The sequence below is a fragment of the Capricornis sumatraensis genome, chromosome X, assembly GCF_032405125.1.
Source record: "Capricornis sumatraensis isolate serow.1 chromosome X, serow.2, whole genome shotgun sequence".
NCBI lineage: Eukaryota > Metazoa > Chordata > Mammalia > Artiodactyla > Bovidae > Capricornis > Capricornis sumatraensis.
Window position 1 is genome coordinate 62,831,405 of NC_091092.1, and position 69,459 is coordinate 62,900,863.

Here is a 69,459-nt window from a genome sequence, read left to right on the forward strand (position 1 = left end):
ACAAACCAAAACAATTAGCAAGCACAGAAAAGGGAAAGAGCCACAAAAAATCAGGGTTGCCTCTGTCTACAAATAATGGACATTCTCTTGTGCTTAGGACAGTCTTCTTTGCCTCTCCTTTTCAGCAGACTTCCCTGTCCCCAAGTAGCCACTCTATAGGGAAGTACATGTGTGTGTGCATACATGTGCCTGGGTTCATGTCTCACACACACACACACACACCCCTTACGGCTGAAGGGAGGCAGATACAGGTCTGTCCCCAGGCCAACTGTGGATGTGGTCACTCTCCTTGGGGAGAAGGAAGTTGCTGATGAGGAGAGGCATCCCTTCTCTGCGGGGGCTTCTGTCTGGGTAGCAAAGTCCCACGCTCACACAGACACAGGCTAGATGCTAAGCGAGGGCGGGAGACAGGGATCTGGCCAGGTCGCTAGACCGCACCCGGGACCACAGAGGGTGCTCACACGGTGGTGACCGAGAGCAGAGGGTTGTAGACCCGCTTGCCGTCAGCCGAACGCGTGCCATGGGCCAGCATCTCCTGGATGGTGATCCAGTTGTCCAGGATCTTCTTGTTTCGTTTCTTCATGGTCTTGCGGTGGCTCAGAGCGATGATGTTGAGCTCGGCCTTGCTGTCTCCGTTCTGCTGCTCCCGCAGGCACTCCAGCCGGCTCTGCATCATGAACTCGCGCCGCTTCCGCTGCTCCCGGGCCCGGATCAGGTGCTGCTTCCGCTCTTCCTTGCTCCAGTAGCGGCCCATCTTCATCTCGCTCACCGCATCATCATCGGTGGTCATGCCACTGCGCTCCTCGCGGATCTTCAGGGCCCGGGCTTTCAGGAGGCGGTCGCGCACCGGTCGCTTGGCCACGTAGCGGGTCCCATCGCTGCGCACCTTGACCTTCCACTCCATGCGGGGCGCTTCGGGGGCCACAGCCGTGGCCCCCCCACCCACCCGGGGGCCGGCGGCCACACTCAAGGGGCCGGGGCCCAGATCTTCAAGGCCGCGTGGGGCAGCCAGCTGCAGGCAGCTGTGGTAGTGCTCGCCCTCCTGGCCTGGGCTGCGGTGGCGCCGCGACAGGTAGGGGCTGCCTTCAGGGCCCACACGCTCCAGGGCCACCCCTGTCTTGGGGCCATGGCGGATCCGCTCTTCAGCCGAGTGCTGTCTCCGGCCCACGTCGGGATCCCGGGAGAGGGATCGGAACTTGGCGGGGCTCCCCAGGGGAGGGGGGGCAGCGGCCTTGGGCTGGGCGACGCCAGGGGCTCCCGAGGGGGTCCGGTTGAGGTTGGAGTTGCCCGCCGCTGCGGCTGCCCGCCGCAGGGGGCTCTCAGGCAGGGGCTCGGCCAGTAGTGGGGTGCTGCGGCAGCTCTCACCCGTGTTGTAGGCGCTGGTGCTGTCCTTGTCTGACTTCTCCGGCAGCTCGGAGATGTCAGACAGCTCGTGCTTCTTGGGCTCACCAGCCGCCAGGTCGTACAGGCTCTCCTCCTCCAGCAGCCAGGCCTTCATGCAGCGCTCCCGCAGCTGCTGCATCTTCTGCGCCCGCAAGATGTTGCGGCACTTGAACTCCAGGTGCCGCAGCTCCTCCTCCAGCACTGCCAGCTCATGGCCGGCACTCTCGTTGCGGTTGACATCCAGGGCACCGTGGCTGGCTGCAGCCCGGGGGAAAGGCAGGCCCAGTGGGTTGCCATTCTCCAGGTGACATTTGATCTCCAACAGCTCACGGTAGCGCTCGTACTCCTCGTCCGTGAGGCCTGGCACGTCACCGCTGCCCAGCCCCGCGCCCTCGGCCAGCAAGGAGTCCATGCTAAAGTGGAAGTCACGGCTCTGTAGGGCATCCCCTTGCAGGCCAAATTTGCGCAAGGGCCCAGGTGTGTTGGCAGTGCTCAGGGGCTCGTCCCCCAGCAGGTCGTGCTCGGAGCTCTCCTCATTGCGGGTGCTCTCGTCTGTCCGGCCCACCCCACTGTCCAGCTCCTGGCTGTTGTGCAGACCTGGGCCCGCCTCGGGGGCCCCTTTTTCCTCTTCGTGTCCAAGCTGGGGCGGCAAGAGGAGTCCCGCTCAGTGAGGGCCCCATCGGGTGGGAGGGTGGGGTTGGGGGGGATGTCACCAGGGGGTGGGGGTTACAAGGGCTTCTTTAGGGTCTGCTCCATCTCCTACAGCCCCCCCAACCCCCTCCTCCTTCTGCCCTCCGGCACCCACCTCCCCACCCGGCCCCCCCTTCCTCACCTGCTGGGCCGGGGGGGATTTCAGCTTCCTCGCCCGCAGGTCGTCCTCATTCTCAGAGCCAAAGTCATCCAGGAAGTCGTCCCGGTCACTGTCTTTCCAGCGCTTTGCCAGCTGCAGAGACAGGCCTGTGCTGTCCCCATGGCCTCAAGGACCACCCCAGAGCCCCCCACTTTCATCAGAGGCCAGAGAGGGCAATGGGCCCTGGAATCACACCCCCCCACCCCCCATCAGTGCTAGAAAGCCTGAACCCAAACCCAGGGTCAGGGGCCCAGGACACCTGAGTGAGCACACACCCACCTGGCTCTCGGGCCGGGCCACCAGCAGAGAGATGTTGGTGTTCTCCTCCTGGCTTAGGATGGCCACCGCTTCCTCCCGATTCTGGACATCCACGCCGTTTATCTGCAGCAGGCCAGGGGCCATCAGTGGAGATCCCGGGGCTGGCTCAGGGGCAGGCCCCAGTGGAGCTACAGGGGTCCCCCTCCCCCAGAGCTGCAAAGCAAGTGCCCTGGGCCAGGACGGGCTCTTGGAGTCTGGCAAGATAGAGGCAAGTGGAAGATGCCATGGACAGAGACCGCCTGGCCCACCCAAGAGCACGTGTGCTCAGAGACACACGTGGAGTGGGAGACCTGCTCACGTCGGGGGCACAGAGGGACAGGCTAACAAGGGGCCTGCCATGCCAACAGGTCCCATGGGCATACAGGAGCCAGGGGCGTGGTTGTACAGCAGGGAGGTGAGTCCTAGCCTGGTTTCAGGCACGGGGGTGGGGGGTTGCCCAGCCTCAGGCTAGGCTCTGAGTGGGAGAGCCTGTCCCCCAACCTCACCTGGATGATACGGTCTCCCTCACGGATCCGGCCATCTTTGGCTGCAATGCTGTTGGGATTCACCTGCAAGGCACGAGCATCAACGGGGCCTTGGCCCCCTCCACTAAGGTGCCCATTTGGTAGGAAGGGGCAGTCTTGCCTCGGGGCAACCCCACAAGCGAACAGGGGGCTGACTTTCTGAGCACAGCAGACAGGTGAGGAGAAGGATCCCTGTGATTGCTGGGAAGGGCTCTTTCACTACAAGCCCGGGGCCTGTGGGGAGGACCAGCTGACTGCACACACACACGGAAGCCATGGGCTGCCCTGGCCTCACTGACCGGCAGCCTCCCTGTGGTGCTAAGGGGGCTCCTCCTGGGCAGCCTTAGAGCCCCAGGGGGCCCTGGGCCCTCCTGGGTGCTGCTGCACAGCGAGGCTGCTGCACAGGGAGGCTGTGTGGAGCCCTCAAGAAGACCCCTGCCCCTCCCAGCTTCATACCTCTCCCACGTAGATGCCCAGGTCCTCCTCCTCATCTGTGCGGTAGCAGACCATCAGGCCCAGCTTGTCCCGGTGGCTACTTTTATACAGCTCTACCTCCTGCAGTGGGGGATGAAGAAACAGACAATGAGAAGCCACGGGGGGGTCGGGGGGTGGGAGAGGGCAGCCTCAGCTCAGCCCTGACCCCAGGACTGTGTCACATCAGTCGGGCTCCCAAGGCTCTCTCTTACCATCCCAAACGGCACGCAGGTCCCGTGGTCTCCCCTACCCCAGGAAACACCCAGGACACACACACACAGAGGACACATGGGACTCATGGGATAGACACAGGCATGAAACACAGACTCAGCAACACAGACCAAGCAAGGGATCTCACGTGTGCCCTCCCCGACTCAGCCCAACTTGGCCCTTGGGCCCGAGTAAAAAGCCACGCACAGGACAGGACTGTGAGGTCTGGCCACCTGGGGGCAGCGCGAGCCAGGCCCGAGCTGGGCGGCCAACAGCTATCCCAGGGCTGGCCGCCCGTCTCACCTCGTACTCCAGCTCATCCATCCGGTCTGCCTCCTGCGGGCCGCCCTCCATGAACTCCGCTGGGTCATAATACTCATGACTGATGGGGGGGCTGCCCAGGAGAAGCGGGGCATCAGGTGGCAGCCCAGCTACCTCTTCCATACCCCTCCTCCTGTGCTACACGCACCCAGGCAGAGACCAGGAATATGTCTTGAACAGGATTGCGAGGTCGTCTGCACCGAGGACCCAGGCGTGCCTAAGCTCTCCTCACCCTGCCCTGGACCATCCTGTCCTGACCCCCAGCTCGATGCCTCTCACCATGCCAGTCAGCAGGCGCCCCTCTCATCTGGCATTGGACCCACTCACGCAGTGCCCCCAAGAGTTATCCAGGCCCTGGAGGATGGCTGGGCAGCGGAGCAGGACCCAGCCTCCATCCAGAGGCAGCCCTCCTGGCCCCGAGGCTAAGCCTGGCCACTGCCATCCCTGGGTCTGCCTCTCTGCAGAGGAGGGGACCACAGGACCACCTCCCTGCTGCCCGGAAGACTCTAGTGAGACGAGTCAGCGCTCACATGGTCATGAGCCATCAGGCCCGGAGGAGAAGCCCTTCTTCCAAGCGGGCCAAAGAATAAAGTCGAAGGGATGGAGGAAGCTGAAAGCAGGAAGAGGAATGGAACAGACAAAGATGCAAGAAGATTCGAGGGGTGATGCTGGCAGAGAAGAGAGAATGGAGGAGGAATAGCTGAGGACCCCAACCTTCTGGCAACAAGGTCCCAGGACAATCCTCCCATGGCCCTGGGGGTAGATACAATGGGGAGCCTGCGTGTCAGACCCCCCCGGGCCCAAAACCAGCTGGCCTCCAGCCAGAGGCTAGAAGCCCAGAGATTCCTGAGCCCTGGGGTGTAACAGTCAGTTCTGCAGGCCAAGGAGCCTGCTTTCTGCCATAGAGGGCACCCAGTCGGGGTTTCCCCGCCATGCCCAGAGCTGCAACAACATAGCAGCTCTGGGTAGCCTGGTATGGCCACCTGGGGTGGCGTGCCCTCTCTGGAGGCAGGGCCCGGGGCCCTCCTGAGGGCGACTCACAGCTCAGACGGGACGAACGGCTCCAGGATGACCATGGGCGGGGTGGGTGGGCGCAGCTTGCCCAGTGCCATAATATGCTCGAAGGTGATGTCCGTCTGAGTGCCACTGTCCACCAGCTGCAAGTCGTGGCAGGAGCCATCCCCCCGGAGGCGGGGACTGCGTCTCAGCACCTGGATCACCAGGGGCTCCTTGGAGGCACGCAGGGCCTCCAGGGTCTGCTCCTGAGACAGCTTGGAGAGCTCCTTCCCGTTCACCTGTGGCAGAGACATGCCCCGGTGAGGATGCGCCGGGGCCCTGCTGACCCCGGCCCCCTCCACCACCGCACTGAGCCATCTGGGGATGGCAGGGCCACACCTCGAGGGCTGGGGAGCCTCGCCTAGAGTCCTACTGGGCCACCCTCCTGCTCCTTCGAGCATCCGAGTTGGGAGGGAGACCTTGACTGCCTTCTGCAACAGAAGTCAGTCCACAAACGGGTTCAGATGCCAGGGCCATGAAGAGCAAAAAGGCTTGAAGAACTGGATCTCCATCCTCAAGGCAGCCAAGGCTTGCCACAGAGAAAAGGATGCCACACACCCGAGCCCAAGAGAGGGGCTGAGGAAGTTGCCCTGATAAGACCACGGTTTTCCCAGTCTTCAATTGTGACAGTGTTCCCCCAAGTTGGGCATCTCCAGGAATGAGGGTTTTCACCAAGATGGCCAGTATAGTTGCAAAATCGTGGTTTCAGGGCTGTCAAGAACAGCCCAGCCCCTGAGTGTCGTTCCAGGAAAGTACAGAGTCCTAAGGACCCCTGGACAGCCGGTGGCTCCTCTGAGTCATGGAACCCAGATAGTCATCTTGTAGCTACCTGGGTATGTCCTTTGTAGACAGCAATTTCAGGAAATTTTTCCCTCTCTCCCCAATCTTTCCATAGTCGGGAAAGATTTTTTAATCAGGTTCGTCTAATTATCAAATAAATAATTTTACTGTAGAACATTTGAAAAAGACTTAATCCTAAAGAAGAAAACAGAAATCACCCACCGTCTCAGGGATGTAAAAGCTGTGATTGTTGGCATATCTCCTCCTTGGTCATTTCCCACTTTGTGACTACAGGCAGCCTATGCATGGACCATCCACTCTGTGTTGGTTTGGTCTATAACTAGTGGTTCTCAATCAGAAAGAAGGTTGCAGAGACACCTTTTATTTGTACATTCTGTACCTATTATCTATGTATGTCTTTGTATAATCTAGGCGGCGATAGAGAACATTTCCAGAAGAGGAATTATTGGATCAAAGAGTATCAAGGAAACAGATATTAGTTGTAGAATGTGATCAGCACAGCCCTAGAGGATCAAGAGAGCCAGGGAGGTTGCAGTTATAAACGGAGGAGGGAAGGGAGGTGCGTGGGAGAAAAGGACCAGCTGCTGTGTATGTGAGGGGGTGTGTGAAGGCCGGTCTGGCTAAGGCTGGGGGCCAAGGGAATGGGCAGATTGGCCTTGAAGCCCTTAGCAGAACCAAAAGGGTCAGGGAATGTTTGAAGCATCCATTAATGCGCATCCAGTATCGACCTCTCAATGGTACAAGCGTACAACTAAATGAATTATCTTAAAAACAAAGGCCATGAATCCTCCAAACTCATGGCTTTCTAACTACTATATTTTCCAGTTATCTAGCCCCTTAGGGTTCCTTCAGTTTAGTGTGTCTGGAAGGACACACCACAGGATGGTGGGTGGCTGTGTGTCTCTTCCCAACCCAGAGATCGGTGATGCCGGGGTGGTGGTCATGGTGGGAATATTCATACCACGGAAATCGACAAACACTCCCAACCAGGGTTTTTCAGAACATTAACTGATGCCCCATTGCCCTTAAGTCCAGAAGGGGACGTGTGGAGCTGTTGTGCTCAGGATTTTCGGAAGGAGGCGTATTTCACATTTTCATGGTGTGCAGTGGGATGCTCAGGTGACGCTGAGAAACAAGGATGTACTTCTCCCTGGAAAAGGTACCCAGCCACAGCTTTGCTACAGAAACCGGGTCCAGGCAGTGGGAGGAGAGAGCTGGGTGGGCTGGGATGTCAAGAGAGGGATGGGCACACACACGCAGATCCAGGCCACCCCTGTGACAACCCTGCAGCCATCTGATCCTTGACCCATGTGGTACTGGGCAGAAGCAGAGCTCTGGGTGCAGAGGCTTAGAATTCTGGGGCTGCTCCTGCCACGAGTGCCTGGGGCGCCTTCAACCTCCTCTCCTCCTCAGCCATCCTGTTGAGCCCCCAGAGCTAATAAAGGGCAGGAACAGGGCAGGACAAGTAGGGCTACGGACAAGATGGCGACATTCAGGACAAGGATCAAAGGGGTATTCTGCACTTCTCATGCTCCCTCATCCTTCAGCCATGAAGAAGAGAAAGGTGTGTGCATGGGCCAAGCCACCATTCAAATGTCCCTGCTCCTGTCTGGACAGGTGTGAACCGAAGCCAGCCCATCAGAGTCCCCCACAAGGTAAGATCACAGTCTACACCCGCCAGAGGCACGCCCCACCTCCTTGGCTGGCTGCCACTGCTCCAAACCCACACCAAGCCAATTCGAAATGGACCCAAGTCCTAAATGGACTGAGCTTTAAAACTAGCTTGGACGAGTGAGAAAAGTGGTTTTATGGTGTTGACATAGAGAAGCCATTTTTTCTTTTTCTTTTGGCCAGGCCTCACGACCTGTGGAATGTTAGTTCCCTGACCAGGGATCAGACCAGGGACTGAATGTGGGCCATGGCAGCGAAAGTACCCAGGCCTAACCACCAGACAGCAAGGGAATCGCCTGAAAATAAAACATGGGCGAACAAGAATGGAAAAAGGTATCACTCTGACTGTGTTAAACTATAAGACTTCTGGATAACAAAAGACATCATAAATACAGTTAGGACAGGCACAGAACGGACACCAGATTATCCAGAATAAAGAACTCCTACAGAACAATGCCAACAAAAGTCCGTCTAGTCAAGGCTATGGTTTTTCCAGGAGTCGTGTATGGATGTGAGAGTCGGACTATAAAGAAAGCTGAGTGCCGAAGAATGGATGCTTTTGAACTGTGGTGTTGGAGAAGACTCTTGAGAGTCCCTTGGACTGCAAGATCCAAGCAGTCAATCCTAAAGGAAATCAGTCCTGAATATTCATTGGAAGGACTGATGTTGAAGCTGAAACTCCAAAACTTTGGCCACTTGATGCAAAGAGCTGACTCATTTGAAAAGACCCTGATGCTGAGGAAGATTGAAGGTGGGAGAAGGGGATGACAGAGGATGAGATGGTTAGATTGGTATCACTGACTTGACGGACATGAGTTTGGGTAAACTCCAGGAGCTGGTGATGGACAGGAAGGCCTGGCGTGCTATAGTCCATGGGATCACAGAGAGTCAGACATGACTGAGCGACTGGACTGAACTGAACTGAACTAAACAGGACACTGGAAAAATCCAGAACTCAATAGGGAAGCAGGGATTCTAGGAAAAGGGACCCTGAACCCTTTTGAGGAGGGTTGAGGAGATGCCCCTTCAGGACACTGGGATGTAAATACCAGAAAAAGTGCAGATCTGCCATTGGTAGAATGGATCCAAAAATGTGGTATATTTGTACATGTGGTTTGTGGCAATACACATGCTTATGAACATCACAGATAGGAGAAAATGTACCTCTGGGTGACAAACCTGAATCCCCCTGGACAGGGGAGGGGAGAGATGGGGTCAGGGATGGGAAGAACACTAAGACCCACAAGGCCCACCTCGAGGTTGGATGGCACTACACATGCAATACTCGAGAAACAATCCAGAACACATCCACGTGGATGGACAGCTGCCATCACCTATTAGGATGTGGAAGGGGTGAGACTTGGGGCGCAGAGGTTTCTGGCCCAGGTGTTGTGTCCTGGGTGAATCCTTTAGCCTCCCCCGTTTCCTCATCTGTCAGGTGGATGTCTCTTAATGCCTGTTTTCCAGGACCAGCCAAAAAGCACTCAGAGCAGAACGTGGCACGACTATCCATTCACCCAGACATGCCCACCACGGTTGGTATCTCCAGCTGGTGAGGGGCAGGGAACAGAGTATATATAGTAGGGGCTGGGGGTGTGTGGATGGTGGGTACCCCTGGGATGGGGGGAGAAGGTGGGGCTTTGGCTGAATTGGAGGGGATTCCGGGGTGGCAGCTGTGGACGGGGTGGAGATGGTCTTGGCACTCCAGCCAAGCTTTTTCATTTGCTGGGCCCCTGTGGCGCCTTCTCTCCCTCCAATGCCCTTCTTTCTTGCTTCACAGACACCTACATTCACTTAAGGCGAAATGCCCCGGTGTGTCCCTTCCAAGCCCAAGAGTCATGCCAGGCCTGGCAACCATCCCCTCCCAGGGAGAATGCCAAGCAGACGGTTTCAGGGTGACTCGCCTTTCATCAGGTTCTGGAGGCTACCCGTGGGCCTTGCCTCCCAGCATGGGATGTCAAAGGCTCAGGGTGCGTGTCAGCGGGCCCAAGGACCGATGGCACAACCCTGGCTGAGGAGAAGTGCTCCAAGTGGCCCTCAGCGCTGTACCCATGTCTGTCTCCCAGGCAGAGCTGGGGCACCCGGCTCCTGCTTAGACCCAGAAGCAATCCCCAGTTGGGGGCGCTCTGTGTGGGCCTGAGCTGTTTCACCCCCGAACACAAGATGGTTAACTTGCTGGAGGAATCTTGATAACTACAAAGAACCTTGCTAATGTTCATCATATCCTTTTATCCAGTATATTTCTTATAAATAATAGATCCTAAAATGATCAGAATTTATATTACATGAATGATAAGGATATTCAGAACAGAGCAGCATTCATTATTTTTTATATTGTGCGAAAATACAGCAAACGTCAAATTTACCATTTTAACCATTTCAAGTGTACAACTCAGTGGCATTTCATGCCTCTGAACGGTCATGTAACCGTCACATCGATTTAATTCCAGGACGTTTTCAGCCCCTAAAAGGAGACCCCCCTACCCATTCTCTCCAAATTCACCCCGCCCTGGCACTCACCAATCTTTCTTTCTTGCAACTGCCTCTAGACATTTCCTAAGTGGAATTCTAGAACACGTGGTCCAGTATGTCTGGCAGTTTTCCACAAAATGTTTTCTAGGTCCACCCATATGACAGCAGACATCAGTACTTCATTTCTTTTATGGGTAATATTGCAACCTGTTCCAGAAAACTGCACTAAGTGAATAAATCGGTCATCCCTCAACACACGTTGGTTTGTTTCTACATTTTGGCAATTGTGAATCACACTACGGTGAACATTTGTCTCCAAGGGTTCAAGACCCTGTTTTCAAATATTTGGGGCCATATGGTCATTCTATATTTAATGTATGGAGGTACCAGTATTATTTCTAATGCCAAAAACTTTACAGTAGTCTTCAGTACAAGTATCTGCCTCATGGAAATGTACAGCTGCCCTACCAGAGTTTTCTAACAAGCGTTTCTCAAAAAAGATACAAAATGACACATGAATTCTGATGACTATCATGTAAAATGTATGTTTAAGGTAAAAGACTGCAAAGTAATATATAGAAATATTGTTCCAGGGAAATGAAGATCTGAGAATTTGCTTTCTTCCCAACTTTATATACCATGGCTAAATTGTTTTTTGAAAAACTGTTTATGGACTTCAAAAAGATAGCATTGCTGGACAAGTCTCATAATAAACTATCAAGCACCTGCTGGGAGAGCTCAGTGTGAGCCCAGTTTCGAGAGCTGATGGGGTACAGGTGGGAAGGGAGGTATGAGCCCACAGGCGCATTGTAGTGCAAGTATGCAGCTTGGAGAGTGAACGGGGCTGTGAAAACTATTTGGAATGGGCGCGCCTGATATATATATTCATTGGTACCTGCGTCAGTATTATTACACAATCCTTTCTTTAAAGACTAGAAGGAAATTCATGAAAATGGAAGAATGTCAGCGTTGGGGCTTTCCTCATAGCTCAGTTGGTAAAGAATCTGCCTGCACTGCGGGAGACCTGGGTGTGATCCCTGGGTCGGGAAGATCCCCTGAAGAAGGGAAAGGCTACCCGCTCCAGTGTTCTTGGGCTTCCCTGGTGGCTCAGCTGGTAAAGAATCTGCCTGCAAGGTGGGAGACCTGGGTTGGATCCCTGGGTTAGGAAGATCCCCAGGAGAAGGGAAAGGCTACCCATTCCAGTATTCTGGCCTGGAGAATTCCATGGACTGTACAGTCCATGGGGTCACAAAGAGTGGGACACAACTGAGCGACTCTCCCAGCAGTGGCTGGTTATCTCTGGAAGCTAGTATTTCTAGGTTACTTTCGTCCTTTGTTCTTTATAGCATTTTCTCCCGTAAACATTACTTGGCTACCTAGAGAAAACAGACAAGAACAATCTAGCCTGTGCCCTGCTCTGAGTTTTTTCCTGAGGCCCCAGGCCCCTGGGCAGCCCTGGCCCAGGGCAGGGGGAGGTGTGCAGCCTTTGTGCTCAGGCCCCTTGGGAGCAGTGGTGATGAAGTCATATCAGACTTCACATCCAGATCTGAGCTGGGGAAGCACAGGGGAGGCACGCTCTTGCCCAGGTGTCCCTAAAACAGAAGGGGCAGCTCCCAGGACCTTGGATCCCCTGAGTGGATCGCAGTGCCCACCCCAGGGAACACCAGGAAGCTGGTTCTGGAAAGCTTGAGAAGGGCCTTGTCATGGGGCTGTCAATTAGTCTCAGGCCTAGGGCAGGACTGAGCAGGCTCCCTCCCACCCTCCATTTATTTCCCCCATGTGCACCCCACCACCGGCTCCAGGGCTGCATTTGCAGAAGGGGTTTTCTGTGGGTGGCCAAGAAATGGGCCCTGAGCTCCCCCAGCCCCATGTCTGTGCCCCGGGGTGGGGGCACACTGACCCACGAGGCACCAGTCAGAGAGGGGGGAGAAGACAGCAGGCCCCCAAGTCTGCCTTCAGAGGGGGGCCCTGCCTACCCCAGCCCCTCAAAGTAAGCCAGACCCTGGGGTGGGACCCCTCTGACAACCGGAGGGCAGGTGCCTGTGGCAGCTGGGAAAGGGGTGAGGGTGGGAGGAATAGGGGAGAGGAGACGCAGTTGGCGTAAAGCTGGCGCAGGGACTGGCCCAACCCAAGCTCCAAAGGCTAAGTGGGAGGCAGTCATGGTGGGCAGGGGAATACCCTTCTAACAATCCAGGGAGTTGGGGAGATTAGCAAGGAAGGGGAGGTCCCCCCTCACCCCCCGGTTCAGGCATCAGAGGCTGAACCAGGGGAGAGAGTCTGGGTGCCTGGGTCACTGCCCACCGCTCCTGCACTGAGTGGGGCCCCAGGGGGTGAGGACAAGGATTCCAGGCACAAGGTCCTGCTGTGCTGTCTCCACAGGGCTTCTCCGGGAATCAGAGGGATTAGAAGGAGGGTGTAAGGGAGGGCATGAAGCTGCAGGAATGTCAATGGAGAACAGTGGATGTGGAAAACTCTCTAGAGCTGCCATACAATCCAGCGTAACCACAAGAATGGAAAACAGGCACCCTAACAAAAGCTTGTACACAAATGCTCATATCAGCACTATTTTTTTGTTTTTTGGCCTCGTGGCGCAGCTTGCGGGGATCTTAGTTCCATGACTAGGGATTGAACCTGGGCCCCAGCAGTGAAAGCGCTGAGTCCTAACCACTGGAATGCTAGGGAAATTCCCAGCAGCATTTTTCTAAATAGGCAGAATTTGGAAGCCTCCTCCATGTCCACCAGCAGATGGATAAGCATAATGCGGGAACATCCACCCGGCAGATCATTCCACCATATAAAGGAGCTAAGTCCTGATACATGCTAATAATACAACATGGATGAATACAGCCCGGCAGCCCAGCCAAGTGAGAGAAGGCAGGCACAGAAGGCCACATGCTGTATGATTCCAGAATAGGCAAACCCATCGGGACAGAAAGTCAAGGAGTGCAAAGAGAGAGTGGGGAGAGCCTGCATAATGGTAGGAAGTTCCCTTTGGGAGTGACCACCATGTTCTGGAACTAGGTGGTGGTGACAATGACACCACATTGAAAGTACTCAAATGTCACTAATGGGAAACTTTATGACATACATCGTTGCCCACAATAAAAAATTAAAACTGCTCCCTGAACCCACAGAGACCACAGGCACCCTCACGGAGATGCGGGTCACTGGAAAAGACACAGAGGTGGGGGAGAGGTAGGACTTGGGGAACTGGTTTTACTCAATGCAGATCATTTTTTAAAAAATAAGTTTTTTAATTTGTTAATTTTTGGCTGTGCTGGGTCTTTGTTGTTGTGAGGGCTTTTCTCCAGTTGCAGCAAGCCAGTGCTACTCTCGAATTGCCGTGCACAGGCTTCTCATTGAGGTGGCTTCTCTTGGCACATGGGCTCAGTTGCTGCACAGCATGTGGGATCTTCCCGGACCAGGGCTTGAACCACGACTCCTGCACTGGCAGGCAGATTCTTCACCACTGAGCCCCCAGGGAAGCCCCAATGCAAATCTTGATCTCTGCTTTGAAGTTCCTAAGACTTGCAGATATCCCCTACTCCACCTACATGCATCTCCAACCAAGCCACCAAACCAAGTGTCATATGACCATTGTTGTTGAATTCAAGTAGGGATTGACTGTTGACTTAAAATGCTGAAGTAAAGTCACTCAGTCATGTCCGATTCTTTGCGACCCCATGGACTGTAGCCTACCAGGCTCCTCTGTCCATGGGATTTTCCAGGCAAGAGTACTGGAGTGGATGGCCATTTCCTTCTCCAGGAGATCTTCCTGACTCAGGGATCGAACCCAGGTCTCCTGCATTGTAGGCAGACACTTTACCATCTGAGCTACCAGGGAAGTGTATAAATGCTGAGATGGAGGTATATAAGCCAGGGATTGAGTGTAGGCAGAGGTAAGAGGCCCAAGGAGGACCCAAAGGCACCTTGACATTGAGCAGTTGCAGAGAGAGATACAGAGCTTAGTCACCCAGAGAGAAGGAAAGTGAAGAAGGGAAGCTGGGCAAGACAGTGTACCAAGGAGGGGAGGTTGGATGGGATCAGGATGCAGAAGGACCCTCTAGGTTGGTTAAAAGAGGGCAGTCGGGGAGGGGGGCGCCCGGCCGGCCTGTATAGACTCAGCCTTTGGGAGCTTTTGCAGAGAATGGGGTGGAAGGGGCTTGAGGGTGTGGGAGAGCCCTAGGTTTGGTTTCTACCAGGACAGATGCATGAGAGCATTTGAATGCTTGTTGGGAAAGGTAGGTTCAGAAGACGAAAATTTTTTCAATGCCAAAAAAACAGTGAGGGACAGACCTGGAAAAGGTAGGGAGTATATGGGGGGGCGGGAATCGAGGGAAACACGTGGTGGGGGGCAGGGGGCAAGAGGGAGGCAAATGGCGGTGGAGCAGCAGAAGGGACATCGGTTTCCGGTGGGACATGGTGGGGATATGAGGGCAACGAGAGGACACAGGAGCAAGGGGTCAGGGAACAGCAACGCAGATAGCTCGGCGACGCAGTCGGGATCAAGCAGGGGCCTGATCAGCTAAGCCGGAGGCACTGCCCCACCCTCCGCCCGCGGCGAGGCGACGGCGGCCCGGGAGGGGGCGGGGCCGAGGCGGCAGAGGGCGGGGCCCGGGCGCGCTCGCCCCGCCCCCCGGGCACCGAGCCGCAGACAAAGAGCGCGCCGCTGCGGCGACGCGAGCGAGGCTGGGCCGCCCAGCCGGCCCGGTCCCCCGCGCTCAGGCCGGGTCTCTCCCGAGCTTCGCGGCCCGATCGACCGCCCCTACCCCTCCGGTCCCCCGCCCCCGCCCCCAGCCTTGGTGGATCTCCGGCCCGGCTCTAGGGGGCTGGGGGCTTCAGGTGGAAGGCCCTCAGCATCCGTCCCAGATGCTCTGATTTGAGAATCTCTGAGCCGGGCGAAGAGGGTAGTCAGAGAAAAGAGCCCTGGCCCGGATGACTGGGGGTCCCACAGGCCCCGCGGGCCCCTGGAAGGTCTGGGGAACGCCCCTTTCAGCCAGGGTCAGGAGAGGAGGAGGAGGTTGACGCCATAATTCGAGGGGCGCCCACGGCTGGATTGCCTGTCCCAACCCCATTCTGCAGATTAGGGAAACCGAGGCCAGGCAGAACAGAAACCAAAGTTAGCCTCTGCCCTGGCGCCCAGTCCCACCGGCTAGCTCAGCTCTGCTGTCGCCAGTGTCCAGGAACACCTTGGATGCAACTGGGTGTCTGGCTCCGCGGGACCCAGAAAGGAGATGCCCAGAGCAGTGCAGGCTCTTTTCAGGGGCCCAGAAAGAAGTCCTCATTCATGCCTTCCCATCTCTGGAGCTGGAAAATTGTCAACTCACAGGGCCATCAGCACATCTGTCCATGGCATCTGCCCAGGGACGTCTGCATGCCGCTTACTCAGATCCAACGCACCTGCTCCCTCCTGTCTCAACACACACATTCCCAAGCAAAAAGCTGCACCAAGCTTCCCCTCCTGGGAAATTGACACCCTAATGTGCTCAGGGATTGAACACTGACGCAATCATCTCTCCAATTACACTGTTAATGCTCTTATAACCTTCTTTTTTCCCCCAGATCCAGGACCCAATCAAGGATCACACACCTGGTTCTTAGTTCTCTGAAAGTGAAAGCGTTAGTCACTCAGTTCAGTTCAGTTCACTCAGTGTGTCTGACACTTTGAGATCCCATGGACTGCAATACACCAAGCCTCCCTGTCCATCACCAACGCTCAAACTCATGTCCATCAAGTCAGTGATGCCATCCAACCATCTCATCCTCTGTCATCCCTCTCCTCCTGCCTGCAATCTTCCCCAGCATCAGGGTCTTTTCCAATGAGTCAGGTCCTCACATCAGGTGGCCAAACTATTGGAGTTTCAGCTTCAGCATCAGTCCTTCCAATGAATATTCAGGGTTGATTTCCTTTACTGGTTTGATCTCCTTGCTGTCCAGTGAACTCGAGTCTTTTCCAGCACCACAGTTCAAAAGCACCAATTCTTCAGTGTCCTCAGCCTTCTTTATAGCATCAGTCCTTCCAATAAATATTCAGCACTGATTTCCTTTAGGATGGACTGGTTTGATCTCCTTGCAGTCCAAGGGACTCTCAAGAGTCTTCTCCAACACCACCGTTAAAAATCGTCTCTCACTGTTTTCCATTGTTTCCCCATCTATTTGCCATGAAGTGACGGGATCGATACGATGATTTTCATTTTTTGAATGTTGAGTTTTAAGCCAGCTTTTTCACTCACCTTTCACTTTCATCAAGAGGCTCTTTAGCTCTTTGCTTTCTGCCATAGGGTGGTGTCATCTGCATATCTGAGGTTATTGATATTTCTCCCGGCAATCTTGATTCCAGCTTGTGCTTCATCCAGCCCAGCATTTCTCATGATGAACTCTGCATGTTAAATAAGCAGAGTGACAATATACAGCCTTGTCATACTCCTTTCCCAATTTGGAACCAGTGCGTTGTTCCATCTCTGGTTCTAACTGTTCCTTCTTCACCTGCATACAGATTTCTCAGGAGGCAGGTAAGGTGGTCTGGTATTTCCATCTCTTGAAGAATTTTCCACAGTTTGTTGTGATCCACACAGTCAAAGGCTTTAGAGTAGTCAATGAAGCAGAAATAGATGCTTTTCTGGACCTCTCTTGGCTTTTCTATGATCCAACGGATGTTGGCAATTTGTTCTCTGGTTCCTCTGCCTTTTCTAAATCCAGCTGAACATCTGGAAGTTCATGGTTCAAATACTGTTGAGGCCTGGCTTGGAGAATTTTGAACATTACTTTGCTAATGTGTGAGACAAGTGCAATTGTGCAGTAGTTTGAACATTCTTTGACATTGCTTTTCTTTGGGATTGGAATGAACAATGGACTAGTTCTGTGGCCACTGCTGAGTGTTCCAAATTTGCTGGCATGTTGAGTGCAACACTTTCACAGCATCATCTTTTAGGATTTGAAATAGCTCAGCTAGAATTCCACCACCTCCATTAGCTTTGTTCTTAATGATGCTTCTTAAGGCCCACTTGACCTCTCACTCCAGGATGTCTGGCTCTAAGTGAGTGAAGTGAAGTTGCTCAGTCATGTCCAACTCTTTGCGACCCCATAGACTGCAGCATGCCAGGCTCCTCTGTCCGTGGGATTTTCCAGGCAATAGTACTGGAGTGGATTGCCATTTCCTTCTCCAGGGGATCTTCCCAACCCAGGGCTTGAACCCAGGTCTCCCGCATTGTAGACAGATGCTTTACCCTCTGAGCCACCAGGGAAGTCTGTAAGTGAGTGATCTCACCATTGTGGTTATCTGGGTCATTAAGATCTTTTTTGTATAGTTCTTCCATGTATTCTTGCCACCTCTTCTTAATATCTTCTGCTTCTATTAGGTCCTTCCCTCATAGCTCAGTTGGTAAAGAATCCGCCTGCAAGGCAGGAGACTGGTTCGATGCCAGGGTCAGGAAGATCTGCTGGAGAAGGGATAGGCTACCCACTCCAGCATTCTTGGGCTTCCCTTGTGGCTCAACTGGTAAAGAATCTGCCTGCAATGCAGGAGACCTGGGTTCAATCCCTGGGTTGGGACGACCCCTTAGAGAAGGGAAAGGCTACCCACTCCAGTATTCTGGCCTGAAGAATTCCATGGAGCCATGGAATTCCATATAGCCATGGGGTCACAAAGAGTCAGACACACTGAGCAACTTTCACTTTCCACTTTCTGTTAGGTCCATACCATGTCTATCTTTTATTGTGCCCATCTTTGCATGAAATTTTTCCTTGGTACCTCTAATTTTCATAGAGATTTCTAGTCTTTCCCATTCTATTGTTTTCCTCTATTTCTTTGCATTGATCACCAAGGAAGGCTTTCTTAGCTCTCCTTGCTATTCTTTGGAACTCTGCATTCAGGTGGATATATCTTTCCTTTTCTCCTTTGCCATTTGCTTCTCTTCTTTTCTCAGCTATTTGTAAGGCCTTCTCAGACAACCATTTTGCCTTTTTGCATTTCTTTTTCTTGGGGATGGTTTTGATCATTGCCTCCTGTACGTTACAAACCTCCGTCCATAGTTCTTCAGACACTCTGTCTATCAGATCTAATCCCTTGAATCTATTTGTCACTTCCTCTTCCACTGCTCAATTGTGTCTGACTCTTTGCCACCCCATGAACTGTAGCCCGTCAAGCTCCTCTGTCCATGGGATTTTCCAAACAAGAATACTGGGGCGGGTTGCCATGCCTTTCTTCAAGGGATTGTCCTGACCCAGTGATCAAACCCATGTCTCTTATGTCTCCTGCCCTGGCAGGTAGGTTCTTTTACCACTAGGGACACCTGGGAAGTCTCTTAGGTCTCCAGTCTCCTGTAATCTACAACAACCCATGCACTGAAAAATAACTTTCATGACACTGACCTCTTGGAAGAGTCCAGGGCACTGGCCTCATAGCAAGTCCCAGGGTCTAGATTCGCCTCCTTTCTTGCTGGTTAGATTCAGCTTAGGCCTTCTGAGGAGAGCGGCCACCCAGGGCAGGCTGTGTCCCTCCCCATGCAGTGTGAGGGAAGCTCAGTTTGATCACTCAGTCTCTCCCTAGTAAAGCTGCCTTCTCCCTTCCTAAAGCACAAGTCATCTGGGTGATATCTTGAGACCCAGGGACTCTTTTCCTCAACAACTTTCATCTCATGGTTTGACCACCCAAGGATGCTCCCCAGCTGGATCAGTTCAACTGGATGAATTGCACTGGTGGCTGCAAAATGCCTTCATTTGTTAGAATTCTAGCAGGGAAACAGCACTACATGCCAACATGTGACTGACCCAGTTGAGGCTGCCTGGACAAGCTATACCATCCACCCCTAAAACTCTACCCACCCTTTCTGCCCAGGGGCAGGATCGGAGAGAATGAAGCATGCAGGAAGCCTTCATCTCAACAGATCCTTTAGTATTGGGATGGTGTGTGTGTCTGGGTTCCCATGTGAGCTACCTGTGGGTTATTGGTAAGGATGTGGGTGACGTGAAGAGGCTCAGTTAGCTGCATGTAGCCTGGAAGAGCAGATTATGTCCCTTGGGGGCCCCACATGGACAATCATCCCTGGAAATTGATTTGATAGATATGAGCTGAGGCCTCCTCCCTTTTATTTGTAATAAACTCACTTGCTAGGTGATACTGATGGAATTTGTGGGTTCACGGATTGATCCAAAGTCCCGCTCGAGGTCCTCACTGCTCAGAGTGTAGGCTAAGACCAGCAGCACGGATATCCATCCCCTGGGAGCATGTGAGTAATCCCAGGCTCCACCCTGGACCTGCTGAAGCAGATTCTGCATTTTAACAAGGGCCTTAGGGTAGTCATGCTGGCCCAGAGCGCCCCTTTGAGGAACCGGAACTTGCAGGCACCTGGAAGGGATTCAGACCACAGGCAAGGGCTTCACAGGGTCTCTCCTCCCCCCAAGCCCTCCCCAAAGGGTGGATGGTACCCAGCCAGGGGCAAGCTGAAATCTGACCCAGCAGCCCTGAACCTCCTGCCTTTCCAGGGATGAGCAGGCCTCTCAGGCACCTCTCAAGCCCTGCCTGGAGAGAGGCTGGGAGTGAGGGATGCCCCACTGAAGCCATGATGGACAAGCAAAGCAAAGCACTTCCTAAGGTCATCCTTGGTTGTGTGCTCACAGCTTCCCAGGCACCCGTGGATGACAAAGGAAAACCTCCTCCCACCTACGTACCTCTGGGCTAACCTGGTTGGCCCAAAGGCAAAGGCCATGTCTTGCAGTAATCCAAATAATATTCTTCATAAAGACTGAAATATTCTTTTCATTCAAATGAAGCCTTCCTCAGTGATCAATGCAAAATGAAAATATTCCCTTTATTTCCAGCTCTGAACCCCAGCTTCTCGGTCTTTCTTCTTTTGGCATGGCTCATGTGCAGAAGGACTCTGTACCTCCATCTCAGTATCTGTCCAGTGCCTGATTCATCTCATTCATTCTACTTCACAACTCAAGGCCCGTCTGGTTTTGTACCCCACCCTGTGGGATCTTAGTTCCGGGACCAGGGACTCTGGTCTCGAACACACTGCCTTGGAAGGTGGAGTCTTAACTGCCGGGAGGGCCAGGTAAGTCCCTCCCCCTTCTTTCCTGTTAGGAAAACTCTCACAATAATATCAGACATTCTTCTGTCACTGGACATTGTGACAGGTCCATGAGGAAGGCCTTCTCCATCCACTTTCCACTCCTTAGTGTCTGATCAGATGTCCACAACCCCTTGCCCACCCAGATGAGATTCCAGGGGACCAAATGCCCTGCTGATTTCCCAATGGCAGTGATGCCAGGAGGCAGGCCCTCTGTATTCCCATGTGGCACATGTAGACGCTGAGGAACCGAGTCAGGGAGCCATTCAGTACCTCCACACATTGTATTCCCTGGACGGGGCCCTGAAGGAGAAGGTAAGAAAGACTTACTTGGCCCTACCAGGGGCCCCTGCTGAGCTAAGCGCTCCCAAGTGCTTTTGGTAAGAGAAGTGCTTTTGGTAAGTGTATGTGTTGTTGTTCAGTTGCTAAGTCGTGTCTGACTTTCGACCCTATGGACTGCAGCCTGTCAGGCTTGTCTGTCCTCTACTATCTCCTGGAGTTGGCTCAAACTCATGTTAAATTGAGTCAGTGATGCCATCCAGCCATCTCATCCTCTGCCGCCCCCTTCTCCTTTTGCCTTCTTGTTTTTAAAGCTTTACCGGAGTATAATTGCCATATGATCAGCTGCACGTATTTAGAGCATACAGTTTGAAAAGTTTTGATATCAGGGGTATGTGTACATCTGTAAAGTCATCGCCACAACCAACAGAGTGACCATCTCCATCATACCCAAAAGGGTCCTCCCACCCCTTCCACCATCCCTGCAAATACTGACCTGCCTGCCCCTCACCTGCTTTTTGTTTGTTTGTTTGTTTTTGAGGCCAGCTTGAAGCATCTCAGTCCCCTGACCAGGGACTGAACCTGGGCCACCGCAGTCAAAGCTCCAAATCCTAACCACTAGGCCTTCCCTCGGAAAAGGCAATGGCACCCCACTCCAGTACTCTTGCCTGGAAAATCCCATGGATGGAGGAGCCTGGTAGGCTGCAGTCCATGGGGTCGCACAGAGTCGGACACGACTGAAGCGACTTAGCAGCAGCAGCAGTAGCAGGTCTTCCCTACTGGCTGCAATGTATGAGACCCAGGTTCAATTCCTGGGTCAGGAAGATCCCCTGGAGAAGGAGATGGCAACCCACTCCCAGTATTCTTACCTGGAAGATTCCATGGACAGAAGACCTTGCCGGGGCTGCAGTCCATGGGGTGTCAAAGAGTCAGATACAACTGAGTGACGTAACACTTTCCCTTTCAGGCCACCAGGCGCCCCCCCCCCCCGCATTATCACCATCTGCTTTCTGTCACTATAGTTTGCCTTTCTAGAATTTTCTATCAATGGCTCAGACAGATGCAGGACAAGGGGTCATGGTGTCAGACAGAGAGAAGGACACAGGCCCAGCAAGCAGGGACACCAGGAATGGCTCTTGAAGGCGCTTTGGTGTCTCAGTGTACGGTGACCAGACTATCGTCCTTTCTACCCTTTGTGACCTGGCTTCTTCCTCTTCCTAACAACCTGCACGACCCAGCCCCCCACTAAGGGTCATTTCCAGATTTTCCAAGCTCTCCCTATGCCCCCAGGCCCCCAGCATCCACAGTTGGTTAAATATCATTGGAAGATAAGACTGAGACAACAGAAATGGGACTGGGGTTCTGACAGGCTGCACTTCTGACATACCTGTGATAGACCACATCAGAAGAACCCAGGGCCAGAAAAACCATTCAACAAAATCTAACAACCCTCCATGATAAAAACACTCAAACTAGGAATAGAAGGGAATTTCTTCCACCTGGTAAAGAACATCTATGACAAACCCGCAGCTAACTTCATACTCATGGGACAAAGACTGGAAGCCTCCCCACTTAGATCAGGAACAACGCAAGAATGCCCACTGGCCACTTCCATTCAACATTACACTGGAGGTGCTAGCCAGAGCAAGTAGGCAAGACAAAGAAAGGCAAGAGACGGGACTTCCTTGGCCATCCAGTGGTTAAGACTCATCCAGTGGTTAAGACTCGGTGCTTCCACTCCACAGGGTAGGGATTCGATCCCTAGTTGATCCAGGAACCGCAAGGCTCCACCAAAAAAAGAAATGAAAGGCATACAGATTGGAAAGGAAGGAAAGCTATCTCTACTTATATATAGGAAATCCTGAGGAATCCACTCAAAACAACTATTCCGGCTAATAAATGGGTTTAATAAGGTTGCAAGATACATGACCAATACAAAAAACTGAATTGTATTTCTATACAGTGGCAATAAGAAAAATGAAAAGGAAATTAAGAAAACAACTCTTACAATAACATCATAAAGAATAAAGTATTCAGGAATACATTTAACGAAAGTACAAAACATTGGCAAAAGTAATTGAAAACCTGGGGAATTCCCCAGTGGTCCAGTGGTTTGGACTCTGTGCTTTCACTGCCAAGGGCCCAGGTTCAATCCCTAGTCAGGGAACTAAGATTTCACAAGTGGGATAAAAAGACATCCCATGTTCATGGGTAATACTCCCCCAAATTCAATGTAATACTCAATACAATTTCAATATCTATTCAATGCAATATTCAATATGAATTCAACCCAATTCCTACAAAATCACAGCTGGCTTTTCAGAAAGTGACAAACTGATTCGAAAATTCATATGGAAATTCAGGTGACCCAGAACAGACACAACAATCTTGAAGAGTACAAAGTTGGAAGACCCACACTTTAAAATTTATTTACAAAGCTCTAGTAAAAGCTGTGGTGAAGGCATAAAGATAGACATTTCTCCAGAAAAGATAAGCAAATACTCAATAGTACAGGAAGGATACTCATCAGGAAATGCATTTGAAAAGCATTTAGCATAATAGGTTGGCTCTAATCTAAAACGTGTGTTGGAGAGGCTGTGAAGAAATTAGGATCCTCTTACACTGCTGGTGAGAATGTAAAATGTAAAATGATGTAGGCTTTGTGGAAAAGAGTTCAGCAGTTCTCAAAATAATAACCATAATTACCATATGATCCAGCAAATACATTTCTGGGTATTTACCAGAAAGAATTGCAAGCAGGGACTCAAACAGGTATTTGTACACTCATGTGCACAGGATGACTGTTCACACTAAACAAAAGGTGGCAATAAGTCAGATGTCCATCACTGGATGATGATAAATATTATGTGGTATATAGCCACACAATGGAATATTATTGAGTAATAAAAAGAAATTTCGAACCGAGAACATGCTACAATGTGGAAGAACCTTAAAAACATGATAAAAAAGCTGGACAACAAAAGATCAGGTATCATACAGTTCCTAAAATGAAACTGGTTCCATTGAAATGAAATGTCTGGAACAGGCAAGTCCATAAAGACAAGTAGACTAGTGGTTGCCAGAGCCTAGGAGCTACTGGCACGAATGGGGTCGTGACTGCTAATGGGTTTAATGTTTCTTTTTAAAGTGATGAAAATGGTCTGGAATTGGTGATGGTTGCACAATTCTGAATATACTAAAAACCACTCAACTGTACATGTTGCAAGGGTATGTGGATTATACATCAATATAGCTCTGTATGTGTGCATTTTTTTTTAAAATACCTGTGAATCATCTGGAGAAAAGGGTCTGAAATCAAGGCTAGAATAGAGAATTGAGACTTCTTAACCTGGGAGTCAGAGGCCTCTGGGGACCTAGGAAAGAGCCTCAGGGCATAAGGAAGCCACATGGCAAGTAGTGTAAGTGTCTGTGCGTGTCTGGGCTGCGCTGTGTCCTGGGAGGGTTCCTTATTTTGGTAAGATGCTGGGGCCACAGGAACGTATGGACAAGCCATGGAGAAGCATCTCTGAAACTGGGAAGCACCAGAATTTAAGTGGCGGGTAAGCAGAGGTCCTGGAAGCTGGTCTTCTGGACAAAAACTTTCTTCCCTCTGAAAAGAGGTTCAAGCCAGGAGAAGCTCCCTGATAGCTCATCTGGGATAGCTAATTGCTTTCCCTCCTCTCTAGATTTTTTACAATCCAAATTCTCTTTGATTTTCCTTTGAAAGGACAGTTTCTTTTCTAAAAAAATGCACCCATACTGTGTAACACAGGGCACTCCACTCTGTACTCTGTAATGATCTATATGGAAATAGAATCTAAAAAAGAGTAGATGTAAGTATAAATAATTCACTTTGCTGTACAGCAGAAACACAATAATATAAATCAACTATAGCGCAGTAAAAATTAAAAGATCAATGTAAAGATGTAAAAGGTAAAAATCAAACCACAACCAGTCTCCGATTCTGTCCAAACTTCTGTGGGAGCTTTAAAAGGGATCAACGTCCCCAGGGCCTGGTCGGTGAGGGCTGGCAAAGACTAGGAAAGGAAAAAGACCCATCTCCTGGGGGAGCTGGTCACTTAGGGCTTGGGGGTCTCCCTCCAGGAGAAAACCCTGGCCCAGGATTTCCCTGTCCAGGTTCACCTCAAGCCTTCCTCCAACAGGGAGCCTCCCTGAAGGCCGACCCAGCCAGACCTGAGGACACCCACTCCTGCCCTGCGGAATCCAGAAGATCACAGCAGCATCCTCTCCCAAGCTTGGCTGGCTCAACTCAGGCCTGCAGCGTGGGGCAGGTTGCCTTCCACTTTCCACACATCCCCATGGGGTTGGCCCTTAATGAAGTGCTACTACCATCAAGAGCCAACTCAAGAGCTTTGGATTTGCTTGCCGTTTGATTGCAAGAAAAGGCAACCGTGAAGATGGGATGGCATGGCCTCATCGACCCACCACCTACCCTCCCCCAACTTCCCTCCCCTCAGCCTTGGTGCAGACCACTGGGATTCCACAGGACCGACTGGTCTAGTGACCCCAACCTGGGTCATCCCCCAACCCGATTGCATGAGGAGGAAATAGAAATAACCAGACCAAAATTTCCAAACAGCTGGAAGGAGAGATGAAACCAAGCATGGGGCTGGGGTTGTGGGGTGGGGGGGCGACCCCTGGGATTCCACCCTACGGCCTCCTCTAGTGATCCCAACCTGGGTCATTCTCGAACCCGATCGCAGGAGGGGAAATGGTAATAGCCAAGCCAAGATTTCCAAACACCTGGAAGGACAGATGAAACTAACCACGGGGCTGTGTAGGGGGGAGGCGGGGCGGGTAGGGGGGCTGAAGCAGAAAGAAGGCGGAGAGCCACGAGCCGGGAAAGCAGAAGGCCTGCGCGTCCACAGAGACCGGCCTGGGACAGGCGGGGAGGAGCGCCACCAGGCTGGTCCGCGTCCGGCCCGCCGCCAGCTTCTACCCCGGTGGGCCCAAGGACCTACACTCCCACCACACACTCAGCGCTCCCGCGTCCTCCCCCGTCTCCCCCGCGCCACCGCCAATGCCTGCAGGTTCCCCGACTTTTCTAAGGAGACCGCCTTCTCCCAGCCAGCACCTCTTCGACCTGCACGTGCGCCCGGTCCGGACCAACAAACCCAGAGTAGAAACGTATACCTGGGTGCGCCCGGTCTGCCCCTGGGTCCAGATCCTCCCCCACCTCTGACCTTGAACTCCCTCCACAGAGCCCGGGGGACGTCTCAGACCAAGCCATCCAGGACACGTCTCTAGACGGTTCTCAGGGCTCACAGAGAAAAAGTACACACACACGGGGTGGCAGGAGTCTCCGCGCACACACAGACGGGGCACAAGCACGCACTCACGAAGTCACGCCACGCACAGGCAAAGGAGCACGGCTCCGGGTCCGAGAGCGCGACCTGGAGTCTCTCATCTCTCTGGGCGTCGAGCACTGCCCGGTCCACACCCCCACCCACCTCCCAAAGGCCCTGCGGGGCACAGGGCGGGCCGGGAACCGACGGCCGCGGGCTGCCCTTCTAGCAAACCCGGCGACGGCCGCTCACCCGAGGCCTCGAAGGCCTGGGAGCCCACCGTTGGCTTGGGCAGGGCCGGAGCGGAGAGGGGTTGCTGGGGGAGGTACCTGATCGCGCCGGCTGGGCGTCGGAGGGGTCCTGGGGCCCCGGTACCCCTGGCCCAAGGGGACCGCGATTTGCCCCCGCCTCCCGGCGCTCCGTGAGTGCCCACCTCCCTTCCCCAGCCCCGGGGCCAGCGGGGCCAGCGAGATCAGGGAAACACAGGCCGTTGCTATGCAACCCCCGTCCAGCGCCGGCGCCGGCGGCAACGCGTTGCCCGGCTCCGGGTTCTGGGGTGCTCGCGCAGAGGACCCGGGCTCAGCCCAACTTCCCGACCCGGACCGATTGGGATCCAGGGCTCGCCTCGCAATCAATCGAGCGCCTCAGGGATGCGTCCCATACCCCGATCTCCACACAGGGACTCCCATCCGCCCCCACATCTGTGCCTGGTTCCCACGGACACCAACACCCGCCGCCCCAGAGACGGAGGACGAAAATGCTTCCGAAACCTTCTCCACTCCGGGCCCTCCGGCCCCTCCATCGGGCCCTCCCCCCCAGGTGACGCCCCCCCGCCCCTCGCCCCAGCGGCCGGGCAGCCCTACCTGCAGCATCACTTTGTACTGCTCCTCCGGCTTCTGGACCACGCACATATTACATCCCATGGTGCCGGCCGCCGAGGGGAGGAGGCGGCCAAGGGAAAATGCCTTTCACTGACCCGATCGCGGGACCTCGGGCCCCGGGCCGGGGCCGGGCGCCATAGCCTAGCTCGGGGGCGGGCCGCCTAGCGGGGGAGGGGGGCACGCCCCCGGGGTGGGGGCAGCTCCACGCCCCTCCGGTTAACCCTTAGCTGTCCGCGGCCCGGCGCGGGCATGCTCCCTTGCACCCCGCCAGGAAAAAAAAAAAAAAAGGGTAGCGGGGGATGGGCGGGCGCGCCGGGCGTTGCTTGGCTACCGCCCCCCCCCCCGCGAAGGCGCGGGGGCGCGCCAGGCCGCTGGGGGCCGTCAGGGGCCGCGGGCCGAAACCCTCCCAGCCCCCGGGCTCCGTGGCTCCCGCAGCCGCCTCCGGCTCCCACCCATGGCCACCCGCCCCGGGAGCCCGGCCCTCGCGCTTGGCGCCGCGTCCGGGCCCGCCGACTCGGGGTAGCGGCGGCCACCCCACTCGCAGCCAGGGCTCCCCCACCCGACCCTGCCCCGCCCCGCCCGCGCTCCCGCCTGGATGGGCCGCGCTCCAGGCGCTCCGGGCGCACGCTCTCCAGCCAGCCGCCCGCCCCGCGGTCTCCGGCTCCCGCCTGGGACGACGGACACGGCGCGCGCGCGCCCGCGGCGGCAGTGGGGAGCGGGCGCACGCGCGCGGGAGCGAGGGGAGCGGGGCTGGGTGGGCGAGCGCGAGGCTGGAGGCCGCGGGAGCCAGCGCGGAAAGCCAGGGGCGGGCCTTGCCCGGAGTCCCTGGGGGGCGGGGGGGGGGGTCCCAGGTTCCACGGTTCCCTGCGATCGCCAGCATCCGGCCCGGAGCACCTGGCCCTGGATATGCCGACTGCGCTGGACCAGCCCGGGATACCAGTGTCCAGGGTGGAGGAGCGCCTCCCGGGATCCCCCACGAGCTCGCGGCCTCGGGACTGGGGGAGGGGGGGATCACGATTTCAGCCCCTTTCCCACATCCTCCGCGCAGCATCCGTCTCTCCGGCTTCCCTTTAACGATCGCTTCTCTCCTTCAACTCAGCCGTTTTCTCGCTGTCGTTGTAAACGTATACCTTTGTTAAAATTTTAAAAGCGAAAACATTTTTTTTTTTTAATAGAGAAAAGCGTGAGGTTGGGTGGGTCTCCGGGAGAGCCAACCGAGCGGTTTGGGATGCCTGGGCCCCGGGCGCACCGGATTACCTACCTACCTGCGTCTCTCTCTGCCCCCGCCTGCGCCCAGCGTGCCACTTTCACGTTCCTTCCATTTCTTCCCTCATCTCTCCCACAACCTGCCCTGGCTTCCTTGGACTAGCCTGGAGAGAGAAGGCCTTGGCCTGGAAAGCCGCCTTGGATGGATGGCCGGGTTCCCATGGGGTGCCAGGGAGAGCTGCAGAGTCCAAGCCCTCTGGCTGCAGAGATAACTTGATTCAATTGTTGCCTTCTTCGTTGCCAGGCTTTGGCAAGTGATGGAATCGATAACCACACAGGGCTGTTTAATTACACCGCAGCCGTTGGCAGAGGCCCCTCCATAGCCCTTCCTTCCTCCCTGACTCCTGGTTTAGAGAACAGGAATCAGGAATATGCTGGGCCTGCCTAGAATCTGGAAATGAGATGTGGATGTATATGCCCCTGGAGACAGGGCTGGTGTGTAGGTTGCATATGTCAGAAGGTGGTCTCAGGGGAATGAGAACCGATGTCAGGGTATGTCCTCAAGCTGGCTGGCACTTGAAGCTACTGGGACTTGACCCTGCTAGGGGCTGGCTGGATATAACTGTCTACTCCAGACCCCAGGAGGAGACTGGTGAAGGTGAAGGCGAAAGTAGCTCAGTCGTGTCCGACTCTTTGCGACCCCATGGACTTAGTCTATGGAATTCTCCAGGCCAGAATACCGGAGTGGGTAGCCTTTCTCTTCTCCAGGGGATCTTCCCAATCCAGGGATCGAACCCAGTCTCCTGTATTGCAGGTGGATTCTTTACCACCTGAGCCACCAGGGAAGCCCCAAGAGGAGACTGCCATACCACAAAGGACCACAAGTTTGGTGGCTTCAAACAACAAAAACAGAAATGTATTTTCTCCATAGTTCTAGAGGCTTCAAGTCCAAAATGAAGGTGTTGGCAGGGCCATGCTCCCTCCGAAGGCTCTGGGAGGGGGGTGTCCTCCTTTGCCTCTTCTTAGCTGCTTGGGGGTTCTTAGCCATTTTTGCTCTTCCTTGCCTTATAGCTGCATGGCTCCAGTTTTTGCCTCTGTCTTCACATGACCTTCTTCCTCATGCGTCTCCTGTGTCTGGGTCCAACTTTCCTTCTTTCTAAGGACACTCTGGCAGTCCAGTGGTTGGGACTTTGCACTTTCACTGCTGAGCAGCAAAATAAAGAAATCAATACAAATTCAGGACCCCAGTCTTTGGAGTTACGGCCCACCCAAATCCAGCGTGACCCCCTCTTAACTCAGTAACATCTGCAAAGACTAATTCCAAAGAAGGTCACGTTCACAGGTACCAGGGACTGGAACCTGAACTTTTTTTTTTAATGTCTGTACGGTTTTTTTAAACTTTTTTAAGGAACTTGAACTTTTTTGGAGGATGTGGCTCTACCCACTACACATCAGCTGCCTCTTTGGTGGGAGGAGAGACAAAAGTCACAGTCCATAGGACCATGAGTGTCTTGAACATGAGGGCAGACTCCAATGGGAGCGCTTTGTGTCCATTTTGCCACAGACTATATCCTCCTCCATCAACCATTCTAGATCTTTCTCCCTCTCAGAAAGCATCTCCACTGGTCTAGGTGATTCTCCTGGAGGACTAAACCAGAACTTTACCCACCACAGCTCTGAGCGTTTAATGGTTTTCTCCTTATTAGGCCACCATTGTGCAGTTGCTTATTTTGTTTATCAATCAAGTTTATTAAATTGCTTTTCTATTAATATTTTTTAAAGATTTATTTATTTGGCTGCACCAGGTGTGTGTTGCCGGCTTGCAGGATCTTCATTGCCATGTGTGGGATCTTTAGTTGTGGCCTGCGAACTCAGTTGCCCCATGCAGGATCTAGTTCCCTGACCAGGCTTGAACCCCTAGTGAATCTGTGTGTCACGGACATACTTCTTACTGTCGTTGAAGAACAGCAGTGCTAGCTCCTGAAGTTCTCAGGATCAACTGCCCTGCCAATACAGCAAGCAGTCTTTTCTTGGCCAGATGATCCCTGATTATGAGAAGTCCACGTTAGCCAGATGGCAGGTTTCTACAGAGCCCTTCCCATGAGCTCTGATAGAAGCAATGCCCTGGGCCCAGAAGTCAGGACCTCTAGCCCAAGAGGGCCTAAGCTTTCATCAATAATGCCTGTGTGAGGAAGCCTTCATAAAAACTCAGCAGGATGGGGTTTCGAGAGCGTCTGTGTTGGTGAACACAACAGGCGTGCTGTGAGAGTGGCACCTGGCACATCACATCCATCTGCCAGGTCCTCCGTTATATCCTTTTATAAGAAGCTGGTGGTCTAGTAAGGGAAATATTGCTTTGAGTCCTGGAAGTCCTTCTGCCAAATTAATGGAACCCTCAGAAGGGGTCGGGGGAACCTCTCATCTATGTAGCTAGTCGGTCAGAAGCACAGATGACAACCTGGCTTGTGCTTGGCATCTGAAGTGGTGAGGGGCAGTCTTGTGGGACTGAGCCCTTAACCTGTGGGATCTGATGCTATCCCCAGGGAGACTCGAAGTGTGTTGCCGTTGCGTTGAATTACACCAGCCGGTGTGTGAGAATTTCTTGGTGCTCGGGAAGACCTAGTCAAGGCTATGGTTTTTCTAGTGGTCATGTGTGGATGTGAGAGTTGGACTAAAAAGAAAGTTGAGTGCCGAAGAATGGATGCTTTTGAACTGTGATGCTGGAGAAGACTCATGAGAGTCCCTTGGACTGCAAGGAGATCCAACCCGTCCATCCTAAAGGAGATCAATCCTGAATATTCACTGGAAGGACGGATTTTAAAGCTGAAACTCCAATCCTTTGGCCCCCTGATGTGAAGAGCTGACTCATTTTGAAAAGGCCCTGATGCTGGGAAAGATTGAGGGCAGGAGGAGAAGGGGATGACAGAGGATGAGATGGTTGGATGGCATCACTGACTCGATGGACGTGAGTTTGAGTGAACTCCGGGAGTTGGTGATGGACAGGGAGGCCTGGCATGCTGTGATTCATGGGGTCGCAAAGAGTCGCACACAACTGAGCGACTGAACTGATCTGAACTGGGGAAGACCTCTATACCACACATCAGAACTGGGTGCAGAACCGTTTCTACTGACCCAGTCTTATTCCCCCTGGGTCCCGGACCAATCAGTCAACTTGTTTTCCATGACATCTTTATCTCAGGCCATAGATCTCTCTACCAAGGGGACAGCCAAGTGTCCTGCCCACCTGGAGTACTCACCTCACCACGGTGACACACCCAGGAGCCAGGTCTGAGTGTATCTCCTACATAGGTCCGTCATAGGGAACCACTGCCCAGAAGCCCACAGGTGTGAGCTGGAACAGGGTACTGTATGATGCAGGCAGGTGACCTAGGGTCTTGACTACCTGTCCATGTACCTGACTTGGTCCTTGGGCCCCAGGTGGACCTGGTCGGGAAGGTGCCCTCTCTGCTGGATCGCTGTCATGCCCACCTGGCTGCAGGGCTCAGCAGGTCTGCCAATATTCAGGTCATGATGGGCATCACCAGTCACATAGGCACTTGATATCCTGGGATCATGCTCGAAGTCTGGACCACAGCCCAGTAGCATGACAGCAGCTGCTTTTTGAGTGGTGAATAGCTCTGCCATGGAAGATATGGCCTTGCTCCAGACCTTTATATCCATAAATATGTGCTGGGATCCTTCTACTGAGGCCTTCCCCCAAACTCTGTTCTGCCATCACTATCTACCATGGACAGATCCCCTTGAGCCTTTAGACTGGCTGCATCTTCTAGCTCTATTGGCCTAGCAGCTTGGTCTGCAGCTCTGACCTTCTGCAGGACCCTTTCATACTGTGGACCACTCTCAAAATAAGTGACAGCTGCGCATCTCGAGACTTGCTTAAGACGAGACATCCTGCTCATTGGGTGATCTACCCAGCCTCATGCCAAATAAATCCCTTTTCTTGCTGAAGGTCGAGTCCATGTCTTCTGGTCCATGTCTTCCAGCAATCAAAAAAAAAAGCAAATGTACGAAACCTGAGAGTGTGGGAGAAGAACATGGGAGCCAGAAGATGGATCTGGGAGCAGGGGCTTTGATCTGAGCTCAGCAAAGAGGAGGATGGGGAGGGACACCCTAGCAGAGCAGGAGGGAGACAGGTTGCAACAGACAAGAGACAGACAAGGTGGGTGTATCACCACTGTAAGCCCCATGGCCATTAAATACCAAGGTGACTCTGGCCCAGGTTCTGATCTGGACTGGTGCTATCGTGACTCTATATTTCCTCACCCCTGCCCTGCTGGGTGTCCCACTGGGAAGCCCTGTTTCCCAGTAGTCACTCATGACTTTATCCACTGGCGTCCCCAGAAGGGAGCTCCCAGGGAAGCAGGGGCCAGAGCACAACCAAGAAACTGTCCAGCTTCTCATCTCTCGAGAGCCTGGCCTCTTTGTCATCTGTCATCTTGATCTCGGGTGGGTGGCCCCGGCCTGCAACAGCTTGGAGTGAAACTTGGGTTCCCAACAAGAGATTGAGGCCAGGTTCAGGTGGAAAAAGCACCAGATCCTAGCCACTAGGCCAGTGGTCAGTGACAAAGGTCCTGTCCCTTTGGCTTTGCAGGAAAGAATTCCCACAGGGACTTCTCTGGTGGTTCAGTGGTTAAGAATATGCCTTCCAATGCAGGAGACATGAGTTCAATCCCTGCTCAGGGAACTAAAATCCCACGTGCCACAAGGCAACTAAGTCTGCATGCCACAATTAAAGAAGCCTGTGCACCACAACAAAACCCAGCACAGCCAATAAATATATATATATATATATATAAATATAAAGAATTCCCACAAAGACAGTATTGGAGCAAGTGAAGTGTTTAGGAAGAGGAAAAGAAGACAATAATATGTGTGGGTAGACACATGTGCAGACTCAGAGGGAGACTCCCCGAGTCACACCCTCGTGGTAGTTTAAATCACTTATATGGGGCATTCCTTTGGCCAATCATTTTGATTTGCCTGGTTCACAGTCCATACAGCTCAGGATATTCCCATGTGTGCACACACATCTCTTAGCCAAGATGGATTCTATCCCAGAGGCCTGTGGGTAGAGCATCCCTTGACATCACTCCCCAACTTTGACCTCCAAGGAGCCTTTCTGCGCATGCATGGTTGGAGAGGTCTCCTGACTTCTAGAATGAGAAATGTGGTCTGGACAGGGCCTAGCCTCCTCCCTTAATTGTCCTGTTCTTCTCATCTTGGAGTTTTGGTCCACAGGGAATGAATCTCCAATTGGTTTACAGGAGGTGGGTGCGGGGGCATCTACCTCCTGCCTGAATCCTAGAATGAAGAGGTTGTACTCTCCTAATTCTTTGGGTTTGCCTTTGTGTTTTTCATGGCTCATGCCTTTGGTGGTGGAGCCAAAGAAGTCATCACCAAATGCAAAGTCACCTAGATTTTCCTCTAGGTCATCATCTTTCAGATTTTTTAGTTTCACATTCCATGTTACTCATTTTGAGTTAATTTTTTGAAAGACATAAAGTCTGTGTCTAGGTTATTTTTTTTTCCTGGCATATGGACATCTAGTTGTTCCAGCACCATTTGTTGAAAAGATTATTCATTCTCTATTGAATTGCCTTTGCTCTTTTGTCAACGATCACTTGACAGTAGTTGTCAGGGGCTATTCTTGCTATTCCATGTAACGAAACTGAAAACCCTGTTGATGACATAGAGGAAGCAAATGGTGGACCCAAGGGGCTTCTCATGTTCATTTTGAGAACAAGTCCTGGATCATGGGAACATGGGTATTTGCTTTTCTAGTTTTTTTTTTTTTTTTTTTTTTTTTTTTTTAATGCAGATGCAGAGAATTGGATTACTCACTATCTGTCAGACAGGTCCACTCAAGGCCAATTTTCATTTTGTTTGTTTAAAGAATAAAGCTCATTAACACCTATAAAGCCACCACCCAATCCTGGCACAGGGCCATATACCATCCTGACCCCACCGCTCCAATGCCCCATGGCGACAATAGGCCACAGATGGATTTATCATTCTCATGCTTTTTAAAATTGGGAAAAAATATCTATAACACAAAATTTGCCATGTTAACCACTGGGCTTTTTCAGACTTCATGTCTGCCAGACTGGTGGGTGGAAATGCTCTCTCACTATGATCCTGCGTTTTCCTGATTACTAATTATGGTAGAAATGTTCACGCACTGAGGTCTGGGGAAGGCATTCTGGCTTATGCATGACTTAACTCAAATTTAAGCCTGTTTGTGGCTTATTGAGCATAGACTGTACATCTGTTTTAATTATGAAAGAAAAGGACACATTGACCAGAAGTAAAGAATGTCCATGATAAAAATAAAAATGAAACGCCCCCCTTCCTGGGGCTGCTTGGATGAAAAGGCTCCCTTCCCAGGTGCCAAGGCCTTGTTGACTCATCATATACATGCTGGTCTTGTTTTTTTTGTTGTTGTTGTTTTGTTGTGTTTTTTTTTAAACTTAAAGGAATGTATCCTTGACTTGTTTGATGTTCTTTGTTTTGACAAGTTATGGAACTGCTCTGAACACCATGCATCTCCAGAGCACATTTTCAGGCTCTGACTGACTCTGAGACGCTGTTTTTCAGGCTAGAGTCTGTCATGTTCTGGTCACGGATTAGAAAAGAATTTCCAGACATGAGGCAGAGTGAGAGAGAAATAAAGGTTATTAGAGTGGGAGACGCTGTTAGAACAGCAGGCCAGCTCAAGGGAGAACTGATGTTGAGCAGGGGTCCTTCAGTTCAGGTCAGTCGCTCAGTTGTGTCCGACTCTTTGCGACCCCATGGACTGCAGCACGCCAGGCCTCCCTTTCCCTCACCAACTCCCAGAGTTTACTCAAACTCATGTCCATTGAGTCAGTGATGCCATCCAACCATCTCATCCTCTGTCGTCCCCTTCTCCTCCTGCCTTCAATCTTTCCCAGCATCAGGATCTTTTCAAATGAGTCAGCTCTTCACATTAGGTGACCAAAGTATTGGAGTTTCAGCTTCAGCATCAGTCCCTCCAATGAACACTCAGGACTGATCTCCTTTAGGATGGACTGGTTGGATCTCCTTGCAGTCCAAGGAACTCTCAAGAGTCTTCTCCAACACCACAGTTCAAAAGCATCTATTCTTTGGCACTCAACTTTCTTTATAGTTCAACTCACATTTTTATACCCGGGGTACAAGAAGTGGGATAAGGGTCTTGTGGGTCATTTGCTGATTGTATGAGGCACGTGTACTGGGTGGAAGGAAGTGAAATGAAGTGAAAGTCACTCAGTTGTGTCTCACTCTTTGCGACCCCATGGACTGTAATCTATGGGATTTTCCAGGCCAGAATTCTGGAGTGGGTAGCCTTTCCCTTCTCCCAGGGATCTTCCCAACCCAGGGATCGAACCCAGGTCTCCCACATTGCAGACAGATTCTTTACCAGCTGAGCCACAATGGAAGGGTGGAGGGAAGAGTAAGGCAAATACCTTCTCCCTATGGGGTAGGAGTGGAGACAGGTTATCCTGCTCAGGAGGACCTGAAATTACATGGGGGAGGGAAGGACGATAAAGGTGTAGTTTTTCTGTTCCTGCATTCCAAGGCCCTCCTTGGTTTTATCTGCTTTTTCATCCTTGCGTCACCACAGAGTCCTCACTTTGGCTCAGTTAAAACTCTTTTCTATTCTATTATAGATTGCTTATTGATTATTTTCATTGACACTGGTGAGGCAAATTTTTCCTTCCCAGGTTTCCTGGCCATTTGCATTTTCTCTTTTATGTTGCACCTGGTTTTGATTTTTGTCCTTTTTTGTAGGGTTTTTTTTTTTTTTTTATCCATTTGCCTACTGATTTGTTGTTGTTCAGTTGCTCAGTCGCGTCTGACTCTTTGCGACCCCATGGACAGCGGCACACCAGGCTTCCCTGTCCATCACCAATTCCTGGAGCTTGCTCAAACTCATGTCCATCGAGTTGGTGATGCCATCCAGCCATCTCATCCTTTGTCGTCCTCTTCTCCTCCTGCCTTCAATCTTTCCCAGCATCAGGGTCTTTTCCAATGAGTCAGTTCTTCGCATCAGGTGGCCAAAGTATTGAAGTTTCAGCTTCAGCATCAGTCCTTCAAATGAGTATTCATGATTGATTTTATTTAGGATTGACTAGTTTGATCTCCTTGCAGTCCAAGGGACTCTTAAGAGTCTTCTCCAATACCACAGTTCAAAAGCATAACTTCTTTGGCGCTCAGCTTTCTTTATAGTCCAACTCTCACATCTATACATGACTACTGGGAAAGCCATAGCTTTGACTAGATGGACCTTTGTCGGCAAAGTAATATCTCTGCTTTTTAATATGCCGTTTAGGTTGGTCATAACTTTTCTTCCAAGTGAAGGAGGAAACAGATAGAACAGGCTCCATCTTGAAAGCAGGACTCCATCTTGGGCCGGACTGTGGACTTTGAGCTATATGCCCAGTATCTATGGAAATGACATACCAAGTGGAAAATCAGGACCCCGAAAGGAAGAACCCTAGGGCTCGTACCTAGACTCTCCCTAAAAGAATACCCTAATTATCTGTGTAACCAAACAGAATCGTAATTCTATTATGCTTATTGGGGTATGACCACAGGCCTATTGATAATTGTCCACTGTTAACTACCTAGGCTTAAGGCAAATGAATCACCGGTTAACTTTATTTCTTTCTTTTCCTTTGTTCAGACTAGTTTCAGGGAATTTGGGGATGTGGGTTTGGGCACTTAGGGTATATAAGGTTTTCACAAAAACTGGTTGGGATCCTTGGCTGAGAGGAGACACTTCCTTTGGCCTGCGGGTGTAATAAACTGCACTCCACTATCTGCATTGTCCTTCTGAGTGAGTTTGTTTCCCAGAACGCGTGGCTACAACACAAGGAGCAAGTGTCTTTTAATTTCATGGCTGCAGTCACCATCTGCAGTGATTTTGGAGCCCAAGAAAATAAAGTCAGTTGCTGTTTCCCTTGTTTATCCATCCACTAATTTGTAAGAATTGTTTCTATGTTCTAGATACTAATCTTTTGTCAGTTACAAATGTTACACATATTTTCTCAGTCTATGGCCTGCCTTTTCACTTTTTTGAGTCTTTGCTAAACAGAAGTCCCCAAGTCTAACACAGTTAAATATACCAAAATTTGTAACTGATTAATGCCTTTTATGCTTGGTCTAAGAAGTCCTTCCCTAACCTGAAGTCAAAAAAGATAATGCCTATATTTTTTTTATAAGCAAATGGAAAAAATAACTGTGTGGATTCCCTCAATGTAACAAAAGATCAGGATATTATGTATGACCAAGTAGGGTCTAGTCCAAAAATACAAAGGTAATTCAACGTGACAAAATCTTTTCATAGAAATTATTACTCAGCAAGTTAGAGGAACCAGCTTGATCATATCAGTAGGTGCTAATTGCTCATTTGATCAAACTCATTCCTTTAAAAAAGAATATGAACCAGCAACAACGTGGTGATGGATGAGGAGGACACCGCGTAGAAGAGCACAGCTGACCTGAGTGTCTCCTGAAGTTGAAGACCCAGCAGCCGTTTCCCAGACATTCAGAGGATTGTTTACTTGATTTTGCCTTCTGTCCCAACAGGCCTGATTTCCCGGTTAGTTGGGTAAACCACAAAAATAAGCTAAAAAGAAATCCTTATGCCTCTGGGAGAACAAACATGGTGGACTGGCTGAGACTGTCAGGACAGAGAGCTGAAGAGAGTAGGAGTGAGTCAAAAAGGACAGTAACTATGGAACTCTCAGCGGTAAAAATATTTCTTCTGTGGCCTTTGCCATGGTTGTGAGAAAGTACACAGCTGGTAAAATACTTGCCCTGGCTTTGATGGGCTGTATCCTAATTAATTTCATCTGCTTCCCTCGGAGCTTCCCAAGCAGGTATGCAGAGCACTGCTGGAATGAGCAGAGAAGGCAATGGGACCCCACTCCAGTACTCATGCCTGGAAAATCCCATGGACAGAGGAGCCTGGTGGGCTGCCGTCTATGGGGTCGCACAGAGTTGGACACAACTGAGCGACTTCACTTTCACTTTTCACTTTCATGCACTGGAGAAGGAAATGGCAACCCACTCCAGTGTTCTTGCCTGGAGAATCCCAGGGATGGCAGAGCCTGGTGGGCTGCCGTCTATGGGGTCACACAGAGTCGGACATGACTGAAGTGACTTAGCAGCAGCAGCTGGAATGAGAGCTGACTTAGGAGAATCCTGTTAGATGGCTGAAACTCGTAAAGCAGCAAATAGTTGCTCTAAGTTAAAATGAGCCACTGAGCTTGGCTCACCTTAGAGGAATCTTTTCCTTAAGAACAATAGACATAAGAAAAGATTGACCTGGGAACTTGCTTGGTGGTCCAGTGGCTTAAGACTCCATGTTCCCAATGTGTAGGACCCAGGTTCCATCCCTGATCAGGAAACTAGATCCCACATGCCTCAACTGAAAAAAAAGTTCTTGCATGCTACAATGATGATGGAAGATACCATGTCCAAATAAATATTTTAGAGAGATGGTATGGGGAGGGAGGTGGGAGGGGGGTTCAGGATTGGGAACACCTGTACACCCGTGGTGGATTCATGTTGATGAATGGCAAAACCAATACAGTATTTTAAAGTAAAATAAAATAAAATCTGAAAAAAAAAAAAACTAAATAAAAGAACAGCCTGGACAACTCTTAAAAAAAAAAAGAATATGAGGTAGGGATTATTATACTAGTGAAGTAAGTCAGAAGAAGGAGGACAAACACCACATGATATCACTGATATGTGGAATCTAAAATATGACACAAACACCTAAGAAACAGACTGACAGACATAGAGATCAGACCTGTGATTGGAGAGGGGGTGGGGGAGGGAAAGATTGGAAGTTTGGGATTCACAGAGGCAAACTATTTTCTATAGAATGGCTAAGAAACAAGGTCCTACTACATAGTACAGGGAGCTATGTTCAATATCTTGTGATAAACCATAATGGAAAACAATATGAGAAAGAACATATATGCGTATAATTGAGTCACTTTGCTGTACAGTGGCAATTAACACAATCAGTATCAGTATCAGTTTAGTCTCTCCAGTCATGTCCGACTCTTTGCAGCCCCATGGACTGCAGCACGCCAGGCCGCCCTGTCCATCACCAACTCTGGAGTTTACCCAAACTCATGCCCATTGAGTTGGTGATGCCATCCAACCATCTCCTCCTCTGTCATCCCCTTCTCCTCCCGCCTTCAATCTTTCCCAACATCAGGGTCTTTTCAAATGAGTCAGTTCTTCTCATCAGGTTGACAATCAGAGAAGGGAATTAACACAATATTGTATATCAGCTATATTTCAATAAAATAAATTTTTTAAGAAAGTGCAAGGAAGTGAGAGTGTTTTGACTCTTCTGGTGATGTCACAAAGGCAATAAGTTGCATGGAACTCCCCCTCCACCCAAAAAAAAAATTTTTTTTCAACAAAACTAAGAGACAAAAAGAATGCATAAATTGGGAAAATTGGGGAAAGATGTTAAAATTAAATTGCCAAAAAACCCCCAAGAGACAGATCTCAGCCCCAAGGCAGTTAGCATTGGCATTCAGAGTCCACAGTGAGGCCGCCCCATCCTGAGATCAGAGCACTCTATCCATGTTAGGAGCTGACTCTGTGACAGTAACCCAATGTCCCTACCAACAGCAAGAGCTATAGGACCTGGGGGACTTCGGGAGGAGACCGAAGGGAAGCCACGCAGGGGATACATATCGTTAAAGGATGAAGAACATAACAAAGCAGCCAAGGGCAGGACATCTCAGAAAACACCCCAAACAAAGTGCACTTCTTTAGCTGAGGGGCTCATCCTCTCAGGGTGATCCTACCTGCCCCCCATAAAGCAGGAGCTTGGAGGTGGGGGCAACAGAAAGGAGAGGCCAGAAGCCACTCTGAGGGGAGATGGGGGCGGGGGGTGGGTGGGAGCACGGAACAGAGAATATCAAACTAACCCAGTCCTCTGGGAGCTCAGAAAACACTCATTTATCAGCATCTCCTACAAATTAGTACTTTTTTTATCCCACTTAAGAAAGTCTTTCTCAACTGCAAACATCATGAAAGTGTTCTCCTGTCGTCTTCTACAAGTTTTGCTATTTTGCCTTTTGCTTTTAGATTTCCAGAACAACTGGAATTGATTTTTGTCTGCGGTGTCCGGCAGTGGTCAAGATTTATTTATTTTTTCTTAAAAGAGGGGTAAAAAAGACTTCCAGGTTGCAGATGCTCTGTAGGGTCTAATCCTGAGATCCAGGTTGGTTTTCCAGATCTTTGTTTTGAAGAACTCCAGGAAGCTGGCTAAAGTCCTTTTTTCCTTTCAAAGGACACAGCATTGAGATGCAAGTCATTTTGCCGGCAGGACATTTGCTTCTCCAAGCTTGGGTCTTGGGGCACTTTTAAGTTTTAAGGGAAGTCCTGAGAAATTCGTCAGGTCTGCCCACAATGGCCTCCAGGAATAAAGGCCTCTCCAGTGGGGAGGGGCCGTTGTGGGTTCGCACACTTGGAAGGCTCTCCACTCCTCTAGGAACTCAAGGGCATTGAAATGCAAGTCCCTCTGAGGGCGGAAGCGTTGACTTATCCCTATCAGGGCTTGACCATTTTTAAATTGTAAGGGGGCCAGTGGAAATTCTCCGGGCCTGATCACCATAGCTTCCCAGAGGAAATGCACCTTTTGAGTTCCTGGGGGAGGGGCTGGTGTGCGGTCTCTGGCTTGGACCCTTCACCCATTGCCCCTTCCTTTCCTTTCTGCCTTGGGTACCTCCTTCTTTCCAAGTCCCCTCAGCACCCCCAGCTTTCCCACCAGTGCTGGAGAAGCCTTTGCACATGCATCTCTGTTTGGGGGAAGCAGGGGTGCCCCAAAGGGACATGGAGGGTAAATGCTCCTTTACCATCTTTGGGTCTCCGGCTGGGCCCGGAAATGAAACTAACACAAGACACATTCACAAGAGAAACGCAAGTAACCTTTTACATGAACCTGGCCACCTTCACAATTCAAGGAAGACCCTAAGAAGTGACCAGAACAGGAAGCTTTTCTACCTTTTAGACAAAGGCCTGTTGCATTTGTGAAGCACTGATAAGACACAGAGGTTTGGGCTCAGATGACAGGTGGCATAGGAACCACTTGGCATGCCACAGTGAGACTTAAGGTTGGTATAGTCTTCCAGCACCCCCCCCCCCGGCCCTGGCGCAGGGAGGCACTTTCACAGGGGAAAAAGACTCAGCGCGCTGATGACTTTTCCCTTTTCTGCCTGATGGTAACACTTGAGGAAAGAAGTGTTTTCTTTTTCCTCCAGATAGATATTTAAGGAACACATCTCCACTAAAGGAAATGTGTCCTTTCTCCATGGCTGTGAAGTGTGTTGGAGACACAAAACTGAAAACAAAATCTCCCAACTGGGAATACCTGGCCTGGCAGAAAATATAAAACTCAGAATAATTTGTGCAAATCCAGGCGCTCCACCTGAGGGATGCTGACGCCGGGAGCTTCTCCAAAGGGGTGGGGGACACCCCCCGCCCCCGCACCCCTAACCAGTAGCTTTGGCCATTCGGAGTCCAGTTGGCTATAGTGAGAACTCTCCCAGGAAGCCAGGAGGTCTGCAGGGGCTGCAGCTTGATTACAATGCAAAACAATGCTCCCCGGCCCTGGAGGGGGGGGACATTCCTGAGTCATGAGAGGATTTGCATATATTTAAAAGGAATGAGGAGGAAATTCTGAAAGAAAAGGTCCAGGAGGGGGAGTCTCTCACCTTGTCTTCTCCAGGGAGATGGAAGGCTCCTACTCTTCATTTGAATATTTCCAAGGACCACCTCCTTGTGTTATTAAGAAATCGTCACATTACAATACTTCATTATCTCCACTGCCCTTTTAACTTTTTCTGGGCGAGGGGCAAATTGCCGATGCCTGAAAAGCCAGCAAGGAAAATGCAAAGCAAAACAATGATCAGAATTACAATAGGATGAATTTCACAATGCAGCCTGATATTTGCCTTGAAAGAATGGGGAAGGGTTAAATCAGATTCTCGGGAAGCAATGCACATTTTTTTCCTGTCTTTATTAATTTTGCTAGCTGTTGTGACCTCTCTATTACCCGAGCTTTCAAATAGTTAACTATTTGAGTGTTATTTTGAAGTTCCTTACAAAGTCTTGTCCAATCCAAGTCTAGAGTAGCTTAACTCTGGGGTTGTATGATTTAAATGTTTAATTAAGAGTGTTCTTGTAAAGCCCAATACATTTCTCCTAAATTTTCATCAAATATATAAGTAACAAGACTCACTCAGAAGGACAATGCAGATAGTGGAGTGCAGTTTATTACACCGTCGGGCCCAAGGCAGAGTCTCCTCTTAGTCAAGGACCCCGACCAGCATTTGTGAAAATCTTTTATACTCCATGTGTACGTGTCTGAACCCACCACTCCAAATTCCTTGAGACTTACATAAACCAAGGAAAATAACATCCCAATAACCCCATCATTCACGTGCTATGTGCTCATGTGCTCAAACAAACAGTTAGCCAACAATCGATAAACCCGAGGTTACACTCCGATTGATACAGAGAAATTTATGGCCTGTCTGGAGGAAGGGGTGATTAGTGTATGTTTTCTCTTAGGCGATGAGTAACCTAGATACGATCTTCAAGGTTCCCCTGTCTGGAGGGGGTCTTATCCTGTTGTTGTTTTCATAGGCACTAAACACAGAGTTCAGAGCCCATTGGAAAGGTGACCAAGCATGTTCAGCATGAACAGGCCTAAGATGGAGTCCAGGCCCTATGAATTCCTTCTTTAATAACTGAGGCTCTTCTGTAATTGTTCTATCTTCTCAAATATCATGTCTCAGATATGAAATACAAACACACTCATGGCCATCATCTAGCATCCAAGTCTTAGGAGGCACCAATTCAAGGGCACAGATGGAACCTCCAGTGTTTGAAATCCACGGCCAGATTTGTTTCCAGTCTTAGGACAAACCAGTCCCTTGGGCCATTTTTTTCTTGCATCACTCCAAATCAATAGTCATAGTGAACCAAGACATAGATGTCCCCCGTCTCCAGGGTGAGCAATTTGAGTTCATTCCCTGGGGACAGAAACTCTAAAATATCAATAACGATAATTGAGAGAGGAGGCTGAGCCTCTCGAGATAAGGGAGAAGAGACCACAGATTTCTCAGTCTCAAAGTCAAGGACACCTTCCCAACTAGAAGGCTCCTTGGAGGTCAAAAGTGGAGTGTTGCCAAGGCTATTTACAGTCCTCTTCGCTGGATTCCATCTTGGTTGAAAGATGCACACACACGTGGGAGGATCTTGAGATAAGCCAAATACCGACTCAGAACCAGGCAAATAAAGATGATTGGCCAAAGGAAATCCAGAAGAAATGACCCATAAAGGTGATTTAAACTACCATGAAGGTGAGACTCTCTCTGAGTGCACCTGTGTTGTTGCAGAAACCAGTACTTGAGAAACCAAGCACCACACTCGGAGAGTTGGAGAATTCAGGTTTATTATGCTGGCGGGCCCAGAGGAGTTAACACTCCAAGCTCTGAGCCCCCTACCAAAGGGGTTACAGAGTTTTTATAGACAAGACTGTAGTGGGCAACACTGGCTGTTAATAGGCTGGTTTAAACTAAGGGGTTTCACACACGAGGGAACAGCAATTAAGATGGGGAGGGGGATGTCTGACCTTTACACAGACAGGTATGATTAAGCAGGTTTGCAAGGGCCTGGCAGTTACAAAGAGCAGGACAAGGGTGAGTGAGATAATCTCCAGTTCCTACTATTGTAAATCCCCACTTTCTGAGACTGCATGACCTATGTGATCTAGACTTTGCAAGGAGCAAGCTGAGTTACAGAGGCAGATGAGCAAGAGGTTATGTAAAATTTATCTCTTCCTTTTCAGAGTGTCTATCTACATGTATTATACTCTCTTCCTCCTAATAAACTCTTTACTTGTTTCACTGCTTTCCATCTTTGTGGGAATTCTTTTCTGCAAAGTCAAAGGGCCAGGGCCTTGTCACTGATCACTGGTCTGTTGTGGTTGTTGTTCAGTCACTCAGTTCTGTGTGACTCTGCGAACCCAGGGACTGCAGCATGCCAGGCTTCTGTGTCCTTCACTGTCTCCCAGTGTTTGCTCAAATTCATGTCCATTGACTCAGTTATGCTATCTAACCACCTCATCCTCTGCCACTTCCTTCTCCCTTTGCCCTCAATCTTTCCCAGCACCAGGGTCTTTACCAGTGAATCGGCTCTTTGCATCAAGTGGCCAAAGGATTGGAGCTTCAGCTTCAGCATCAGTCCTTCCAATGACTATTCAGGGTTGATTTCCTTTAGAATGGACTGGTTTGATCTCCTTGCAGTCCAAGGGACTCTTAAGAGTCTTCTCCAGCACCACAGTTCAAAAGCATCAATTCTTTGGTGCTCAGCCTTCTTTACGGTCCAATTCTCACATCCATACATGACTACTGGAAAAACCATAGCTTTGACTAGACAGACATTTGTCAGCAAAATGAAAATGAAAATACAGCATAGCAAAATGTATGGGACACAGCTAAAGCACTAAATTTATAGCACTAAATGCATACCTCAGAGAAGAGAAGTATCAAATCAATAATCTGAACTCCCACCTCCAGAAAGTAGAAACACAAAATGAACCGAAAGCAAGCCAAAGGCAGGAAACAATACACTTGGGACCAGAAATCAAGGACAGGGGAAGCAGAAAAACCAATGAAAAAATCAATGAAAGAAAAGATCGGTATGATTGACAAACCTTTAGAAGATTGACAGAGAAAAAAGGGAGAAGAAACAAATGATGAGTATCAGGAATGAAATGGGGGATATCACCCCACACCCTTTAGGCATCAAAAGGATGAGGAATTCTACCAGTAACTTACATGAATGTGACAATTTAAATAGAAATGGAAATGGACAGGGACTTCCCTGGTGGTCCAGTGGTTAGGACTCTGCACCGCCACCAGGGGGCCCTGGTTTGATCCCTGGTCAGGGAACTAAGATCGTCTAAGATGTGCCGCAAGGCCAAAAATTAAAATCAAAAAAAGAAATGGAAATGGACCAATTCTTCAAAAACACGAACTCCTGGGACTCCCCTGGTAGTCCAGTAGCCAAGACTCTAACTCCACCATCCCAGTTCAGGGACCAGGGTTCTATCCCTGATTGGGGAACTAGACCCCATGTGCCACAACTAAGACCTGGCTCAGCAAAACAAAACCAAACCCACAAACTACCAAGGCTCACTCAATATAAAATAAATACTTTGGATAATTCTATAACTATTAAGGAAATAGAATTGATGATTTAAAGTCTCCCCTGGTGGTCCAGTGGCTAAGACTCTGTGCTCCCAGTGCAGCATTAAGTTCAATCCTTGATCATGGAATTCGATCCCACATGCCACAAATAAAGATCGTACATGTTGCAGCAAAGACCCAGTATAGCCAAATAAATATGAATAAATAAATAAAAGCAAAAAAAAAAAAAAAAACCCTCTAACAACCCCATACCCCAGGGCTGCTCACACTTTCTGAGAGGGACCTCTTTCAAAAAAAATTTTCCTCCAAATAGAAACTTCTAGTCACAGATGGTCTCAGTGGAGAATTCTGGCAAACATTTAAAGAAGAATTAATATCCATTCTTCACAATCTCTTTCAGAAAATAGAAGAGGAGGAAGTACTTCTTTATTTTATGAGGCTAGTATTACCCTGACACCAAAACCAGGCAAAGAAAATTTTAAAAGAAAAAACCACAAACCCATATTCCTCAAGAACCTAGATACAAAAAAAGCTTCACAAAATATTGGTGAATGGAATTCAGCAAAATACAGGAAGACATATATCATGGCCAAGGAGAATCTTATTCTGGAGACGCAGGCTGGTCCAATATTTGAAAATTAGTCAGTGCAGTTCATATTAACAGCCTAAAGAAGAAAAAGTCACATGATTATGTTAATGGGTACAGAAAAAGCATCTGGCAAAATTCAGCACCTATTCATGATTCAGAACTCTCAGAAAAATAGGAATAGAGGAGGAATTTCCTGAATTTGATTAAGAGCATCTACAAAAATCACCTCCAGTAGATGGTGAAGGACAGGGAAGCCTGACGTGGCGCGGTCCGTGGGGTTGCAAAGAGTTGGACACGACTGAGCGACTGAGCAACAACAAAAATCCTACAGCTAACATTGTACTTAAAGATGAAACACTGTTTTTCCCTTAAGATCTAGAGGGAACAAAGCAAGGATGTCTGCTCTCACTACCCTTATTCAAGATAGTGCTAGAAATCCTAGCTAGTGCATTAAGGCAAGAAAAGGAAATAAAAGACATACAGATCAGAAAGGAAGAAATACAGCCGTCCCAATTTGTAGGTGACATAGTTGTCTATGTGTAAAATCTCAAAGAGTGTACCAAGAAGCTCCTGGAATTAATACAGGAAATTTAATGAGGCTGCAGAATACTGCAAAAGTCAGTTGTATTTCTATATACTAAATATAAACATATGGACACCAAAATTTACAATGCAATGTCATTTAGGGACTTTCCTGGCAGTCCAGTGGTTAAGACTCTCTGCTTCCACTGCAGGGGACACAGGTTTGATCCCTGGTCAGGAAACTGAGATTCCACATGCCACTGGGCAACTAAGCCCAAGCACCACAACTAGGGAGTCCGTTATGATGCAACAAAAGATCCCGCATGATGCAACTAAAACCCAACACAGCCAAAACAAACAAACAAACAAATTTTAAAAGTTCAGAGTAGTTTTAAAAAAATAAAATAAACCTTGACCTAAGTCTCTAAGCTTCACACTATATTCTCAAAATTAACTCAAAATGGATCATGGACATAAATGTGAAACTTTCAAGGGGAAAAAAAAGAGAAAACCTTTGGGACCTAGGGCTAGGCTAAGAGTTCTTAATTTGACACCAAAAGAATGATCCGTGCCACCTGGGAAGCCCATCCATACAAGAAAACATTAATAAATCAGGCTTAATTAGAATTTAAAAGCTTTTGCTTTCTGAAAGACTCTGTTAAGTGAGAGCGTGAAAAGACCAGCTACCGACAGGGAGAAAATACTTACAAACCATGTATCTGAGAAAGGATTCGTATCTTAAATATATAAAGAACTCAAACCCAACAGTAAATCAATCCAATTAGAAAATGGGCAAAAGACATGAAAAGATCTTTCACCAAAGAGGGTACGCTGATGGCTGCTAAGCTCATGAAAAGATGTTCAACATCCTTGTCCACTAGGAGAAGGCAAACTAAAATCATAATGAGATTATCACTACATGCCTGTCAGAATAGTAAAATAAAAAATTGTGACAACACCAAATGTCAGTGAGGGTACAGAGAACTGAATCACTCCTGTGTGCTGATGTGAATGCAAAATGGTACAGCCTCTATGGAGAACAGTTTGGCAGGTTTCTTATAAAAGCAAACATGCAACTACTGTATGACCTAGCAATTGTAGTCCTGGGCATTTATCCTAGAGAACATAGATTCAGTTTCGCACAAAAATCTGGACATGAATGTTTATAGCAGTATGTAGCTCCTTTGTAACAGCCCAGAATTGTGAAGAACTCCAATGTCTTTCAATAATGGATGGTAAAGAACTGTGGTCCATCTACACTATGGAGCCCTCAGAAATACAAAGGAAGGAACTAGTGATACGCTCAATAATTTGGAAGAATCTCCAGAGGACTGTGCTCAGCGTTGAAAAGCAATCCTAGGACTTCCCTGGCAGGCCATTGGTTAAGATTCCGGCTGTCTACTGCAGTGAGAGTGGGTCCCTAGTTAAGGAAATAAGATTCTACGTGCTGCACAGCTAAAAACAAAACCAAACAGATCTTGATTACCAAGGAATATGGAAGGGCTGGAGGCAGAGGAAAGGGGGTATGATTATAAAAAGGACAGGAGGGAATCTCGAGGTGATGGAAAGGTAGTGTTGTAGCCATGCATTTTGGGAAACACACTCACTCAGAAGAACATGCAGATAGTGGAGTGCAGTTTATTACATCCGTGGGGCCAAGGCAGAGTCTCCTCTTAGCCAAGGACCCCGAGCAGTTTCTGTGAAAACCTTATATACCCTAAGTGTATGTGCCCAAACCTACCTCCCCAAATTCCCTGAAACTAGTCTGAACAAAGGAAAAGAAAGATACAATCAAAGTTAACCCATGATTCATATGCCTTAAGCTTAGGTAGTTAACAGTGGACAATTAATAGGCCTGTGGTCATACCCCAATAAGCATACTAGAATTATGATTCTATTTGGTTACACAGATAATTAGGGTATTCTTTTAGGCAATGGAAAGTCTAGGTACGAGCGCTGGGGCTCTTCCTTCCAGGGACTTGATATTCCAGTTGGTATGTTGTTTCCATAGATACTGGGCATATAGCTCAAAGTCCACAGTCCAGCCCAAGATGGAGTCCTGCTTTCAAGATGGAGCCTGTTCTGTCTGTTTCCTCCTTCAATATCTTGGCTAGATCAATGTCACTACCTATTTGTGAAATCACAATATAAAAAATGGACAAAAGATTTAAATTGGCAGTTTACCAAAGAAAACATGAGTGGATAATAAACATATGAAAAACAATACATCCTATTTATCCCTCAGGCAACAGAATTTTTATTTCTTTGGCTGCACCGGGTCTTAGTTGTGGCATGCAGAGTCTTTAGCTGCAGCATGTGGGATATAGTTCCCCAACCAGGGATCGAACGCAGATCCCTTGCATTGGGAGTGTGGAGTCTTGGCCACTGGACCAACAGGGAAGTCCCAGGAAACACCACTGAAAACCAGAATGAGATATCACTTTACACTCACTGGAATGGCCAGGATAAAAACAATTGTTGGAGAGGCTGTGGAGAGATCGGAGCTCTCATCTATTGTTGGTGGCTCTGATGGTTAACTTTCTGTGCCCAGCAGAGCACAAAGTCAAGGGATTAGGAAGCAAAGCCACTCCCATTTCCAGCCCCTGTTGCCTGTACCCACAAATCCTGGCTGCAAGAGAAACAGCTCCGTACACCGAACGCTGAGTCAGAAAGTACACAGCCTTGTGTACACAGGCTTCTGGAGACCCTGGCCCTGCCTCAGAGGTGTCGCCACCCAGCTGGCATGACAACTGAGTCTGAAAGAGGGCCTGCCACTCTCCTACCCACCAAGCCAGCTGCTTCACGCTGGAGAGTGACATTAGTCAATTCCACGGGCAGAGGAGGCCACACTGACTGTCCATTCCAGTAAGGACAAAACGCTGCCCCTTGCATCATGGAATGAATATCATACACACTAATATTTAAAGGGCTTTAATTTGGTAAATTATCTTGCTTCTGGTTTATCTTGTTGAATTAAGTCAGATTGCCAATTTACCTGCTGGGCACAATGTATATATCGACTCTTTTAACGTTTTTTGTTAATAAAGCTCATGGTAGAGAGCAACGATATATTGTCAAGAGTGGAGGAAGGGTTTTTAAAGGAATTGTCACACAATCAAGATATTCATTTTGCTCTTTGATCTAAAAGGAAGCAAGTGATGCTGTATTTTCGAAATTCCTCTTTGATCTTTCATCCAGAGCCAGTTCCAGCAAATATCTTGGAAAGTTGTAGCCCTATTTAAAGAATCTTTTAGAGAGATGCGAATCAAAACTGGGAAAACGTGTCATCTCACATAGGTCAGAATGGCCTTCATCAACAAATCTACAAATAGGGAATTCCCTGGTGGTCCTGCGGTTAGGACTCCACGCTTTCCTCCAGAGACAATCTATAGTTGCATCTGGTGGACAGCTGGTACATGAGAAATCCCGGATTTCCTTAATCCAGTTTCTGGGGATTGAAATAGCTCAGATCTTGAGTACAGTCCCTTAGGTGACAGGACTGTAATCTTTTCAAGGGCTATTCTAGTTCCACCTTACACTCACTGTTAGACCTTTGGTGGGCCCTGAACTCCAGGTTTGGACCCTCTGCCCTGTAAGTCTGTCCACAGCTCTGCTCAGCTTCTCTGACCTTGCGGGACCCAAGCAGATGGCCTTAGAGGATAAACCTCCTTAAATGCTGAGCTCATGTCTCTCTCACTTTGCTCCCTCTTCCATACCTTGGCCTCATGAGTCTTCACTACCTGTTATCACTTGCACGTTTTCCAGCAAATGTTTTCATACATTGTTGAGCTTGCCTAGTTGTTCTCAGTGAAATCTGGGGTTCAGATGGCTTACTCTGTCCTTGCTGGCCACAGAAGTCACTCAGCATTATGCTTTGAGGCTCTCTTTATGACACTGGGTCTACATGTAAATCTTGTTTGTTTGGTTGTTTTTTGGTTTTTTGTTGTTTTGCTTGTGCCCTATAGCCTGTGGGATCTTAGTTCTCCCACCAGGGACTGAACCCAGCAAAAGCAGAGTCCCAACCCCTGGGCTCACAGTGCTCCCTAGTGTCCTACCTGCCCCTCCCTGTCACCAAAAATAAAGCTACAGCAAACTTTGTCTCACATGACAGCATATATCTTGGATCATAGGTGACACAGTATTATAGGGTCTTAGGCCAGGTGTGTACATACTTAATTGAACTAGATACTGACAAATTCTTCTCCACAATGACCGTGCCACTCTGTATTTCCAGCAGTAGTACACAAAGGCTCCTGTAGCCCTATATCTCTGCCAGCATTTATTTCATATTATCTGTGCTTGTGTGTGTTTGCCAGTCTAATGGGTAGAAATGGTATCTCACTGTTGTTCTCATGTGATTTACATTTTCTCTGATAATCGCTGGGCTTGAGCATCTTCTTTTGAGGCTTCTTGGCATTGGGGGTTTAATTTAGGATGTAAAACAGAGAATTGATTAACCAGGAAGCAGGAGGCAATAGCTACAGGGAGCCTGTGCCACCTTCAAGGCTGGAAGAACTCAAGAAAGAGCTTGGATACAGGCCTCAAAGCTCAGAGAAGGAGCCCTGCAGAGCTGGAAATCAGAGCCCAAGGAGAGGGTGCCACCAAGCTGTTGCCAAGTGGCTGTTGCCAAGGCTTGGGGGAAGGGTCAGGTCAGCCGGAGGAACCAAAAGCAGACAGGACTCCAACCTTTCAGTCTTCCTCTAGGGCGCCTACTGGTGGAAGCCAACAGACAGTCAGTCAGAAGAGGAGGAAGTGTTGAAAGCCCAGTGTGGCCGAGCTCTGGGTTTGTATGCCTTTCAGCTTCTCAGTCTCAGCCCAAACCCTTCTACATGTATTTGAACTTCTATCAGCGATGGTGATGACTGTATGTTTCTGCCGGACCAAATGCCAGCATCCTCCCTAAAAATATGCTCCACCCTCTCCCCAAGGAAGAGAGAGGCCAATCCCCAAGAGCCTTTTTTTTTTGAATCTGAGTTCCCTGGCCAGTGATTGAACCTGGGCTCCAGCAGTGAGAGTGCCAAACTCTAACCACTGGACTGCCAGGAAATCCCCCCAAAAGCCTTTTTAATCATCTCTGATGACAGCCACGGTGCTGATAATGTTAATTTCTCCTCTAAATGTCATAGTCCCATTTGAATAATCTGTGATCCATAGACTAAATTGTAAAGTTATGTATCAAAAGGATTGCTATATAAAGTAATAAAAGGGAGGGAGAGGAAGCAGAAAATTTAATTCAGTTTCAGTATGGGCAAAGGACCCAAATAGACATTTTCCCAAAGATATCCAGATAGCCAACAGGTTCATGGAAAGATGCACATCACTAATCATCAGAGAAATCCAAATCAAAGCCACCATGAAAGATCACCTCATGCCTGTCATAAAGGCCATCACCAAAGAGACAAGTGATAACAAGTGTTAGCAAAGATGTGGAGAAAAGGGAAGACTTCTGTACTGTTGGTGGGAATGTAAATTGGTGCAACTACTTTAAAAAACAGCAAGGAAGTTCCTCCAGAAATTAAAAATAGAGTTGCCAGGACTTCCCTTGTGGTCCAGTGATTAAGGCTCTAAGCTTGGTTGGGGAACTATGATCCTGAATGCCCCAGTGACAGCGACGTTAAGTGCTCAGTCATGTCCAACTCTTTGCGACCCCATGGACTATAACCCTCCAGTCTCCTCTGTCCTTGGAATTCTCCAGGCAAGAATACTGGAGTGGGTTGCCATTCCCTTCTCCAGGGAATCTTTTCAACCTAGGATCAAACCTGGGTATCCTGCATTGCAGGCAGATTCTCTACCATCTGAGCGATCACGAAAGCCCCATGATGTGGCCAAAAGTTTTTTAAAAAATAATTAAAAAAAGATAGAATTGCCACAGGATCCAGCAATTCCATTTCTGGGTATATATTGGAAGGAAATCAAATCACTATCATGATGAGTTTCTGCACATCCGTGTCACAGCAGCATTACTCACAATAACCAAGACATGGAAACAAACTGAGTGTCCTTCGGTGGATGAATGGATAAAGAAGATGTAGTATATTATATATATATATAATGGAATATTACTCAGCTATGTAAAAGAATGGAATCTTGCCACTTGGGACAATGTGGGTATACCTTGAGGGCACTATGCTCAGTGAAATAAATCAGAGAAAGACAAATACTGTGTAATTTCATTTCTGTGTAGACTCAAAAAAAGCTGAAGAGATAGAATAGAAAGGATGGTGGTTTTCAGGGGCTGAGGTAAAAGAAGACCCGGTGATCAAGGGCACAGACTTCTGGTTAGAAGATGAATAAGTTCTCGGATCTAAGGTAAAGCGCGGTGGCTAGAGTTAATACTACTGCAGTGCACACTTGAAAGTTGCTATGAGTAGATTTTAAATGTTCTCACCACAACAACAACAAAATGAAAATTCTATGAGGTGGAGAATGTGTTCACTAACTTTATTGTGGTCAACATTTTGCAACACATATGTGTACCAAATCATGCTGTACACCTTCAACTTACACAATGATCTCTCAATAAAGTTGGGAAAAAATTTGTGAAAAATTAGCTGTGCCGCTCCAAGCTCTGCCTACTTGGAGAATTTTCCTTTGCAGAGGAGAATGGTTATTAGAAAGAAGAGGGCCTGGCCTTTCTATAAAACCCTAGAGCTCTGCACAGTGATCCCCTATCAGTGCTGGCCAGAGACTCCACACAGCCTCACCAATTCCCACAGACATTTTGAGCATTATTGGATCTGCTGGGTCATAGGCCCAGTTGGAAGTGAGAGAGCAGCCCAGATTCACTGAAGAGTTATCTCCTGCCCGGATCCCCACACAAAACAGGCAGCCTCACGAGTTACACAGTCGATGGGTCAACGTGGCACACTTGCCTGTGATATATATTCCACGATCCCAAAGAGTACAACCAGACATTTTTAGAGGTGGTTGATGTAGGTGCACCTGTCTTTCACCTTGAAGAGGGTAACTTTACATTCTGTACAGCACTGAGCTTCCAGAAACTTCAGTGAAGTTTTACATCCTTAGATTTTAATGGAGTAAATCTCCCACTTACTGGTCTGTATATGTCTTACAAAGCATCTCTAGTACTCTCTGCTTCTTGCTCATCAGATTAAATCAGAATGATGTCATCAGTGCAGTGGACCAGCAGATTTTGTGAGAAATGGTGAGATAGTCTGAGTCTCTGAGCAGTACATTATGTCAGAGAGGAGAGGTGACTTGACCCTTAAGTGTGCTATTGGCCCTGCCAAGTAAAAAGAAAATGCTTCTGATGGACTTCTTGTATTAGAAAAGAAAAGAAAGAAAGTGAAGTTGCTCAGTCATGTCCAACTCTTTGTGACCCCACGGACTGTAGCCCACCAGGCTCCTCCATCCATGGAATTTTCTAGGCAAGAGTACTGGAGTGGGTTGCCATTTCCTTCTCCAGGGGATCTTTCTGACCAAGGGATCGAACCCGGGTCTCCTGCATTACGGGGCCGATGCTTTACCGTCTGAGACACCAGGGAATCCCTTTGCATATTGGTATGGAGTAAAATAGTCAATAGGCCAATAGCTTCATAGCAGGGACCAGGGGTTGTGTGCTGACTGCTTCAGGAAAGAAACTATCTGAAACAGCAGCTATCATTGGAGTCACCGCCTGATGAAGTTGAAATCAGTCTGTAGTCTTTCTCCAAGATCCATCTACCTTCTGCACAGACTCAGATAGATAAATGGGGATATGAGCCATGTCATCCCAACCATAACTTTCAAATCAAGGCACAAATACCTGCAATTCCCACTAGCAATTACATCTTTGTGTTCCTGCCCCCGCAGCAGCCAAGGTTGTGCTGGCATCTTGATCTCATTGAACTTTGGCCACAGTGGAGTCCAAGTTGAAGACATCCAACCAAGTAGTCGGTTCGAATCCCTGCCAGCTACATGGGTTAACATGAATATAGACTCTCCAGTAAATGCACCCAGCTCAATAAATTATATCTAACCCAACATTACATTCCACCCTCTTGGTATAACATCCTTAGAATCCACTCTCACACAAATGCTCCCAGATGTCTGTCAGTAATAACTAGCAAAAATCTTACTATTCTTTTGGGGTTACAGCTGTTTCCTCTTGGGTCTTCCCTGTGCCCACACCCCCAGAGAATGCTGAGACTGGGCTCTCCTCATGGGTCTAATGGCAACGGGTCTCGTGGAGAATGGGTATCCCCTTGCAAAGCATCGGAGGGCTTCCACGACAGCCCTAAAAGTTTTCTTACTTTTTGTAGCCTTGGAGCTGAAACGTGCTGCAAGTCAAGCACAGCATTTCATCTTGCAGGTTGAAGAATCCCAGTGTCAACTTAATTGCCAGCCTCTTTGGGTTTCTCATGTGAGAGATGGAGCCCTGAGTGGTGAGGAGCAAACGGTACCTTCAAGCCAGAAGATGAGATTCCTGATGCCACCCTTGTTACCAGTTTCTCCATCGGTCTAGATCCAACCAATCAGGAAGCAGAAGCAAAGGCAGGTCATTCCCTGGCTTCCTGAGAGGGAATAATAATAATAAATAAAAAGTCACTTGGTCGCGTCTGACTCTTTGCGACCCCATGGACTATACAGTCCATGGAATTCTCCAGGCCAGAATACTGGAATGGGTAGCCTTTCCCTTCTCCAGGGGAATCTTCCCAACCTAGGGATCGAACCCAGGTCTCCTGCATTGCAGGTGGAGTCTTTACCAGTTGAGCCACAGAAGGAATATGGCCTTGCCAACTCCTCGATCCTGCACATCCAGCCTCCATAGCTGGGAGACAACACATTTCTGCTGTTGAAGCCCCTCAGCTTGTAGTCCTTGGTCACAGCCGCCCCCACAAACTCATATGGCCCCTAAGGCTGGAACGAAAAGCAGGATTGCAACTCCTCAAACTTAGCCACATTGATGGGAGCCCTGAGAGGTGACACTCAGTGTCCAGGTAGGGGCAGAGCCTAGCCAATGCTGAGGTCTCCAAGCTCAGAAAAGAGCCCCAAGGGGGGCCCCAAGAAGAGGGGCATTTGTCACCTGGCATTGGTGCCTCGGTTTGGGGATGCAACAAAGCACAGTCCCTCTTGTCTTCAAGGCCAGAGGAGGGGTGAAGAAGGACTTGTGAGGGTGATGCTTCCATGAAAGCACACCCTTTCTTCCTCCTCGGGCCTCACAGTCTCCCTCTAACAGCCTCTGAGAGCAGAGCTTAGGATGGGGCCAGCTAGCCAAGCAGGAATGGGATTTTCAGTCTCCGCTCTAGCGTCAAGACACAGAGGAGAGCAAAGTCGGTTGGCACTCAAGAGACAAGAGCTTAATACCTGGCCTTGTCACACTCGTCCTGGGGCATACAGAAAGGACTGTATAGATCCACTTTACCTGGAACAGCCAGAGCTTGGAAACAACACTTTGTCCACCAATAGGCACATAGATGTGTAAACTGTGGTACGTCTGCACCATTCCCCAGCAGGGCATGGGACAGAAGATGCCATAAGCGGGGCTGTGTCTGGAACAAGTAGTGGGTAGGGGCATATAGGGCTTTCTGTGTTGCCAGTGTTGTGAGTGGTGGATTCAAAAGTGTCAACTTCAAGTGAGCATTTTATGTCATGCATGCTAAGTCCCAGTGACAACATTTTGGGGGGATGTTAGGGCAGTGAAATTACTCTGTATGATACCATACATTTGTCCAAATCCACAGAACACACACCACCAAAAGTGAATGCTAATGGCAGCTGTGGACTTCAGTTAATGATAACAAATCACTATTGGATCATTAGTTGTAAGAGATGAAAGAGAGGAATAAAGAGGGAAACTGGTGAGGAACTGAAAACTACACTGAAATTCTCTACTTGCCACTCAATGTTTCTGTAAACCTAAACTTGTTCTAGAAAACAAAGTCTGTAATTTTTTTTTTAACCTTCCAGAAAGGCATCCCAGGGTTGACATGGCAGCTGCATCTCATCAGGACCCTGGGCTTTCTATGTTGCTGCTCTGTCATCATCAACAGCCAACTTCCACTCTCCCAGGCTGGCCAGGAGATGGAGCCAGGCAGGGAAAGACACACTTTGCTTCTTTCAGGGCATAGCCCTGAGCTTCCGTCCCAGTGGCCCCACCTAGGTGCAAAGGAGTCTGGGAAATGCATCTTCAGCTGAGTGAAGACATTCTATTGTTATGTAAGAACAAGAAGACATGTTCTGGGGCCAAGAAGCAGATGCTGTTTTAGGTGGAGATTTAAGAGGGGATGATTAGGGTAGACAAGTCTTGAGGGGTGATTCATCAATAGGAGCAGAATAGCAGGGCAAGAGCCGCAGAGGTGTGTGGTGTTGTTAGCTGGTGTTTTTAGGGATGAAAGGTGGTTACTGCATGTTTGCCCCCGGAACTAATCAACAGGAGCCAAAAATGAGAGATAGAGAAAAGACAAGGAAGATACAGCAGGAGAACAATCCTTGATGAGTCACAGTGGGGTGGGACCTGGTACCTAGGTGGAGAGGGTGACCTCCGATTTCAGCTCACCTCACTGAGGGTTCTGGGCTGGGGCTGGGGCTGGGGTGGAGGAGGAAGATTTGATGGTGAGAACGGGGGCAAAGATGCCTTCTACTGGTGTTTTGTAGTGACTCAGCTAAAGAGGACAGACACCAAGACCTCCGCTGAATATGTGAGTTGGGCAAACCAACACAGATCCACAGGACTGGCTGGCCGTCTGTCCCAGCGGGTCTATTTGAGGTTTCTGTCATTCATTTGAGGGGGGGGTTTACTGCCTGAGAGGGCCAGGCAGCCCAGGGCGCTCTACCCCTGGAGCCTAAAGCTGCAGGAACAAGGTGCCCAACTGTGGCTGAGAGCCCAGATTGCCCCTGGAAGGCCAGCAGGGTAAGGGGAACAGGCCACGTGGAACCGCAGTGTGGGACCCAGTGATGGGTAAAATGACAAGAGCGCCTCTTTGTTTCCAGGTTTTTATTTGCCTTTTATAATTCTGATATTTATGTACATATATATATATACTTTTGTTTTTTGTAAAGGGCTCATCGACAGACCAAGCAAAGGCATTCAGGGTGGTGGTGGCTGCTGGGAGAACTGATCTTTCCTTTTTTTGTCTATTTTTCTTTTTTCCTGGGATGGGATCATCAAAGCTAATTGCTAGAAAACCTAGAAACCACCTACAGACTCAGACATCTGCCTACACACTAGTGGCATATGGGGAAAGGGCGAGGGCACAAACTTGCAAAGTCGCGGTGTATTTACATTTCCAAGGCGGGGGGCTGGGGGGATCGCTGAGCAAGGGGCTGAACAAGTTCAGACTGGGGTTCGGGGGGTGGGTTGCTAAGGGGTCCTGGGGCCGGGGAAGGAGGTGGGCCTGGGCAGGGACAGCGGAGCCCACTTGGATGTTGTATGGTGGGCACCGAAGGCAGCATGTGTCTGGAACTCCTGAAAGCCAGCTGCAGGGTTGGGTGAGCCAAGTTGACACAGGCAGTGGGGGAGGACTCTGGTCTGTTCAGATGGCCCCCTCCGTACCCATGGCCAGCTTGTCCAGTTCCCATCCCAGCTGGAGCAGAGATGGCCGAGAAGATGGGGGAGACAGCGGGGACACCGACTTCGGTCCCCTGTCCCAGTCCGACTGGCCAACGAGTGGCAGGGGCTGAAGGTGCCAACCCTGGTCCTTGGGAGACCCCCTCCACAGCCGTGCCTGCCTCCTCGCCCCGACTACAGCTTCGCCCTGCCCAAAGGCTGGCGAGGCAGCACCTGAAGGCTCCTGGCATGTGAGTGGCCCCCGGGTTGGAGTGAAAAAGCAGTGTGTGCCCAAGAAGCGGAGCAGCTGGGTTTTGGCAATCAAGTGGGGACTGGGGAGTCAGAAGGAGGCGTTGAGGCAGCAAGATCCCCTTCTTGGCCCCCAAACTCACTGGAGAGAAGGACGGGCCTCAGTCTCAGGGTCAGGGACCCAGCACAAGCCTCAGGCTGGGCCATCATGGTGATCTCTGATAGCCCCGTGGTCTGGCCCTGGGCGGTGCTCTGCCTGGCCTGGCCGGACCCTGCTACTCCAGGGTCCCGATGGGGTTGACGGGAGATGTGGCCCCGGAGCTGTCATTGCCCCCTGCCGCCTCCTTCTCCTTCTTGCCACTGTACTGGCCGATGAAGGAGCCATCCTCATTGAACTGGACGTCCACGCTGCCTCCGTAGTCCGCCAGGCTGTCATCGCTGCCCAGGGGTTTGATGTCTCCATTGAGTGATGGCTGGCTGCTACCAAAGGCCTTCTCCTCGTTGTCACTGCAAGGGGAGGGCGGGGACCATGGGAGGTGGCCCAACGGTAGCCAGCAGGAGCAGGCAGCCGCTGGCCTGAGATGGGAGGCCCAGGTTTGCCCCACTTCTGTGTGTTCTGAGCACACTGGGGACAAGGCCCTCACTCTGGACACATGCAGCTTACATGCCTGCACCGTGGGGGTGTGGGGGCTCCCATCTCTGGACGGGCTGAGGAGGGGTGCCAGTCCAGCCCATCCCGGGAGACAGGGACAGGGAAGCTTGGGAGCTGAGTATCAGCATTGTTGGCTGGTCCCTGAACCAGGGAACTATAGGATCAGGAGGCATGGGGAGTGCACAGGCCTGGCACAAAGCACCCACAGGAGGGTCCCTGCCCCCAACTCATGACAGCTCAGCCTTACCTCTCCAGGGACCTGCCATCACCCCCGCAGCACAAAGGAGAGACAGAGAGATGAAGTCACGCACGCAAAGTGCACAGCTAGGCAGCCCGGGGACATGGGTTCCACCCCCAGCTCACCTGTACTCGCCGAAGGTTTCATCCTTCATGGGCCGGGCCTCTGAGTCCACCTGGGTGTCCTCCTTGTCCTTCACTGCAGACACAGAGCGGGCCCAGCTGCTCACCCCACCCCATCACCCAGCCTGGCCCCAGGCACATGGGCCCGGTCCTTCACACGCTCAACGCCGACAGCTCCCCTTGGGCTACCTGCCCGCCACCCGCAGTGTGCCCATGTTGTCCTGCCCGGGCTCAGGGACCAAGGGGGGGGGGGCCATGGCCAGGATGTACCCGAGTACTTGCCACCCTTGCTGCGCTTAATGAAGCACAGGATGAGTAAGACGAGAAGCAGGACAACGATGGCACTGATGAAGCCAATGAACCAGCCCTCGGTGGCAAAGCCAGCGGGAGGCAGCCTCACTCGGCCTGGGGAGGGGAGAGGGGGCAGGAGACTGAGGCCAAGTCCAGGGTTGAATGCGGGGGCCCCCAGGGGCACTGCAGTCACAGGACCCGAGCTCGCCCTGTCAGTCTCCAGCCTTGGGCAAGGACCTCCCTCCAAGCCTCTGGCTCATTCCGCTGCCAACCCCCAACCCTGCCAACCCCCCATGCCAGGGACACCCCACGTCACGGACCCCCATTCCAGAGATCCCTCACACCAGGGACCCCCCTGTCAGGGACCCCCCAACGCCAGGGACTGCACAGGAGCAGCTGAGGACGTCCAAGGACTTCAGACAGCCCGGGAGAGGGGCGAGCTGATGGGGGAGGGGAAAGTCAGGGTCCCTCTGGGGGAACAGGGAGGAAGACCTTCGGTAGAAATGGCTTCCCTGGCAACAGGACCAGTGGAGGCTATGAAAAAAAAGGGCTCTTTTCAGGGACCTGGACTTTTCTCCATTACAGGCCTAGGGGCACAGAGGTTCTGGCAGGGCCATGGGCAGCCCAGGGATGGAAGGAAGCTGACTAGGCCTGCCCGCGGCCCCCGCACCGGTGCCGTTGGTCTTCACTGCCATCTGGTGCAGGAGCACCTGCTCCTTGAGCAGCTGGATCTCATAGTCGGTATCAGGCTGCAGGTCCCACTGTGTGTAGGAGCTCTGATTGTAGCTGACGTACTGCGGTGGGAGACGAGTCACCAGCTTCTCGTCTGTAGGGGGCGAGGGCAATCCGACTGAGCAGGGAGGGCCTGGCAGCACCCTGGGTCCATGCCAGCCCCAGCCCCTCTGGGCCCTAAACCCCCTTTTGAGGCTCACCCCCCAGGGCTTTGAACCAGATCTGGAACCCGAAGTTGCACTGGCCCTCTTTGGGGACCCAGGAGACCACGCTGTAATTCTCGCCAGCCATGGCGGAGATGTTGCCAAAGTCCGGTGTCCCTGGTGATGGAGAGAAGAAGGGTCATGGGACCTGGAGGCCCTCCTCTAGCCTGCCCTCGCCGCCTGCTCAGAGCCCACGCCAGCTCACCGGACAAGGCCATGGTGCCTCCTTCCCGTATGATAGCCTCCCCCGGGCCCTCCCTCGTGGTGGCCTGCAGCTGGAATCGGTACCGCAGGCGGGGGCTGAGGTTGGTCAGGTTGTGTGTCCGCAGCTCAGGGTCCGGGAGGTCAAAGGACAACTGCTCCTTGCTCCCGTCATTCACTGTGAGGACAGGTGAGCGGTGGGCTTCGGTCCCCGGTGCGGCCCACTCCCAGGCTCCCCCCTCCACCCCCCGGCCAGGTCCACGACACACGTACGAGGTTGGTAGGAGAGCACGTAGCCCGTGAGCACGCCGTTATGGCTGAGTGGAGGCTGCCAGTGCAGCAGCAGGCTGGTATTCGACTGGCACTCCAGGTGCAACGCCTCAGGGTGTCCAGGCACTGTGGGGCACAGAGACCAGTGGCAAGTCCTTGCCCCAGTCACCCCAGGTGGGAAGGGCCGGGGGGTGTGGAGGCAGGGGGTGCAGGGCACAGAGCTCACCTCCCTCAGGGGTGTTGAAGGTCATCCCACTGGCGGGCCCCAGTCCCCTCCCATTAAAGGCCTGAACCTCCACCCGGTAGGAGCTGTAGGGCTGCAGGCCTCCCAGGATGGCGCTGGTGGCATTGGCGGGCACCACCACATGGCCTTTGTGGACGTGCCTCTTGCTGTGCTTCCTCCGACTGCCTTCCCACCAGTATGTCACCTGCAGGTGGACAGGAGACCCCAGAAGGACAGAAAGCGTCTGGCAGTGACCTGGGGTGGGGTGGGGTGGAGTGGGGGTAGGGTGCGTGTTCCCCACAGCCCTCCCAAGGGAGCAGCTGGCAGAAACCCAGCCCCAGTCCTGTCACTCCTGGTTGCCCCACCCGTCACCCCAGGGATCTCCCCAGCCCCGACGTGATGGACTCTTACATTGTATCCCCGGAGGTGGCCTTTGACCTGGGCTGGGTCCACAGACTGCCACCTGACCAGCACAGTGCTTGAATTGAGGGCCTTGACGGGTTCCAGCAGAGGGATTGCCTGGGGGTCTGCAAAGGGCCGGTGACATGGATGAGGCCAGCCCAGGACTCTGCCCACCCAGAGCAGGAAGATGGATTTGGATGTGATGTAACAGGTGGCCAGTTTAATGAGCAAGGGCATTCGCATGGTCTCAGGGTCTCTCCACGAAGAGAGAGAAAATAGTAACTACGTGACATAAGAACTAGAAAAGATCTTGACTGCATGTAAAACTGAACATTTGGTTATGTTCTAGATTCAAGGCAAGGGAAGAAGCAGGATAAGTGGACGCCATGCGGGAGATCCTGACTTGGACCACGGACTGCGGGAAAGACAGTCCTGGGCCCCACACTGCGGGTATTGGCTGCCATCAAACAGACAGTTAAGTTATAGATGCCAACTTTTGGATGGTCACTGTCTTTCTGGATTTGCAAGACAGCTCTTTGGTTACGTAAGCAAATAGCCTTACTCTTAGGGAATGTACTATATTAAGAGGCAGGAGCTGGCACCGGGCTGGATCCCTGAGTGGGGGGCAGAGAGTGGGCCAGGGAGGCACACATGGGCTCCACCCCACCCCCCGGGTATGGGCAGGGCCAGCCCGATACTCACAGTCCTCTCCAGAGTAGCCGATGGTGATCTGGGGCTCGGGGCCCTTGCCCTGGCTGTTGACAGTCTGGACTTTGATCTCATACGGCACAAAGGTAGATGTATTGGACACCACCAGGAAGGGGTCACTGACGATCTGTTCCTGCCAGGCCCCCTGCATCTTCTGGGGGCGCCACTGCACTCGATACTGAACCTGGGGGGCATTCCAGTCCATCCACCGCAGCGGCTGGAGGGGGAGAATGGAAAAGAAGTTGGGTAGTCAAGGTCCCTGGTCCTTAGGACAGCCAGTTTTTTGGGGGAGTCGCAAACCCAAGTCCTGATCTGAGGTCCAGGGGTGCGCTCGGCCCAGGGCCCTCACCTTCCAAGTGATGATCATGTTGTTGGTCTCGTTTCCTTCCCCCTTCACGTCCACAGGATTCTTCTCCGGGGCTGCAAAGTAATGTGGACACATCAATGCTGTGGGCGCCCACCAAGGCCATAAAGGCCGAAGACCAAGAAAGAAATGACCTATTATGACCCTGGATGTCAGGAGGCAGTCGCCGCCTCAGGGGAACCCCTGGCAGCAAGGGAGCTTGGGCACCATCCCTTTTCCTGACTTTCCCTGGCGCTCACCTGCCTCCGGCGTGACCACAGTCTCAGAGTCTGGGCTGGGCTCCCCAGGGCCGTATTTGTTGATGGCAGTGACTCGGAAGGTATAGTGGACATAAGGCGACAGCTTGAGGGTGGTGGAGGTCTGGTTCCCGGGCACCTTGCCCAGGCTGTACCACTTCTCGGGAGCCATCTCCTTGTCCTCAAATTCAATGTCATACTCTGCCAAGAAGTGAACGAGCAGTGGAGTCATCGGTGGGTGGCGAGTGGGGGAGGGGGGCATGCAAAGTCTGGCTCTCCTGGAGGAAGGGACAAGGAACCAGAAGGGAGGGCGAATGGAGTGCCATGCTGCTGTCTTCTTACTTTCAATGGGGGCGTTGTGGTCATCAGCCGGGCTCCAAGACAGGCGCACCTGGCTCTGCTTCAGCAGGTGGCGATCAGACAGCTCCAGCTGGGGCACGGGTCCAGGGCTCCCTGGGGGGCACAGGAGCTGGATCTCGGGCCCACTCATGACCCAGCTGGCCTGCTCCCCCTGCGACAGCTGCCTGGGCTCTTCCATCTCCCTCTCCTCTGCGCCACGAGGCAGATACCCTCTGGGGACTCACCCACTACCAGCAGCTCTGCCTGGCTCTCCACCATGTCCAGCTTGGTGCTGGCCACACAGCTGTAGTTGCCCTGGTCGCTGTAGTCCAGGCTGTGGATGACCAGGCGCTCATCTTCTATGAAGTACCTGGTGGGGGGTTGGGGTGGGGGCACACTTGTCCTTCTAGCCCCCCAGGGGACCCACAACTCCCTGCCGCATGCCACTCCTCCCTCCTCCCTCTCCTGCCAGGTTCTTCTGCTCAACAGTGGGTCATGTCCCCACCCCCACGTATGAGGCCAGGAGGTCTGGGGCATCCTGCTTCCCCCCCCCGCCCCCTCCCTCCACCAAGCCCAGGTTGGGGCTGGGCCCGCACTTATCACTGTCCCCCAGCTCCTGCAGGTCGAGAGCATCCCTGCGCCAGGTGGTGCTGTGCTGCAGGGAGGGGTCAAAGGAGGCCTGGCACGTGAACATCACTCGGGAGCCTCTCTTCTCTATTGTGCTGCGGGGCCCCTGCATGATCCGAGTGGCATCTGGGGATGAGGACAAGAAAGGGAAGGTCACTCCAGGATCCCCCAGAGACCCTGACCCTCCCTCAGGGAGGGGCTGCTGGCCACAATCAGCAGCAGCAGGGAGGGGCATCGGACCTTTGACCTGCAGGTTAGCCACAATGGTCACGTTGCTTTGGTCGTTGGCAGCCTGGCAGAAGTAGTGCCCAGTGTCATTGGCCTGGAGGTCTCGGATGCCCAGGGTCCCGTTGGTGTAGGGGAAGAAGCGCTCGTCCTGCAGCACTGTCTTTCCTTCCCTGTCCAGCCTGGCACAAGCAAGGCGGGCCTTGCTCAGACCCCAGTGGGCTGGGACCCCTGGCCCTCCTTGGTTGCCTGGGCTGGAAGATGGCTTCCAGGTGCCCCCCCACCCCCTGCCACCAGAGTCAGGGCACGCACCACTGGACGCTGGGCACAGGGGCTCCGAAGGCCTTGCACAGAAGGTAGGCGGTGCTGCCCTGGACAGCCATGTATGTCTCATTGTCTGGGGTCAGGATCTTGGCTGGCAGCTCTGAGCGAGGAGCAGTCATGGGAGACAGGGCGGAACTCAGGGCCCTGAGTTCGGGCGAGCGCCCACATGCAGTCAGTGGGCAGACACAGGGATCACGAGGGCAGCTTCTCCCAGGAGAGCTGGCAGCCTCTGGAAGCTGACAGTGACTCCACCAGGCCCCCGTGCGCCCTGCCCACCTTGCTTCCCTGTGGCCCCTGCCAGGCTGAGCCTCTCTCGGCCTCTTGTCTCAGTCTCCCATGTCCTATCAATTATGTGAGGCTCCCCCCAACCCACTGACAGCCTGCCTCTTCCTAAAAGCTCTCTGGGTCTCCCCAAGCCCACCTTCCCCAAAGCTTGGGGACAGAAGCATCTTGGCCAGGGTGAGCCTCTGCTCGGGGACCACACTCGGAGGCTGCTTTTTTGTCTGGAAATACCAGCAAGACCCTGCCCCGTTGTTGGCAGGATGGGCAGGAGACGTGGGGAAGGCTCCAGACAGGAGCAGGGCAGCCACAGCACACAGACCAGCTGGTGGCTGAGTCGGCCTGGTGGCCTTGCCCGGGGCAGGGCTGCAGGGACAGACCAGGGGGCTATAGGGCAAGGTGGCTGACACTCACCCACAACATAGATGTAGGCATTGGCCAGCAGGAGCCCGTGGCGGTTGCGGGCCTCACACTGGGTCACCATAGTGTCACTGGGCTGCAGGTTGCTCAGGACCAGGGCTCCATGGTGGATCCGGTACTTCTGGTCCTTGCCCAGCTCTGAGCAGATGGCAGGTGGGCCATGGGCCCAGGGTGGGGCAGTGAGTTACTATCCCCAGGGCCCCCCAGCCTCGCTCCCCGTCCCTGCTCAAAGCCCTGCTTACCCTCCACAGGGATCCCATTGATTCTCCAGGTGACCTCCGGTTGGGGCCTGCCCTGCACTTGACAGTCCAGGCGGGCAGTCTCCCCTGGCCCGTACAGATGGCTCTGGGGCTTGTGTAGCCAGTATGGTGCAGCTGCCAGGAAGGGGAGAACCGATCTGAGCTCACAGCGGGCGGCCAGCTCTCGGGCCGGCCCTGACTCTGCCCACCCTCACCCCCTGTGACCATGGGCATGGCATTCTGGCTGTCTGAATGCCGGCAGTGGCACCATACCTTCCACGGTGACATAGTAGGCGTGGCGGTCACTGCCCAGCGAGTTCTCAGCCAGGCAGCGGTACTCGCCGTCATCCTCCTCGCCCACGTTCAGCAACTGCAGCGTCTTGTTGTGGTTTTGGTAGGTGACCCGGTCGGCTGGCATAGGGCCGCTTGGGCGCAGCCACTTGATGGTGGGTGTGGGGCTGCCCGGGGCCACCGAGCACAGAGGCCAAGGGAGACAGCAGAGGGGAGAGAGGACCGGGCCGCTCAGCCCCGCCCCACGGCAGAGGCTCCACCCATGCCCCACCCCACAGCAGAGGCTCCACCCCTGCCCCCCTCCCAGGGGACCCAGACTCACAAGCCCTCTGCAATGCACTCCAACACCAAGGGCTGCCCCTGCAGGGCCACCAGGTGGCTGCTGGAATTGGTAGGGAAGAGCAGGTGTGGTTTTCTGTCCATCATGCTGTTGGCTGTGAGGAGACAGGGCGGGCAACATGGCGCACTCTTCCCCCCCCGACCCACTAAGTTCCCAGGCTGGGTGACTCTGGACACCCCAAAAAGCCCTCCGAGCCTCAGTTTCATCTTCTTTTTTTTTTTTTTTTAGTTCTACCAATTTATTGCTGCCAACCCATCTCCCTCCACCCTCATGCACACATGCTCAGTCATGTAACCCCATAGACTGCAGCCGACCAGGCTCCTCTGTCCATGGACTTTTCCAGGCAAGAATACTGGAGTGGGTTGCCATTTCCTTCTCCATCCTCGTCTTCTTAAAAAGAGGGCCCCATCTCTGCCCTCACCACCCGGGGAATGTGTGTGGGCCACGCTGTCTTTGAAGAAGACTGATGGGATGTGCCATGAGGGTAGGAGAAGAGTAGGGCAGTGTATCAGAGCCTTTGGGACTCACTGGCTTTGACCCGGAGGTCAATGGGTTCCTTCTGAATGATGGTTCGGGTGCCAGGGAAGTGGGCATGACAGATGTAGTCTGAGTGGTTGTCCGAGGTGAGCACGTTGGCAAAGTAGAGGTTGCCATTCTGGCCCATAGTCACCCGCTCATCTTGTTTGATGTGCAAGATCTCTGTGGGCCAGGAGGGGCAGGAAGGAAGGCGGCAGAGGTCAGAGGTCAGGAGCCCTCCCCCGGGAATATACACCCACTGACCCGTCCCTTGCCCCTGGCGGCAGCCCCTCATGGGCACCCACTGCTGTTCATCCAGTAGATCCGGAGCGGCTCTGCACTGGGGGGCGGGTGGCAAGGGAGAATCACCGACTCCCCTTCCTCGACCTCAACAGGTTTCACTGTCTCCTTTGGCCACTTGGGGGTACCTGGAAGGGACAGAGAGGCTGGCCCTGTGGATTCTCCAGTCTCTTTCTGGTGAAGGCAGGGCAGGGGGAGAAGAGGAGGGCTACCCGAGGGCACAGGTTGGCGAGCCAGGACATGAGGGAGGCAGAGACTCTGGATCCTCTCTGGGCTCAAGGCTGAGACCAGTGCAGCATGAAGATGAGAGGATGGGCTGGAGGCTAGATGGCCATGAAGGGTTAACTCACTACAACTCTTAGCTCCCACCAGGAGGAAGGGATGAGGGCGGGTGGGAGAAGGCTGAGGTGCAGTGATGGGGGGAGGGGAGCCGTGGTAGGATGCTGGAGTCATAGCCCCTTCCATCATCCTGACACAGAAACCATGGCAACGGTTCCCAAGGTAACTGGAGGGGCAGAGGAGAGGAGACGAGTGCAAGCTCAGGAGGCAGAAAGCTCATGGAGGAGGATGCAATGCTGCGGGGGGAAAACCCCAGGGAGAGAGCGACACACATAAAGACAGAGGCAGACAGCGGTAAGAAGGGAAGCCAGAGAGGTCAGGTGAGAGGTGCACAATGGAGGGGAGAGGAGACACAGTGATGGAGGGGACATGGGAGGAGATGACTGGAGGGCAGTGGAGAGTAGACAGCAACTGAGGGATGGATGGGGTAGAAACTGAAGCCCAGGCTCAGACAGGCTCAGTCCTGCCCTCATTCAGTCAACAAGCCCTCCCAGGGCACCCCTCAGGCAGCAAGCCCCAAGGCCAAGAAGGGAAAAGCACAGAAGAGAGGGAAGGGGGGATGGAGCTGACCAGAAAAAATGGCAAAAGAACAGGGTGAGGAGGGAAGAGGTGGCTGCAGGCCAGTAGGGTGCCCGGTCCCTTGGTACTCTTAACAACTAGCTGAGAGAGCTCAGCTCTCAGGTTGGAGCCTCACACGCGCTCGGCAGATCGGTTTTGGGGACCCGCTCACATGCCCCAGACCCTCCCTGGTCCCCGCAGAGCCTCGCACCCTCAGCCATGAGCTGGATCTCGTGAGACATGGCGGTGCCCAGCTTGTTGCTGGCAAAGCAGCGATAGGTGCCCTGGAAGCTCTGGGCGAAGTTGCTGCTGTTGCCTGTAATGCTGAAGGAGCCAGAATGGGGCGCCTGGTTCACGATCATGCCCAGTTCCTCTCTGGGTTTGAAGAGGATGCCATCCCGAGTCCAGCGAAACCTGCGGGGCAGAAAAAGGCTCAGAGGAGGCCTGAAGCCAGGCAGCCAGGCCAGGGGCTGGGCCAGGGCGATGACCCTGGCTGGCGAGGAATGCCCAGGAGGGGGAAGGCTCTGGGGACCACGAGGGCTGGGGGGTCAAGTCAGTGGTCAGCTCCAGGGCTTAGAGGGTGACGGTCACTCACTGCACTTCGGGTTTGCCGCTGGCCTCACACTTGAGGCTGACGTCATCTGTGGGGAAGACGACCACACGCCGGGGAGATTGCTCCGTGATGATGGGGGGTTCCATCACTGGGGCAGGAGGGGGGACAGACATGGTGAGCACTTTGGCCCTCACCCTTGTCCCGTGGGGACGGAAGCCAGGTCTGGAGCCTGACAGGCCGCATGGCCATGGGGTTGTGGGGTGGGGAGGAGCAAGTTGAGCCCAAAGCAGCTGGGCAAAGGTGGAAGGGACCAGAACAGAGAGAAGATGGCACCAAAAGTCACAGAGAAAGAAATCAGAAGAGAGAGAAGAAGCCAAACAGAAAGACAAAGCATGTGCAAGAAAGAAAAGAGAGACAGGGGCACCAACCAGGGCAAACCCCTCACGGGGAGAGAGGAGGACCAGAGGGAAGGGTGGACCACCAGAGACAGGTGGAAAGCCAGGGAGAAAACCCACCTGCTGAAGACAGAACAAAGCCGCCCCCCCCCCTCCCACCAGGTGCCGCAGGACCCAGGAACCAGCAAAGGCTGCAGCCTGCATGATGCACAAGGCATACAGGGCCTCCTGGGAAACACTTCCACCCTCCCCTCAACTTACCATGGTGTCCTTCATCTGAGAGATCCATGCAGCAAGGGACAGAATGAGAGAAAGGCTGACAAGTCGCCCCATGGCTTGGGCCGAAAGTAGTACAGACAACCCTGGGGGAGGGGGAGGCTGGGAGAGGGTGTAAGAAGGGGACACACGCCACGCTTTAGCTATGGCACGTCAAGATCTCCAGGACACAGCCTGATCGCCAGTCCTGGGGTGGGGCAATGGCCAGGGCCAGTAGGCCTCAGCTCTAGCGGGCAGGGAGAAAGAAATCCGTGACTTTAACAAAGACTGCGCTGTGGCCAGATCCTTGCCTCCTCCTGGCAGGGCCTGCAGAACTTACTCCCCGCCCTCCACCCAGGACACCTCGGAAGCCAGAGAGGCAGACAGCCCGCCTACAGCAGCCAGGGAACACTCCCCTGCTCGAGCTCATATCCCTCCTAATCCAATTAGCACAGCTCAGTGTTTTCAATTACCTGGGCCCAGCGGCCCCCTCCCTTCCAAATCCTCCCCAAGGCCCTGCTGAATCTGAGTTTCCAGGGCCTGCCGGCCTGATGCCAGGCCTCAATTTCTCCCCTTCCTTCCTCCCAGCCTGCTGCCGAGTTCCCTGGAGCTGACGCCGGGGCTTCTGCCCCCAGTGCCAGCAGGCTTCAGCAGAGCACTGGCTGGGGTGGCTGACAGCAATAGGCTCCCTTTGAAAGCTTTTGTTTCTGTGGAAGACCTCAGGGTAGGGGGCCCCAGGAGAGAGGACGCGGCTCCCTGGGGACACTGCAGAGAGGGTTCTGCGCTGGGGAGGGGCCAGTGAAGGAAGCCCAAGAGGCAGAGACAGTGAGAGGGACCACAGGATGGGGCAAGCGGGGAAGGAGACAAAGGGGCCTGGAGCGGCCGGGGAGGG

At 51.6% G+C, this 69,459-nt stretch overlaps 2 protein-coding genes across 6 annotated transcripts in view; both read right to left on the reverse strand.

Moving 5' to 3' along the window:
• Positions 1-457: 457 nt before the first annotated feature.
• Positions 458-26,637, reverse strand: PDZD4 (PDZ domain containing 4). 3 transcript variants are annotated; one of them, XM_068962660.1, is made up of 8 exons: positions 26,578-26,637; positions 5,119-5,354; positions 4,042-4,132; positions 3,511-3,609; positions 3,037-3,099; positions 2,513-2,614; positions 2,216-2,326; positions 458-2,023 (listed from the first exon to the last, which is right to left on the reverse strand). In XM_068962660.1, exons 1-8 carry the CDS (start codon positions 26,635-26,637, stop codon positions 458-460), a joined length of 2,328 nt encoding a protein of 775 aa, XP_068818761.1. The 3 variants fall into 3 exon arrangements, with proteins under 3 accessions (XP_068818761.1, XP_068818760.1, XP_068818762.1); XM_068962659.1 differs by having other exon boundaries at positions 5,101-5,354; XM_068962661.1 differs by lacking the exons at positions 4,042-4,132; positions 5,119-5,354.
• A 31,563-nt stretch (positions 26,638-58,200) lies between these two features.
• The window catches only part of L1CAM (L1 cell adhesion molecule), a 13,058-nt gene continuing 1,799 nt past the window's right edge, over positions 58,201-69,459 (reverse strand). The window contains exons 2-28 of one of the 3 annotated variants that reach the window (XM_068962039.1): positions 68,574-68,588; positions 67,960-68,065; positions 67,576-67,778; positions 66,473-66,595; positions 66,180-66,350; positions 65,634-65,745; positions 65,294-65,478; positions 65,024-65,155; positions 64,776-64,919; positions 64,071-64,182; positions 63,774-63,940; positions 63,503-63,659; positions 63,152-63,276; positions 62,910-63,020; positions 62,571-62,768; positions 62,317-62,387; positions 61,962-62,184; positions 61,269-61,384; positions 60,861-61,062; positions 60,638-60,760; positions 60,369-60,542; positions 60,161-60,280; positions 59,899-60,054; positions 59,208-59,342; positions 58,941-59,013; positions 58,825-58,836; positions 58,201-58,432 (exon numbers count right to left, since the gene is read on the reverse strand). In XM_068962039.1, coding sequence (XP_068818140.1) covers positions 58,201-58,432; positions 58,825-58,836; positions 58,941-59,013; positions 59,208-59,342; positions 59,899-60,054; positions 60,161-60,280; positions 60,369-60,542; positions 60,638-60,760; positions 60,861-61,062; positions 61,269-61,384; positions 61,962-62,184; positions 62,317-62,387; positions 62,571-62,768; positions 62,910-63,020; positions 63,152-63,276; positions 63,503-63,659; positions 63,774-63,940; positions 64,071-64,182; positions 64,776-64,919; positions 65,024-65,155; positions 65,294-65,478; positions 65,634-65,745; positions 66,180-66,350; positions 66,473-66,595; positions 67,576-67,778; positions 67,960-68,065; positions 68,574-68,588 — 3,698 coding nt within the window. The remainder of the gene's footprint in view (positions 58,433-58,824; positions 58,837-58,940; positions 59,014-59,207; positions 59,343-59,898; positions 60,055-60,160; positions 60,281-60,368; positions 60,543-60,637; positions 60,761-60,860; positions 61,063-61,268; positions 61,385-61,961; positions 62,185-62,316; positions 62,388-62,570; positions 62,769-62,909; positions 63,021-63,151; positions 63,277-63,502; positions 63,660-63,773; positions 63,941-64,070; positions 64,183-64,775; positions 64,920-65,023; positions 65,156-65,293; positions 65,479-65,633; positions 65,746-66,179; positions 66,351-66,472; positions 66,596-67,575; positions 67,779-67,959; positions 68,066-68,573; positions 68,589-69,459) is intronic. The other 2 variants (XM_068962037.1, XM_068962036.1) reach the window with 2 other exon arrangements.

Bases quoted from the DNA above. Each gene is read 5' to 3' on its own strand.
- PDZD4 (XM_068962659.1), bottom strand. From the start codon at position 26,637: ATGGGATGTAATATGTGCGTGGTCCAGAAGCCGGAGGAGCAGTACAAA. The intron at 2,615-3,036 runs GTGAGGTTGGGG...GGCCTGCTGCAG, and splicing joins AGGGAGACCGTATCATCCAG to ATAAACGGCGTGGATGTCCA. The intron at 2,024-2,215 runs GTGAGGAAGGGG...TTGCCGCCCCAG, and splicing joins AATCCCCCCCGGCCCAGCAG to CTTGGACACGAAGAGGAAAA.